At 38.8% G+C, this 72089-nt stretch overlaps 2 protein-coding genes across 3 annotated transcripts; one reads left to right on the top strand and one right to left on the bottom strand.

Annotated features, from left to right (window-relative positions):
• Positions 1-40258: 40258 nt before the first annotated feature.
• Positions 40259-60307, top strand: rassf6 (Ras association domain family member 6). Of its 2 annotated transcripts, none has more exons than XM_033976098.2 (11): positions 40259-40384; positions 46913-46988; positions 48440-48518; positions 53143-53312; positions 54321-54406; positions 56551-56747; positions 57134-57235; positions 57324-57375; positions 57763-57881; positions 58314-58411; positions 59396-60307. In XM_033976098.2, exons 2-11 carry the CDS (start codon positions 46936-46938, stop codon positions 59469-59471), a joined length of 1032 nt encoding a protein of 343 aa, XP_033831989.1. In that variant the 5' UTR covers positions 40259-40384; positions 46913-46935; the 3' UTR covers positions 59472-60307. The 2 variants fall into 2 exon arrangements, with proteins under 2 accessions (XP_033831989.1, XP_055081661.1); XM_055225686.1 differs by having other exon boundaries at positions 40265-40377; positions 46911-46988; positions 59396-59896.
• Positions 60308-62444: 2137 nt separating this feature from the next.
• On the bottom strand, positions 62445-70767 carry si:busm1-57f23.1 (uncharacterized protein LOC368621 homolog). Its single transcript, XM_033976276.2, has 5 exons — positions 70670-70767; positions 70380-70488; positions 64456-64607; positions 63431-63532; positions 62445-62661 (listed from the first exon to the last, which is right to left on the bottom strand). The coding sequence occupies exons 2-5, from the start codon at positions 70465-70467 to the stop codon at positions 62563-62565; spliced, it is 441 nt and encodes a 146-aa protein (XP_033832167.1). The 5' UTR covers positions 70468-70488; positions 70670-70767; the 3' UTR covers positions 62445-62562.
• Between the last annotated feature and the right edge of the window lie 1322 nt (positions 70768-72089).

Raw genomic sequence — 72089 nt, 5'->3', positions numbered from 1 at the left:
TACTACCTTACTATTACCGCGTATTCAAATAAGGTCTGCCATAGATTTTAACATCACATTTTCTTCAATCTAATTCTTATTTCTGGTTTGCATTAGATTAAACGTCCGGTTTCCCCTGTATTTGAGCAAAAAGTGTCTTGCCCCAGTACAGATATATTGTATAAACAGCACTTGAGGTCAAAATAACTCTGCTGTGTGCTGTCTGCATCTAATCAAACAGTTTTATTGTCCGAGATTCAGGAAGTGCATGGTAGCTTGCTAGTTGTTGTTACCATAATGGGAAAAAAACTCTGCTCTAAACCCTTCTAGGAATCCTTAAGGTACGTGGGGGAATAAATTGGACCACTGCAGACACATTAAAATGAACTAGTTCTGTTTTTCACTATTTTAAAGCAAACCTATTATGCAAATTTAACATTTCATGGTTTTTAACCATGTTATAGTTGTTTCCCCTCACCATTTCCCCTTTCAAAGTTGTTTTTGGAGTGATTCATGTGTGTTTGAGTAATTTTTATATTCCTGTATTTGAGACATAACCTCGGTTTTCACCTACCAGTATACACCCACAGCTCTGTACTTACTTCACTCTCCAATTTTATTTTCTTAACTAGTTATACACATAGGATTCATTATGTTGTCATCTTGGTTTAACTGAAAAAAATTTGCTGCTCGCTAGAGTGATCTGCAACTTTCCACCGGGTGTGTCGACAGCTTACAGCGACATCAGTGGGGCATGGGAATTTTGTAACGCGGAAGTCATTAGACATGTTTCTTCTATTAAGTCATTTTAGATCAGTAACAATATATAAAATGTCCAAATTATGACATAAATATCCACAGATGTCATAGATGAAACTACACAGCAGACACAAGCACAATACGTCTTCTTTAAGCCGAAAAAATCAGGGAGAGCACCTTTAAGGTACAGTTTTTGGCAGATTTCTTCATAAACCCAGGTGAACCAACACACACTGTGCCAGGTAGTGACCTCAGCACTTCTGAGAGGGGAGGCTCACATTTTCACTCAAATAACTGTGTGTATTATTAGCTGGGGGTTTGATTTTCCACTGAGCAGTACAGTGTGAGGTTGGTGATTTGGTGAAACTGGCCTATGTACTCAGTGGCATCTTCTGAGTGGCATTTAGAAAGCGCCATACCCCGCCCCGAGCCCACATCCGGGCCCCTGAGCTGACCCCGGGGCCCCGACCTCTTCACACCAAGCCTGGGTAAATATTTCCTTCCTGATTCAACAGAACTTGGAACGCAGAGGGACCGGCCAACAATGTAAGCCAAAAATACTGGATGTACGAAGCAACTTGAGAAAATACTGGGGGGACTATGTTGTTGTTGTTTAAGCCAGTGTTTCTCAACCTTTTTTGAGCCAAGGCACATTTTTGTTATTGAAAAAATCACGAGCACACCACCAGTAGAACATGTTAAAAAATTTAACTCTGTAGCCTAAAGTCATTCTCGTCAAAGTGTTTTGAATAGGAATCAAATGAACACAAAGGAAAAGTATTTTGTAATAAAATAAAATATTTCTTCTCAGTGTGAAACCTGAGCCTGTTTGGATGAACACAGTTGATGTCCTGGCAGGTATGGAAGAAAGACACGCATGAAGCTCTTCCTCAACAGCTCTCAGTCTCTCTCTGTTTTTAGTTTTTATAGCAGCCAGTTCAGTTCGTTCAATGTCATGTCCTTTCCACCAACTGATGCTGGCCTGGGGTCCCTAACCCTGTCAAGGCATTCAGGCTGAAGAAAAATAAAATGACATCTTCTGCTCAAGAGTTTTTACATGTTTAATTATTATCTCACACAATGCAGCAGTTTTAACATCTTGCCATTGCTTGGTGAGTGTAAACATTTCAAGACACTTTGAACATGTTGTTCCCAGAGTTGCACCTTTGAACGGAACGGTTTTCTTTTCGGCCTTGCATTCACGTGTTCAGTTCATTCAGATGAAGAAAAATATCTGCCAGGTATGCCAGCCTCGCACACCACTCATCACTTGCAAGCAGCTTTGCGTAATCGGAGCTCTCATCTGTCAGAAACACTTTAAGTCCCTCCCGAGGCTCATACACATGGGCCAAGACCTTGCTGCACGACAAGCACTGGACCTGCGCTCCCATTTCCTCACACAAAGATGCAAATATGCAACTTTTCATGGGTTGTGACTTTACAAAGTTTACCATGTGCACAACATCATCCGACACAGGAACTAGGTCTGCTGGTAAAGTCCTGGCTACGAGGACATCACGGCCACCACCTACTGATATGCAAGAGTATTACATGGTTACTCTGCGATCACTAGACCGTACAGACACTCGACAATGGCACATTATTTGCAGATAATAATTTGTCAAAAAACAATTTTTTTAGACCAATTAGGTGAAATTGGATAATTTCCCACGGTACACCAGACAATATTTGACAGCACACCAGTGTGCCGTGGGACAGTGGTTGAAAAACTTGGTTTAAGCTATGGTACGGCATATGGATATTCTGTTGGAAATTACATTTACATGACATTGCTTACTTAGGATTTCTGTCATGATGTGATTTCTGTCTGACTCTATGAACCTTGGTGTGAATATTTATTTACAGTGATTTAGATGACTGAACCACAACTAAAACCAGGAGATAAAGGTGCACTATGTAACTTTTTTGGTGGAGGGTTCACCACCAGGTTGTTTCCATGGAGATGTTATTGCTATGTCTGAAATGTTACACATTATTGGAACATACTTTTCTAGGAGATAAGCAGATGGCACTACCAAGATATGTTACTGGTCAGATCTGTGGAGATCTGCGGTGAACATGCTCACACAGAATGTGTGATTTGAAGTTATATTTTAAGTTACAAAACATCTGCAATAGAATAAATGTAATATATACCATAGATGTATCCAAGCAAGTCACTGTTAAACACACACAAACGCACGCACACCACTGAATACATTATAAAATGTACACAATTAACCATATTGGATAAAAACAAAAGTAAATTATTATTAAAGTTATTAAAAAAACAGTATACGACAATGTCTGGAACTAAATCAGGTCTAGGCCAGGACTTATTAGCCTCTTTTCCACTGGCACAGTTCACTTGGAGCTGCCTTGTATTGGGTCTGTTTGGTGCGGCTCACTCGTTCCCATGTTCAGGGGCAGGGCTCTGCTCCATGAGACACTAATGTCACCGAAACATTACAAGTGTTTTCTTAATTAATAAAATCAAAATTGTATTTTAATCATACTCTTAATCATAAGGCAGATTTCAGTAATTCACAATAAGACGTTTAGACTGTGGCGCTGTGAGCCGTGGCAAAAGCTAGCATAAACACTACACCGCTTCTGGTTTATTGTCAGCTTGTTCTGCATTCCCTTCACTTCTCTGCACCTCTACACTGTGATTTACCCTCTCTTGTATGTAATGCATTGGTTTTGGCTCATGTTAGATGCATTATGCACTAGAAATATTATATTTTCAATCTTTATACATGAGTTCTGCACATCAATAAACAGGAAACAGCTGTTGCATTCGTGATTTGTTTTACGACCCATATCTGCTCAACATACAAAGTGGCCCTCACTGAAAATATAGCCGTTTATCACAAGATCAAGTCAGTGTTTGGTGAGAGATTATTATTTTCTGTTTATATCTGCTTTTCGCAATCTTGAGTGTGCATTTCCTCTTGTCCAATCATCTCATTTCTTGTGTAGCCATGCCTTAGCTAAAGCGATCTGTACAGCCCTAGCCCCCTCTGGGAGCTAATACCCTCCAGGGTTCGCTTCGGATCCCTCAGACGGGGTGGTATGGTTTGCTTAAGACAGTGGAGACACTTTTGACCTGTACCAATCCGCTCCAAAGCGAACCAGTGGAAACGAGGCTAAACAGGACTAGAACATTCAGAACAAAACTAGGCTGAAATGAGGACCAAACTAGGAGATGTGTGTAGCAACCAGCGCCAACAATGTAATCATTTTGGCCAAGTTTAAATGTAATAAGACCAATAACTATGGTGAGCCAATAGCGTAACATCTTGATAATAATTTCTACATTGTTGGCTGCAGTTATTACATCATCAGAGAGAAAAATAACCAGCCAATAATGTAATAGTGTATACATTTTTTTCTCAAACTGTGGAACATGTAGCACTGGCAGTACACAAGCTCCTTCAGGTGATACTTGGACAGCTCTTCAGTTTGTGTAACTCATTTAAAGTTCATTTGATCCACTCTGTTGCCCTCTTTTTGGATAATTTCTTGTTTAGAACTACTGTGGAAATGATCAGTCCACTTTTAGACCTGGTCAGTTCTCGATTACCACCAGAGCTAAACCAGGACTATAACAGGACTAATCTGAAAGCCAGATCTTATCGTTGGTGGTTCTTGGTGTGAAAAGTTTAACAGCCACTGACTTATTACATTATTGGCAAGATGTGATTATGTTATTGGCTCACCGTAGTTATTGCATTATTCGCCTGTTATTACATTTTGACATTTAAACTCAGCCACATTATGATTACATTACATTATCGGTTGCTGCAAAGTGTGAGGGCATCCTTGGGGTTGAACTTGTTTGGTCCTAGTTTGAGCTCAGTTTAGTCCTGATGAAGACTGGTTTTGTCCTCGTCTACTTATCTTTAGTTCCAATTTCATCCAGATTTTCATGTGGTGTGTGAACGCACCTAAAACAAGACCTAAACTGGACTAAACTAGGTCTAAATATGAGGTAAAATTACTTTCACATTCAATTATTTTCATGTTAAAAACTGAAAAATAAGCTTGCAGTGTTTCCTTATAATCAAATGGAGCTGGTTGGTTTACGAGCATCGGGGGGTGGGGTCTGTGTGGTTTTTACCTGTCAATCATTTTTAAAGGCTTCTCCATCTTGTTTCAATTAAAATATCTGGCCCGGAGCAGGGCTAGGAGAACTGCTAGCATGAGTGACTACACATGTGCAAAACAGGACCACAGAGGAGAGACAGGAGGTACGAGGACGGGACTATTTTAGACAGTTTAAATTGTAAATGACAGGTTTGACTACTAATGCCACTAAAACATAGTTGGCATAATTATATTTCAGACTGTATTAAAATCTTGCTTCGGTTTGTATTGTATTTACTCATTTCCATTTTACTTCCTAGTTGGGCACAGGACATATGTAGAGTTACTTCTATAACTTACCTGCAACCGTAATATTAACAAGGGCCAAAACGTCTAAACCATACAACAGTTACGATTTACTTAGTTTAATAAATGTTTAAACAGGGGGATTATGCTAAACGCTAATTTTTGAGCTTTCTACCATGTTGTAACTTTCCCTCATCAATCACATGTACGTATGTTTCAGTAATTTAGCGATCTCTCCTGGGCCCCATTTGGACCCTCTTTACTGTTAACTGTAAGATTCTCTCCATTGCTCAACCAACAAGCCATCATCCATGCTCCCACACAACAACTCTCTATAAATATACAAAAACATAATACACTACAACTTCACAAACCTGATGCAATGTGCAGTAGTTTCATTAGCAGAATATATGCTGATTGTAATGTGACTGCGCTCTGAATGGGGAGTGAGGGACTCAAAGTTATGATTAGACTTCCTTGTGCGTAAACTGTGTAAAGTTGCATTTTGGAAAGGGTTTTCGGTGTTGGTGACTTAACTATTCCACTACAGAATTCAGTGCTTCTGTCTGTATTTTTGCACTTTTCTTTTCAACTTTTCCCCCACTTAACAGACGTAAAACCATGATACATTTTTACCACCAACCCACCAAACCAAGTAATAATTAGAGAAACATGAAACCTGTCATATGCACTTTAAACAAATCAGGGGAAAGAATCATTCTTGAGGAGTTCCATTGTAGGGGTGTTTTTTTGGAAGTTGGTTGCCCCAATGTGGAATGGATGCATTGGTTTGGCCTTGGAAGACCTTTGAAACTTGGAGGGGAAGGGGAGGCTTCCAAATGTAATAAGTGGGAAAGTACTGCCCGGGGTCACGTAGGCATTCTAGTCAATTACAACCAATAACGTGCTGACATTTTAAGTTGGTTAGATGATTTAACAAGAGATCATGGTTAGTATCACTGAAAGAATTGAGTTTACAGCAGCGATCTTAAACAACAAAACTGGATACGTTGGTGACGCAACAATAATAATCTGGTAATGAACTTTTATACACACACCTGCACCATTTTTTAATGTTTTATATGGACTTTTATATGTATTTGTTTTGTTTGTTTTCTGTTTGTATTGTGTTTTAAACAGGGCACCCAGGAAAAAAGGGAACCCAAGTGCTCTCACTGAGTTCCCCTGTACAAAATAAAGGTGAAGAAATGATAACTATCTGTCTTGCATTTAGTCAATTACAGATGTTCTTATAGTTTAAAATACCTTTAAAAACAGCATTATCTCACTATTTATTTATTTCATATTTCACTATTTATTTCACTTTTCCACAGATCTGACTTGTTACTTGGCCTGGTGGCGTCAACTGCTCGTCTTCTAGATAATTTAATCCCGTTTACTGTGGAATATTTTTTGGTCTGGCACCTGCTTGTCTCCATGTGAATGCTTTAAACATATCTAAGTATTTTTACTGTGAATAGAGCTGTCTCTCCGCAGATCTAACTGGTAAATTGACCTGGTGGTGTCATCTGTTTGGCATTAAATGTATTTTTCTCCATGGACATACTGCGGATTATCCAAGATTGGTATATACAGTATTCCACCCCTAATCTTCAAACAAGTACAACTTCAGCGCACCAAAACGCCAGCTCTAAATGTAACACCACATTTTCTGCTGCAATACCCAAGGCACAACGCTAACACCACGGCAACAGCTAATAAGCTAGCAGCAGTGTGCGCGACCTTTGCCCCCCGAGTGAGCCGGCGTGCACGTGTGGCGTCCAGACGTGCACATGTAGATCCAGATGGTCAGATGTAATAAACATAGCTGGTCCTGGTGCACATAAAGAACCAGGCGCTGGGGTTTGATTTCATAAGGGCTACGGGGCAGGAGTGTGCAGCCAGACTTTAACACAGAGAGAGGAACAAGACGTGGAACATTTGGAGTTTTCTTCTGTGTTTAGACAAGTTTACATATTAGATTGGATTAGTGTGAATTATAAGTGTGTCACATGTGTAGCCGTCTGAATTGACTTGAGTTATTATTATGTAAGCTGTTTAAAAGACTATGGCTGGCTCTTTCTATATTTATTTATATGAGAGAAGCCAGCTATGCATAATTGAAAATAAACAACAATACTTAAACTTATTATGATCCTAAATATGTTTTCTGTGCATAAATCTCTAACTCGTGTCATCTGCTCTGCTTTTTCTTGGCCCTCTAGATTCCAGGTGAATTGACCCATGTTACCTTAAACAGTACTTTTTGCTGTACATTTATGAAAATCTACTTTAACAACCCATATCAAATATTTAATGTGTCCCATTGAGGGTGTAAGCATGAATAAAGGTTTAGTGGTTCAGTCTAAATTGTAATAATTGTAATAATAACACAGATTTGAAGTATTCACTGTATTCACGACCAGTCTATGTCCCTCAATCGGCCCTCAGCTTTGTCTGTGTTTTAATATGTGGCCCTTAATGAGAAAAGTTTGGACGCCCCTGTTGTATTGGTTCAGTGTTTATCAGGATAAAAATTTGAAATAAAAAGATTTGTCTCTTTTCAAAAATAAGATCCGGTTCCATCAGTTCACGCTAAGGAACCATTCAAAAGAGCCAACCCCTTCACGAATCCCACATGATTAGTAAGCGTGGTATTCAACATTTCTGGCTTGCATTTATTCAGGTGTTTTTCTTACTTGAGTCTTAATGTAAGCAGCTCTCCACATATCTGACCTGTAACTTGGTCTGGTAGCATTACCTTTTTCACATAGTGCTTTGAGTGCCTTGAAGGTGGAAAAACGCTATATAAAAATGCAGCCGTTTACCATTAATGCCATATTGCGAAACATTGTAGACCAGACATGTTAGACTCAAGCCAGCGGGTCAAATTTGGCCCTTGATATAATTATATTTAGCCCTCGAGATCATATCAAAAATGTATTAGAGCTTAGCCCGCCGGCCGCTGCGCCAGTATAACGCATGCACCTCTAATACTACAAATCCCAGAATGCAAATGTGTTGGTGCCAGCCCCCACCACTTCTGTTGACACTCATTATCATCTGCTACCTGTCTCCTGCATGTTTTTCAAAAGGAGTGGGTTAAATTTGAGTGAGATGTTGTTCAAATTTTTCAATAAATATTAAGTTTGGCCCGTGATTTATTTTATCCCTCTGTGAATTTGAGTTTGACACCCCTGTTCTAGGCAAAGCAACCACATCTCCACAAAGGCGAGAAGAAAAAGATGGATGAAAATTAATACAATCTTTGTGATGTACTAATTAGAACTATTCAAACTGTAACTGTACCAGACTGCAGCGTTGAAGTGTGGTACAGCCTCACATGTGTTTTCACTCAGCACAATCAGGACTGCTATTATAGACTTTTAAAGACCTGGTCTATACTGCAGTGTGTCCACTCTGAACACAGACCAACACACTCCCTCTCATCAGAAAGTTCTCAAAAGTATTTGCAGAATTACTCCACATCGCAGCATATCAAGAGAGAGGGTGTAAAGATATTGGCATTATCAAGAATCACAATACTGCCATGGCTTTTTGTGCTGCGTTGTATGCACAGTCAGATCTGTGTAGAGAAGAGCCCACTCACAGTACAAATGCGTGTTTTTCAAGGTATTATGTTGTAGTAAAACACCTGCAATTGAAACATAATCTGTATAAAAAAGTGGACTAAGTGAGTGTGACGTCATTCATAGTGTTTGGCTACAGTCAAATGAAGCTCATTAAGGGGTGAATTTGGAGTTGATTTCCATATTTGGAATTCCGACCGCAAGAGCCAATCTGGACAGAGGCACGGCTGGTTTAACAGGGAGTGGGTGCTTAGCAACGCTGTCAATCAGACCTGTTGCTAATGCTAGCTGGTGCGACCTCAGGGAAAGAAGGCGCCCAATTTGTCTGTTATTAATGTTCATATCTTGATTTACAGAAACAATAGTGAAATAAAAATACCAGGAGTGGATGGAGCCGGAAGCGTGCCTGTGGTCACTTCCTATTTGGAATGCAGCGGCTAGTAAGTTAGCTATGTCCATTTATATGTGCAGTCTATGAATTGAATGAATGATAAGAGTTTAATGCTATACTGAGGAATGTTCCAGGCAAATTAACAACTTCTCTTCTTAGGTGGCGGACCCCCCAAGAGAAAACTGTATGAGAACACTGTATACATTTCAAGGACACATATTACGGAAAACTGACTTTTTTGAGAACATAATCATGTTATATTGGTGTCCCCTCATCAAATATATACATGGAGTTGCATTTTGCTTCATTCACACTTTTAATTAACCCTGTTTACGAGGTCGTCTTGCTCTAATTCTCAGAAATCACCCCACCAAATTTTCCCAGAATCCAACACTACACTATAGTCAGTATTCATTCCATAGCCACAGCTGCCTTGGGACAGATTGATGGAAGTGAGGCTGCCAATCTTTTAAGCCATGTTAGAATACCATGTTACCTCATCATAAACATACCTGGAGTTGTGTTTTGTGTCATTCACACATGTTTGAGTAGCCCTTTATTATTAGACTGTCTAAATCTCCAAAGCTCATAATGCTCTGTTTCACCTTGTGATGTCATGGACCAGTAGATTTCAAGTGAACCTTTTGCCCTTTGTTCAATAGAGATTGGCAATTCCAGAGCTGATATCATCCAAATGATTCTAGTGAAGGTGTATGGAGTTTAAAAACACAGTGTAGCACTTCCTCTATTACCAGATGACATCACAAGGTGGAACAGTGTTTTCCATTTGAGAGAAGAATTCAGCTGAAATATGCAGGATTTGTGTGTTAAACATGTGTGAATGAAACAAAACACAGCTCCAGGTCTGTTTGTGATGAGGAGACCACATAACATAGATCAGAAAACAGTGTAATATGGCTCCTTTAAGTATTCTAAAAATAAAGTTGTGAGATTGCTACATCATGCTGCATGCATGTCACTACAGCTGTAATACACACAACCACTGTTAAAGGGGCAGAGATTTTTGCCCATTTGCCCCAGTACAGATATATTGCATAAGCAGATCTTGCTACGTGCTGTCTGCATCTAATTAGAAATATTGTCTTAAAACCAGGAAGTGCATGTCAGCATTAGCATGCTAGTTGTTAGGTTAACCATCACTGAACATCTAGGAATGCATTAGGCACGTGAGTAATAACTTTGGATCTCTGCAAACCGTTTAAAATGAACTAGTTCTGTTTTTCATGTTTTAAAGAGTGAAAAAATATCAGGTACATCGCCTTTAAACCCAACATTAGCCGTACTGATCGGGTAGTTTTAGCTGACAGCAATTCTCTCCATGATCTAACATCTCACACCTTGGGGAGGGGGGGTTGAGATGATGGAGTCTTCTGGGTCTACCTCGCTCCTCCAAGCACTCTTTTAAATAATTTGGGAGAGAAAGAGAAAGAGAGAGAGAGAGAGAGGGAGAGAGCGATGGAGCGATGGAAGTTGAATAATTCAGCGGGGGTACGGTGCAGTCTGTTGCCGGCCGGGTGTTCCATTAGACCCATCACTCGTGGACAGATCCATGGCCCCAGAGCTGAGAGGGAGAAGAGAGAGAGAGAGAGGGAAGAAAGAGAGAGGGGGCAGGGGGGGGGGGCAGAGAGAGAGAGAGGGAGACAGAAGAGGAGAGAGGGGGAGAAAGAGAATGAGAGAGAAAAAAATGGAAGGGGGCAGGGAGGGAAGAGGAGAGAAGGCGGGAGAGAGAGAGAGGAACAGAAAGGGTAGGAAAGGTGAGTAAGGAGAAAACGGGATTGAGAGAAAAAAAGAGGGAGGGAGAGAAAGAGGGAGATGGGGGACAGAGAGAGTGGGAGACAGAGAGGAGAAAAAGGTACAGGGAAAGGGGGCGAGAGAGGGGGAAGAGGGAAGAAAAAGAGGGAGAGAGGGGGACAGAGAAAGGGAGATGGCGATACAGAGAGAGGGGTGGAGAAAAGAAGAGAATGAGGGAGAGAGGGAGGGTAGGAAGAGGAGAGAGAAAAAGAAAGAGTGAAGAGAGAGAAGAGGGAAAGGGAGTGGGAGGGAAGCGGAGAGAAAAAGAAAGAGAAGAGAGAGTGAGGGGGAGGGAAAAGGAGAGAAAAAGAAATAGAGAAGCGAGGGAGTAAGAGGGAGGGAAGAAGAGAGAAAAAAGAGAAGAGAGAGTGGGGGGAAGAGGAGAGAAAAAAGAAAGAAGAGGGAGAGACAGTGAGGTGGAGAGAAGAGGAGAGAGGAAGCAATAGAGGGATAGAGGAGAGAAAAAGAAAGAGAGGAGAGTGAGGAGGAGGGAAGAGGAGAGAAAAAGAAAGAGAGAGAGGAGAGAGAGTGAGGAGGAGGGAAAAGGAGAGGGAGCGATAGAGGGATAGAGGAGAGAGAATATCACCCAGTCCCCACGCTGTCTACTTCGATCACATCAGCCAAGGGCACAGAGCAAGGAAAACAGAAAAAAGAGGAGAAAAACACATAGTGAGGTTTACAAGGGTTGGCAATATTGTCGCATTAAAATATTGTTCAAATAATGGTAGTTTAAAAACATTATATCAAACCAAAATGGTGAACAAATAGAGCATAACGAATAAACAAACAGAAAATAAATACATATTTTTGTCTTTCGCATATATTCTGTTCATCTCAAGTTTGTATTCAGCAAAATAAATAAATAAATGAATGAATGAATACACTTCTGTTGACCTGATAATATTGTTTAGAATTTAGACTGAGGAGGAGGAGGAGGAGGAGGAAGAACAGAAATGAAAAAAGAGGAGGACAAGAAAGAGAAGGATGGGGAAGAGGAGGAGGACGAGGGGGAGGAGGATGGAGAGCCAGAGGAGGAGGAGGGTGGAGATGAAAAAAGAGGAGGACAAGGAAGAGAAGGATGGGGAGGAAGAAGAGGAGGGGGAGACACTGGAGGAGGAGGAGGAGGGAGAGGAAGCGGGGAAAAGAAGGACACAGAGGAAAGAAGAAAAAGAGTGAGAAAGAGGAGTAAGAAAAGCAGAGGGATGTGAAAGAGGAGGAGGACAAGGAAGCGAAGGATGGGGAGGAGGAGGAGGGAGAGCAAGATCAGGAAAAAGAGGAGGGAGAGGAAGCAGGGGAAAAGAAGAAAAAAGAGCGATAAAGAGGAGGAGTAAGAAGAGGAGGGAGAGGTGAAAGAGGAGGAGACAAGAAAGAGAAGGATGGGGAGGAGGTGGAGAAGAGGGGGAAGAGAAGAAGAAGGAAGAGTAGGGGGAAGAGGAGGAAGAGTAAGAAAGAGGAGTAGAGGAAGAAAAGGAGGTGGCAGAGGAGGCGGAGGAGTAAGAGGCAAAGGAGGCAGAGGAGAAGAAGACTGAGGAAGAGAAAGAAGGGGAGGCTGAGGAAGAGAAGGATGGGGGTAAAGAAGGAGAGGAGAAGAAGGATGAAAAAGTAGAGAATGAGGAGGAGTGGGGAGATTAGGAAGAAGCAGGAGAGGAAGAGGAGGAAGAAGAAGAGGAGATGGAAGAAAAGTAGGAGAAAGAGGAGTAGAGGAAGGAAGAGGAGAAAGAGGAAAAGGAGGAGGAAGAGGAGGATGAAAATGAGGAGGAGGGCAGTCTGTCCTGGGAGATTTTTGATGTTTCAGACTCTTGACATACTGCTTGTGTGTGACCTGAATGTTGGCTCTCAGGCTCAGGACGGCTGCATGAGAGGATGACCTTTCAGCTGTTCAGATGCTAATGTCAAAAAGCACCGTCATCATGGGAGGAATAAAGGGCAGCGGACTGGACGGGTTTGGTTAGGGCTCATTTAGCTCATCAAATTTGGTAAAAAACGCTCTACCTGATATTTACTCTCAAAATGTGGAAAAACAGATCTAGTTAAATGAATTGCAGTGGTCCAAAATTTTAAATGTCACTGAATTTCACTTCTTTTTTTTTGCAGATTGGCATTAGCTAATGCTAATGATTACACATAATACACATTTGACCCACAATTAAGTCAATAGCAGAATAAACCACGCTTACCGATCAGGAACAGCATCCAGTCCATCAAAACATAAGGTTCCTCTACTTCTCAGTCCACCATGAGATTGTCACTCGGTTCCACGAACCGCTCCAGGTCTGAGATGCCTCTAGTTTAACTTGTACAAACATCCACAGTGTCCTCGGTCACGTACTTCCTTTGTTTTGTCCGTTTCGTCATGTTTAAAATGCAAAAGTGCTGCGTAAAATTACACAATTACGCGCGCGTAAAAAAAAAAGATCTTTGCATCCACTCTCCTCCTTTTACGTGCGCAGCATAGTCTGTCTGTTTACGGTAAACCGTTGCATGTCGTGCATCGTGGTGTTCCGCTGTTCATGGGCTTTAAGAGGAAAACATCACTAAACGTGTGTAATGTAACAGCTTGATTCTACAAGGGGGAGAGTGGGGCGCACTCTTTCAGTCGTCTGTAGCTCTCATTTACTGTCCGGAGCTCCAGTAATGGGCTGTGGGAATGTCAAGTGGTTAATAATAATAATAATAATAATAATAATAAAAACTGCAAGCAGTGATAAAGGCCCTCGCCACCCCTTGCGACCGCAGGGTACATGCCACCATGGAGTTCTTGCCTCTCGTTCCCGCTTACATTGCCCCTCCCCCCAAAATCAGCGACTGAGTAAAACTACTCCATTCATTCCAATGAGAGCATTTCTGACATTTTCATGTGTAGCAAATTTCAATAGTCTGACAAAGCCATTTTTTTATCCCAGTTAAAAAAAAAACATCTATTTCAATGAAAATGTCAGACGTTGCCATGGCAATGAACTTTTAAATGGAGCTATGTTCTCATTGGATTTTTTGTTCAGTATGGGAATGTCCATGCAAATTTCAAATGTTTTTGACAACGTAAAATATTTTGGATCCCATTCACAATTTCAAGGGGGCGCTGTGGAGCAATGGATTGTCTCAGTTATGTAAATTGTATATCATTAAGTTCAGATCAACAGTGTTACCAAAATGAATATTAATGCTGGTTTACAGGGCACAGCATGTTTGAGTTAGGTGCAAGTAAATACTAAACGTTATTTTTGTTTGCATGTTGGCCACACCGACATTTTATGACTTAGCAAAATCCAAAAGAGTAGCCTATAATCCCACATGGGTCTAGTTCATTTTGACCAATTTGCAAGTTTCTTGAATGAAAATCCATGGCATAAAAAATTCAAATGTGAGAGTGAAAATTTTGAAAAAATTGGGTTCTGCCCACAATGGCCGACTTCCTGTAGGGTTTAGGGTGGGGTCATCATATACATTTTTTGCTCGTCTTGACATGTGCTATGTTTGTACCACATTTCATTTGTCTACGGTGAAAAAGGTCTCTCATTGCTGTAATATATTTTGACTTTTGAGGTGGCGCTATTGAGTCATTTTGAAGCATACATTTTTTAGCACATGAAAATTCAAAATTTTTCACCATTCTTGAATTTTAGGTCATAGCTGAATTAGTGTAGAGCTTCTATTTAGTCTACAACAAAGTCCAGTACTCTGAACCCCATTCATTTCAATGACACATTTATTATGTTACCACGGTAACATGGTTGCAAATAGAGGTATGTTCTCATTAACTTTTTTGTTCAGTATGGCAGTAGGGATGTTCATGCCAAATTTCAAATGTTTTTGACAAAATAATTTTTTTGGGTCTCATTCAAAAGTTCAAGGGGGCGCTGTGGAGCAATGTAATGTCTAACCTATGTAAATTGTATATCATTACGTTCAGATCAATATTTTTTAACAATTTAACAATGGCACTATTGACTCATTTTGAAAGAATATTTTTTGTGAACATCAAAATAATTAATTTTTCGCCAAACTTGAATTTTTTCCGCCTCAAAGCGGTAAGTATAATAATAATAAGGGAAAAAAATGTTCTACCCATTATTTTTATCCTAAACAATAAAAGCTACAGCCATGTGACTTTCCCACGTTGTGCTCCACCACAAATAAGGCCCCTGTGAATTTTTTCATAGGTCCACGACAACTCGATGAATGAATTTTTGAAAATTAAAGTTGAAGAGGGCGCTAGAGAGCCATTTTGTGAGATAATGATATGATTTGTATATCATTACGTTCAGTTTGCAAATGTACATAAATGCTCCATTAGCTTTTTCCCCAACAAAAAATGTTGTTGAAAATTCACCATGATCACCCAAAGTCATATTTAAAAGACAATTGATAATCTTTCATTGCACATTAGTTTAGTGGGTTTTAGCCAAATTTGAAGTGTTTGAGATGAAAACTGTGTGAGGAGATGTCCTAAATGCAAGGGTGTGTGCTTTTGTCAATTCCGACTTCCTGTACATTTTAGGGCGGGGCCATAATATAATTTTTGTCATGTCCTGACATGTTCTATTTTTTGATACAAGTTTCAGATTTTTACATTGACTTTTTTCTTTTCATGGCTTCCATTGGCAATGAAAATCAAAGTTGTCTTTGATGACAATTAGAGCTCGTCGAATTCAAATTTTTTAAACCACTCACTGGTATGTCGAGGCGTGTTTACCATTTGCTTTTTTTATTTTCCATGTCCTGACATGTTCTATTTTTTATACAAGTTTCAGATTTTTATGTTGACTTTTTTCCAGGTCGGTCTCCCATTGGCCCAATGAAAATCAAAGTTGGAGGGGGCGCTACTGAGTCGTCTTTTGTTATTTTTTCTCGGGGTCTTCCGTGATAATTAGAGCTCTTCTTCGAGTTAAAATTTTTGACACCACTCACTGCCATGTCGGGGCGTGTTTACTAATTCATTTTTGCCATTTTCTGAGTGAGTCCCTCACCAGGACGTTGTCCCTGGCTCGGGCCTAATAATCAGCATTTAAAGATCCAGCACAAATATTATCAATACCTTAAACTGAAATTTAGGGCTTGAAAATATACAAGCTGAATATCTAAATTGATTTATCTTTTTGAGTCTGAATTTTTAAACATGAAAATGTATACTTAAAAATTCCAAGTGAGAATTCCAATGGCATTTAAAATTCAAAATCTTCTCACAACTTTCAGAGGCCAGAGCGAAGTTCTGATGTCATGGTGAAGCTAACAACAACTAGCATGTTAACAGTCTAACAATCTAGTAGTAGTATCTAGTAGTAGTTGGACACTGGAGAAGTAAAACTTTTTTAATTGAAATTTTTTAATAATATTTTTCTACATACTCTTCTCTTCCCTGACAAATGCCCCTCTCCTTGTCACCACCCACCCACCCATCCATCCATCCATCCATCCATTTGCAGTACACGCTCACTTTAGCATGTAATCCAGATATCATTCAGGCTAACTGCTAACCTTGCGCGGCGTTCCAAGGCCTGGTTACCTGTCTGGAGTAGCAGCCTGTCTGTCTAGTCTTCTGTGACGGAGTGGACCAGCCTTGCCTCCTTCTCCCCTCTCCACCTCTAGCCTCCTCTCTCTGCCTCTCCATCTCTGTCCTCCCCTTCTTCCCTCTCCTCTCTCTTCACTCTCCACACCTCTACCTTTTTCCTTCCTTTTCCATCTCTCCACTCTATACCTCCTCTCCTCCCCTCTCTCCTCCTCACCCCATCCACCTCTCTCTCCCCTTGCTACCTTTCTCCTCCTCTCTCCTTCCCTCTCATTCTCTCACCCCACTCCTCTCTACCTCTCTCCTCCTCCCCATCTCTCTCCTCCCCCCTTCACCCCTCTCCTTCTCTCCTCCTCTTCACCCCTCTCCTTCTCTCCTCTTCTTCATCTCTCTCCTCCCCTCTCCATCTCTCTCCTCCCCTCTCCATCTCTCTCCTCCCCTCTCCATCTCTCTCCTCCCCTCTCCATCTCTCTCCTCCCCTCTCCATCTCTCTCCTCCCCTCTCCATCTCTCTCCTCCCCTCTCCATCTCTCTCCTCCCCTCTCCATCTCTCTCCTCCCCTCTCCATCTCTCTCCTCCCCTCTCCATCTCTCTCCTCCCCTCTCCATCTCTCTCCTCCCCTCTCCATCTCTCTCCTCCCCTCTCCATCTCTCTCCTCCCCTCTCCATCTCTCTCCTTCTCTCCTCCCTTCTCCACCCCTTTCCTTCTCTCCTCCCTTCTCCACCCCTTTCCTTCTCTCCTCCCTTCTCCACCCCTTTCCTTCTCTCCTCCCTTCTCCACCCCTTTCCTTCTCTCCTCCCTTCTCCACCCCTTTCCTTCTCTCCTCCCTTCTCCACCCCTTTCCTTCTCTCCTCCCTTCTCCACCCCTTTCCTTCTCTCCTCCCTTCTCCACCCCTTTCCTTCTCTCCTCCCTTCTCCACCCCTTTCCTTCTCTCCTCCCTTCTCCACCCCTTTCCTTCTCTCCTCCCTTCTCCACCCCTTTCCTTCTCTCCTCCCTTCTCCACCCCTTTCCTTCTCTCCTCCCTTCTCCACCTCCCTTATCTTCTTTCCTTCTCTTTCCCCCCCTTTTCCTCCTCTCTCATTCTCTCTTCCCCCTCTCCTTCTACGCTCCTACCTCCACCTCTCTTCTCCCCTCTCCTCCTGTCATCCCTCTTCTCCTCCCTTCTCTCTCCTCCCCTCCGCGCCTTCCCCTGCAGATGGTCATCACCTTCACTGGGTTCTTAGCGCAGATGGATCTGTAGAGACCAAGGACAACGAGGTAATAGTTCCATCACATCGTCAAGAAGAACCTGTCGGTCTAGTTCAATGAAACAGTAGACAGTTATTCGCAATCGCTAGCTCAAAAGATAGAAATAATCAAATTCTACAAAAAAAATTATAGAAAAAAATTGTCACGTGGTCAAATTTGCAATATAGCACTTTTCCATCTTCAAGACACTCAAAGCGCTTTATATTTAATATTAGTTATAGAAGTAATATTTTTTGATATGTTTAGTTTGTTAATTCAAAAGTTATGTGATTTTTTTTTTAAACTTTATTTTACAGATTTACTTCATAGATAGCATATAGTTTTATAACCTTTTCACATTTCCCATAATGCTAATCAAAAGTACAAAGTGTATAATCAGTGAATCGTGTAAACTTCACCATCCCCAACTGGTAGATAATAACTGTGCAATGAAATATTAAAGGTGCACTGTGTAACTCTCCTGTTGACTGTGCGCCATTATTTATTTAATTTCATTTTCTCATCAGATTTAACCTTGTATAGAAAGATTTCACACTTACGATGACGGAGCAGCACTGAGTTTTGAGCGGAGCCAAAGGCCAAAACAAACCAAAACAAACATGACGACGCCGACAGACGTACTACAGCCCATTTTACAGGAAATACAGAATATTTTGTTGGGGAAAATGTGCATGTGTGAACAGGGAAGATGTCTGATTTTCCCTCAACTGGATATAACCAAGAACTCATTTCAGAAATGCTACATGCAGTATATCAGTGTGGCCTGTTACAGATTAACATTCTTCTGACATATGCAATAAAAGAAGAAATCTGTGTAATCCCTCAGCCGTCCAGGTCTGATCCAAAAGAGAAAAATCACTCATTAGGGGCGTGAATGACTATGCTAAGTAGGACTAATGCACAGGGTAGCAAAATAGACCTAGCCTACAAACAGAAACTGTAAACAATAGGTGTTTTACGTTTCAGTGTAGCTAGCTCTTCCATTCAGATAGATATAAGGCAGTGTCCACCAGCAGGGCCGGTCCTAACTTTCAGGGGACCCTAAACTGACTTTGTCTCTGGGCCCCCCGACAGCAGATGTATCCTGGCTCAGCTATTGGTGATTCACATTCGACAACATCATGACTACGCTCTCATCACCTTGACCAACTGTATTTGTATTTATATGACCAACATCAGACTGAAAACATCCAAAGTGTCACAACTACTGTAGTCACAAGAACAGTCCACAAACATATAAGGGGGAAGTCAAGATTTTTAAGATTCTAGACTATTTTTCTTCATTTCTGGTGGATTTTAATGTGTTCCAGTTGGCGACAGTGGTCTTAAATTTACATTATAAAGGGTCTTTGCACCAGTATAAACCTCACCTCTGCCCGACTCAAAAACAAATGTAGCAGCAGTAGATATAAAACAAATGTAATTATTTTAGAGGGATATTTAGGCTGCTGTAAACACACAAACCCTGTGTCGAATAAAATTTGATATATTATATTATTTTCAATATAACTGTATGGGCTCTTGGGGGTCCTCTGGTGGCCTCGGGGCTCTAAGCAGCTACTTAGTCGTTTTATAATCTGGGCCGGCCCTGTCCACCAGTAATCTGACCACAACTGAAGAAGCAGATTGGATGAGCAGCGAAACGGCTTCACTCCTACAACTTTTTGTCCAGTTGACAGATTTTATATTTTTTCTTTTGCAGTAGATCAAATAAAAGGTTTAGCAGTGTCATATTTGAACTGTTACTATGAACTACATTTTAAATCTGGCCTTTTCACATGACTCTTTACTACAAACAAACCACATTGCAGCGTGTTTCTGTGGTTTCAGTCTGCAGTTTTGGTCTGGACCTCATGGAGACGTCCCAGAGCTGAGTGCCAATGAGGTGTAGACTCCCCTGGACTCGCACAGCACCAGAGGAGATGGTATTTCACAAGACTTTAACACATAATCCAACCCAAACACCACCATCACTCACAGGCTAAAGAACACATAGCATCTCATTATTCAAATATGACAGAAATGGCAGCGTACACATCTAAGTAGTATTTATCACTGTGAATAAGATGGATTACTGTAAAACTCGATTTCATTTGTATTTTCTATCACGGCCAATCACAGCCTGGCCCCGAACCAATCACATCTCAAAATACAGGGCAAGTGATGACAAATATATAGCACTTTCCTGCCTTAATGGGGACTTTTGGAACCACTTACACATACATTTCGATACAGCAGTGTACACAGGCATCTTGTATCTTGCCCAAAGACAGATTGCCAGTATCCACCTGATGTAAAACTATGATAAATATTGACCACAAGTACCATCTATAGGCTGTATAAATATAAATGGACATAGCTAACCTGGCAGCCGCTGCTTTACAAATAGAAAGTGAGCATGGGCTTCCTGCTCCAAGGAGCCTGGCTCCAATAGACTTTCTATTGAAAAACTGTTGCTCCTCTCTATAACTGCTGCTGGCATCATTTTGATCTTAAAAGGTTTGTATTAACCCGCCTCTACATGATCCCGGTATTTTTATTTTGCTATCGTGTCTGTAGATGTCTGTAAACCCTCAGTCGTCCAGGTCTGATCCATAACAAAAGATGAAGCTTAAATCTGTTAATTGGACAAATTGTTGTAGGAGTGAAGATGTTTCGCTCATCCAAGCCGAACTGAAGAAGAAGCGGCTTGGATGAAGAGCGAAACGTCTTCATTCCTACAACGATTTATCCAGTTGACAGATTTAAACTTTCTATTTTGCTATTGTGTCCGTAAATCATGATCATTAATAGACAAATTAGGAAGCCTCTTTTTCCGAGGTTGCTCCCACTAGCGTTAGCAACGGGTTTGATTGACAGCGTTGCTAAGTGTCCGCTCCCTGCTAAACCAGTGGTGCGGCGGGAAGGGGCGTTACCTTCAACATCCTCGCTCTGGATTGGACTGTGGTGGCTGTAATATTCGTGGTTGGAATTCCAAATATAGAACTTAGCTCCAAATTCGCCCTTTTAACCGATAGCCTCGATGTCGCACTAACTTAGTCGACTTCTTTAAACAGTCTATGGTACTGTCCCACCAAACTAAGTAATAGACTAAAGTAAAAGACTTTGAAACAATCCAAGCAAACCAATACCAACACCATCAAAAAGTTACATACTGTAGTTCAACTTTAAACTGAACCATTATAGCAGCCATTTGCCCAGAAAGAGACAGCACATTTGGCATTTGCGCCCCCTATAGATTTATGGAGCCATGTGCATATGTAGTCTGCTTACTGCTATAAACGCCTTTGACCATATGCGTCCCAGCGACTTCCTGTTGAAAAGCAAAAGTCTAGACCAGCCTGATTAAAATTTAGCATGTGTCAAAGTCGTGTGAATCTTTCATTGTCCTCCGGGGTGCAGTAGAGAGGCCGTAATGAAGCTATAATGAGGTACAAATAACTGGGCAAACGCACTGCTTCCTGTGTCCTTTAGACCATCTGGAGCGAGGAACAACATCAAAACAGCTCTAAGTATTATCAGCTGATTTGATTATAAAGTCCGACGCAAAAACAAAGGCCAGCGTTGGACGTAGCGGCCTGGATTAGGAAGTGCGGTGACATCTGGAGGAGATTACAAGCGACCTGCAGGACGGAAGCGGGGATGTGAAGGGAGGAGGACGTTGTATTAAGAGTAATGGAAAGTTTTGAATAACAATGTTGTTTGGTCTATAATGTTAATTGACTATTGCGCAAAATGGTGGCTGCATGTCCCTGGCTAGAACCATTAGATATATCACGGCAATTAAGAAAACACTTGCTAATAGTCACACATATTTACGCATTTTATATTTTATTCATATATTAATGCACTATATAGGTTTGTCAAAGCCTCTCAAAGTGGTACACTGTTGTATACTCGTTTTGTAGTCACAGCTGCCCTTGGGTATACTAACAGAAGCCACCATCGCACCATCGGCCCCTCCAAGCACCACTAATAACTCACACACACGCTACTTTCATACGAGGCATGCTAAGTGTCTTGCCTAAGGACACAGACAGAATTTGATGTGAGCTGGAAACTAATCACTGAGACACTGTTGCCCCATTGGTATTATTATTGTTTGTAAGTATAGCAACCAGTCCCTCCATTTCAATTTGAGTAATTCTTGTACTTTTTATTGCTTAAGTACATGTTTAAATGGGCACTTTAATTCTTTTACTTAAGTTGATTTTTTTCATGCGATACTTCAACAAGTTGTTTGTTGTTTTTTTTGCTCCAGTATCTGTACTTAGTAACAAAACTGTGAGAGGTCCCGGGTTTAGATCCTGGACGAGCCCATGTGGGAACAGGGAAGTAACAAAAGGAACCAAGATGGAAAATTGCAAAGTAAGAAGTAATTTAATGAGCAGGGATGTTAAGGGTAAACTAAACAAACAGTGTCTAAAAATATTGAAACAAACGGTACCTTGCAAGGTGTAACAAAAATAACAGGTAAAGTTAACTAAAACACAAATTTCCATAGTAACATAACTCAGTCTTGATGAACAAACATCTGAAAGTGGGCCCGGGATTGGCCAGGCTGGGAAACTGTCCTCCAATCACAACCAAGAGCTCACACAGGCATGTTTTCATAATGGACAAATACAAACAACGAAAACAATTTAAGGACTAGGGCTGTAACAATCTGAAATAATCTGAAATAATCCCACCTGGTCATGTTGTATTCTCACTTATCAGAAGAACACAGGTGAGTCTGAACAAAGGCCAGGTGAGGGACAGGGGGCAGGTGAGAGGAGAGGGGAACAGGTGTCACATCTGCATTTATTTACTGGTAAAAAAAAAATCACTTTTAGTTTATAATAGTGCCTTTAAAACATACATTTAACAAGGACTGATATCTCTCAATTTTTTCATGTTGCAAGCACAGACAGGTAGAATAATGGTTACATACCCACCAGCTTGAGTGACACACCGAGACAGACTTAGAGTACCTGACACTCTAGACTGACAAAGACATCCAGCATGACGAAGAGGAGGAAGAGGAGGATGAGGAGGAGGAGGAGATGAAGTGCTCTTTCCCCTGGAGTGAGTGAAAACTGCGCACAATCCGAGCAGAGCAGAGCAGAGGTGGCCCTGCACAGCTGCATGAAACACAAGCTCTGCCTTAAGCTCAGGGTTTTGTACATAATTCTACCGGCGAGAAGGAGGGATGACATAGAGGGGTGTGGGGGCGACAGGAGAGGCTATTGTACACGCACTTCACGCACACCCTAAATGTCACAAAGTCTTTTGGTGGTGCCATGGGTCTACAATATTGATAGATATATATGTAATCAGTGGTGGAATGTAACAAAGTAAAAGTACTAAGTCAATTATAGACAGTACATTTTGGATACTTTTTATTTTTACGTCACTACATTTGAAAGCAGGTATCTGTACTTTCTATTCCACTACATTTTTGACCTGAAGAGTAAAGGTATTTTTTATAATTGTTTGAGACTTGTTGAAAAGGCTGTTGGTTTATCTAACACGTTCATTCATAGTTTGAGCAAACAAAAAAAATACAGGAAAAAGTAGCCAGGAAAACCATTGATTCAATCATTTCTAGTGAACAAAATTCAGCCCAAATGTTTATCAAAAAGTACTATGTTTGGAGCTTCATTACATCTAAAAAATATGTGCAAAATACTTGTACTTTCTACTCTTTAAGTACATGTTTAAATGGGTGCTTTAATACATTTACTTAAGTAGATTTTTTCATGTTATACTTTTAGTTGTATTTATTTTTTATTTTTTGCTCCAGTTTCTGTAGTTTTACTTGAGTAACAAAACTGAGCACTTCTTCCACCACTGTATGTAATGTGCGTCTGCAACATGGCGGTAACATCGAATGGATTCAAACGTTATCAGACATTTCCATCCAAATTTTTAATATTGCAGCACAGTTAATGTTATTGGCTTTTTTTATATCCATTTACTTTTCTTTCAGAGCAGATCTCCAATATGCGATTATTGTATTACGCGCAAAAGTCATGGAGTGTCGGCGTGCCTTTTTTCCTGAATCATGAACATTCCATGATATGGCATTAAACCAGTCTATCCCCATGGAGACAAACCGGTGACGCTACCAGATAGTGTGGGCCACAGTAGCTCGGTGTTCGTCCGAAGTTTGGCGGTTCAAATCCCGCTTTTGACATAAACATCATTGGTTGGTAGTGCGATTCCAGCTCCCACAGATGAATGCTACTCTTGTTGTGTCCTTGGGCAAGACACTTAACCTACATTGCCCCAAGTATCTGTGTACGTATGGGTGAAGGGGTGAGTGGTTCCTTGATGTAAAGCGCTTTGAGTTCCCTTGAATGTGGCCATTTACCATTTCCCAAGGTGTTTTTGAGTAATAACAACCCCTGCAATCAAATATGTTATGCAATCTGACACATACATTTAATGCCATACTGTAGAACATTCCCTTCTTCCATGCAGTTGTTTTTTTGTTTTTTTTGTACTCATATTCTGTATTTGCAACATTATACACAAGCGTCCTCACAAAGCACCCAATCATCTAAAATCTAACCTGTATTTACTGCTGTTAAATGTTTGGCAGTTTAAAGTCCTATAGGTGATTGCTGTGACCAGAAGTGCATTAGTCCAGTGTAAACATGCTGTGTCAATAAACAGGAGCTGCCTTCAAAACTGGCTCCGGTGTGCGGAGGTGGACTGCCGCCTTTGTGTGTTTACTTTAATAAAATATTTCATCATTTTTACAGTCGCAGATAAAGCAGTCAATTTTTACAGAACTGTTAACAGCGTCTGCGTACGGCCGTTAGATCAACACGGAAATCGGCGGAATGTGTAACTTCACTTCTAACACAAACGGGATGCTTCTAAATGCACAGAAGTGTTATTTATTCCCATAATCCCCTTTTTCCCCCCATGCGTTTGAGCGAAATTTGACTTGTCTCAGTACAGATTTATTGTATGAGGAGCTCTTGAGTTCTGTCTGCATCTAATGATAATGCTTTTTATCGGCCAAAAAATCATAAATTGCACGGTTAGCATGCTAGTTGTTAGGTTTCCCTTGGTGGCAAAACTCTACTCTGGGCTCTGAAAGTTGTGAAACAGCTTATAAACTCATCAAGGTGAATAATTAGGATGTTCGGAATGCATAAGGTAAGTGAGGAATAACTTAAGACGGTCCTAAGAAAACTTTATTTATTTGGACAACTTTGAACGCCATTACTCTTTTGCTCCACACCGTCTGATGGTAAGCTACACCTGAAGCCACAGCTGCCCTGGGGTAGACTAGTCTTGCCGAAGAACACAATGACTGTATGGAATGGTCCAAATCAGCTGACATAGAACCACGAATCTTTGGTTTGTGGATGAAAGCTCCACTCAGTGTTCCTCAGGGTAGCACACATGACCACAAGTCTTTACATGTGCAGACAACAATTACGTACTATATGCAGTAGTTTTACAATATAATATAAAAATGTGCACAATGTTCCCTACTTTGTCCCTTAAAATGCTACGGTTCTATCCATAGACTGTATAAAAAAAGTGGATTAAGTGAGTGTAACGTAAACCATAGCGTTCGGCTCCAGTGAAATGAAGCTCATCGAGGCTAGCAGTTATACGAGCGAATTTGGAGTCAAGTTCCATATTGGGAATTACGACCGCGAGAGCCAAAGCGAGGCTGGTTTAGCAGGGAGCGGGTGCTTAGCAACACTGTCAATCAAACCTGTTGCTAACGCTAGAGGGAGCGACCTTGAGGAAAGAAGGAGCCTGATTGGTCTGTTATTAATGTTCATATCTTAAAATACGGACACAATAGCAAAATAAAAATACCAAGATCATGTAGCGCAGGTTAATGCAAACATTTTAAAATCAAAATGACAAGCCTTATAGCAGGAGTTATAGAGAGAGGAGTGACAGTTTTTCAGTAGAAAGTGAATTGGAGCCAGAATCGATGCTCACTTCCTATTTGGAATGTGGCAGCTAGCAGGTTAGCTTTGTCCATTTATATATATGGTCTATGGTTCTATCTGATTTTTTCTTTTTGTTGAAATGTTTTATTCATATATTCCCGTTTCTGAATACCTTCTGTACATTTTTCTCAAGATTTTGTAGAGTTTGGTATATTTTCTAGGTTTATATGAGCAAAAACCCATTTCCTGATTTCATTGTGCTATATGAGCCTACCCAGAACACATACAGAAACTTAGAATTCTACGGGGACGAGTTTTATTTTCCTCAATTCGTCTCATGTAAACTGAAAAACGGATGTAAACACAATTGCAATGCAGTGTCTTACCAAAGAACAGAACGTTAACTGGCCAGGCTGGAACTGAACCACCAAACCTTTTATCCACCACCTGATCCATTTCTGCCCTTTGCCTTTTTCCCAGTCCTCGTTGACATTTCCACAATCCATCCCCGTGATGCCACCGAATGGAAAATCCCTCAATACAATTCCACAAAACAAGCAAGACGTATGTATTTGATTATAGAGCAGATATGACTCCGAGCGTTTATCCTCCATTCAGTTATATTGAAAAGTGTAAAGTAGTTAAGTATTAGCTCAGACCCCCTTCTCCCGTGTTTCCTCGTGTTCTGTATTGATTTAAATGAACTTGACATATGTGGGGGAATCACTTCTCCATCACTTAGACTGCGTAACGCTATACCAACCGCAATTGATCACCCGGGCTAAGAGTACCACCCAGCCAGACTTCAACTAGCTGAAAGAAATCAATAACTCAACGAATAAATTTCGCAATAAAAACGGGACAAATTGAATCATGATTATGACATATGACAGTGCAACGTTGGCTATCAAAAACAGAGATGCATTGCGATATAAAAATACAATCGTAATGCGCTTTTTAACAGCGTTTAAAGCTACGATTTTGAAAGTCTAGTTCTTGGCACAGCTTCCTTCGGTTTGTATTGACTTGAGGAGCTGAAATGGAAGGAAAAGGTTGTGGTATTGGCACGGGAAATAAAGAGTATAAAGCAGTTACATAGAACTCTTAAAAATACAGAGGCTCGTGTGTTCCCAGGGAAAAGTCTACTTACAAACTAGTTGACAGTATAATTTTATGTTTTAGGATTATGTTTTGACATAAATGAGAAGTATAGATTTGTTTTTTTGAAATCATAATACTGTTTTAAATCTTTGAGGTAAGTGACTAGTGGTTGGAATTTGTGGGTTTTGCACAATTTGGTACAGAGTCAGAGACAAAATGTTATTCAAAAACAATGCACCACTACCATTTTGTAATGACAGTGAAGCAATGTTAGTATCAGTTATGGATTTTGTTTTCTCATTCCTGGTACTTTTTTCAAATTTCAACACAATTCAACATTTTTACATCTCCATAAAATGTAGGGTGTAGCGGGTTTGTAGTGTCTAGAACTATCTTTGTTTGTTTGGTTTCTGCAATGCTATTTGATACCACCTTTAATAGAATATATTTACCGCTGGACAATGTACCAATTATCTTAATACAGTACAGTAATGCAGGGTGGCAACAGAATCCAAAGGTTGGCGGTTCAAATTCCACTCTCGACCTAAACACCATTGGTAGAGCGTTCAGATGCGCCATCACACCGACACTGATGAATGCTGTCATTGTATCCTTGGGCAAGACACTTGGCCCACCTAAGGAGCTTTGAGTGTCTTGAAAGTGGAAAAGCGCTATATAAAAATGTGACCATATACCACATCACCCGCATGATTGAATGGAAAAAATAAGTTAAATCCATACATTGGAACATTAATAAATAGTAAAGTTTTATGTGCAAGATTATAGCCAAAGGAACTATATCAGACCAAATATCTGAACAGGCAAGCCCGTTCTCTATATGGACAAATGTTCAAGTTATTCAATGCAATAAACAGAACCAAAATGAAAATCCAGCTTTTGTCTATTTTTGGTTACAAAGTTACATACTGTGGCTGTGTAATCCCTCAGTCATCCAAGTCTGATCCAGAGTAAAAGCCGAAGTTAAATCTGTCAACTGGACAAAAAGTTCTAGGAGTGAAGATGTTTCTCCGCTCATCCAAGCCGCTTCAGTTCTGGTCAGATTACTGGTGGACACTGCCTTATATCTATCTGAAGGGAGAAGCCAACTACACTGAAACTGTGAACAGCTATGACTGTTCACAGTTTCTAGACTTAAATGCTAATTTTATAAAACAACAGTGGATATACATGCTATTTTTGCTTGACCATAATATGCCACTCCTTCCTTATCCACTACCTTGTACATGACACTAGCTAAACTCCCATGGGATCGTATACCTTTTTGATAAACCTCTTGTTTGCAGTTCTAACACATTATTTTCGTTTGTTCATTTGTACATACATACGCCACTTTCCCTTCATGTTCACTATTTTTCCACCTTTCTCCTTCATGTCACTGTATGACTTTGATTCCGTTACTTTATGATGCTAATGCGTCCTAGCTACCTCCCTGTGTTAGCACTAGCATGAACCGCAGGTAGGTAAACATGCCGTACTTTGATTAGACCAGTGCTGGAGTGGGCCTGCTGTTACTGGCAAAGGAATTCACACTCTCCGTTTAAACCGATACCAATTAGCTAGCGACATACTGGAGCAATTGTTAGCATGTGAATGTATAGGAAGTCAATCAGAAGTCAAATAGCATGCATGCCTTCGACGGAAAATCCAATTGACTTGTAGCCACTGGATGAACTGTCAATTTCTTTGCGCGTTGTTAGTTGAAGAGATGTCTGCGTATGTTGAACTTGAGGTAGGAGGTGAGGGAAAGGGTGTGATATGTAATTTGGCAAGAAGTTTCGAATAGAGACAGAGAGCAGATTGAACGGTGAACTTTTGAACATGGAAGATGGATGGTTGTTGGAGATGTTTAAACGCATAACGTAAAAGAGAACGGTGACATTCAAGAGTTGGGGAATTCCGACTCCGAGACTGAAGCTGATGGAGAGGCGTGCTCCCAATGAACTTTTCAACTGAATGAACACTGCTATAGTTCGATTTAGATTTTTAGAGTTGGTATTTGTTAAACTTTTTTAGTTTTGCTTTTTTATAAGATGTTCTTGGGAGCCGTGTGCAAAATGAAAACCTTTTAAATGTGACCTTAATACTGTATTGTCAGCAAAGGCATTGAAAAAGTCTATTTGCTGTAAGCCGAGAAAGTTTAAGCATTCAAGGTAAACTTTTGCCTGAGATCCAGAAAACACACTTATCCGATACTTTGGTCACTGCTGACTCTCCCTGAGTTTAGATGGGCGTGATTGACAGGTGGATTAGCCAATCAGGGACATGCAAAACCAATAATGGCTGCTCACAAGGAAGAAAAAGGGGGAAAAAAACAAACACAGGGGGCCCAATATGAATGTGATGCGTGCGTCAGTGTTGGTGGTGGTTGGAGGGGCAGTTTGGCAGCCTCGCTTCTGTCAGCCTACCCCAGGACAGCTGTGACTACAATAGTATCTCACCACCACCAAATGTTGAGTGAATGAATAATAAGTGTAACTCTTTGAGAGGCTTTGACGAGCCTGTAAAGCACATTAAAAGTGTTATTATTGATTTAAAGTAACACTAACACTAGCAGGAGTGACCTCGGGGAAAGAAAGTGCCTGATTTGTCTGTTATTAATGTTCATATCTTAATTTACAGACAGCAATAGAAAAATAAAAATACAAGGATCATGTAGAGTGGGCTAATACAAACATTTTAAAACCAAAATGACAAGGCTTATTGCAGAGAGAATGACAGTTTTTCAATGTAATGTGAATTGAAGCCAGAGTCAGTGGCGCCGGTAGCAAGTCCATGATCACTTTCTATTTAGAATGTGATGGTTAGCAGGTTAGCAATGTCCATTTATATATACACTCTATGGTTCATTCATAATTTTGACGCCTTCAGTGATAATCTACAATATAAATAGTCTTGAAAATAAATAAAACATTTAAATGAGAAAGTGCGTCCAAACTTTTGACTGGTAGCGTCCACCTCAGCTGCGTCTCCTAATCAATCAACATAGATCAGCATCATGAGGATTCCCCATATTTTACCGTTTATACCTACAGACCATACCAATCCACTTCCCATAACTCACTTTACATTCTCTCCGCTCAAATACGACGCCACTTTGTCTCAATAAAATCAAAGAGAGATACAGAACAACGACCGTTAGGACAAAATTACCGCTGCCCCTCATGCACCGCGATTCCTGGCTCTGCTTTTGTGTTGTGTAATTGAAAACCGATGTTAGCGAGCATGGCTAAATCTTTCAGTATATCCTCTCCGTGTGCGCCTTTTGTGTTGGCTTCCTGTTCCTCCCACAGGGCCTAATGGGATGATAGTGTGCAGGCCTTGGAGCGGGCAGAGGGGGGCGGGGCGCGAGCTACGGCCTGACTTAAATAACCAAATCAGTGGAATTTCTAAAAACATTCGGTTTCCTGACTCCTCGGCGACCCCTCACCTTATTGAGTCGAGGTCGCGCGGGCCTAAACTTGAACCCGGATTGGTCGGCGTCCTACTTCCTACAGTTAACCCCGTAACTGCCAAATGCGCTGTGACTAAAGGGATATGTATACTGAGATAATTCTAAGAGATGGAGAGTAGGTTTTGTTTCACTATTTCACTATTTTTTATCATGTACTTGTGAAACGTGTATGAAATAACTGGTAGTATATGTAACTTTTCTGAGGCCACCTCCTTGTCTCCATGGAGATGCTAATGTTTAGCCTGGGAATGTTCCACAGAATGGTTTTAAAATGATGTATCTCAATGGAGAGAAGCAGATGACAGCACCAGGCGAAGTTACATGTCAGATCTGTGGAGAGGTGAGCCCACTTACAGTAAGGATACATTTAATGCCATACTGTGGAACATTCCAGGCTAAACAATAACATTTCAATGGAAACTCCCTCCGCCCAGAAGCGCTACGTAATGCACCTTTAAAAAAAATAAAAAATAAAAATAAACAATTAATACATGCAAAGATAGCGTTTAAACGTAAAGACAAGTTTTACTGCATACTAAACAGCACATAAGGAAGGAGGATTAAATGTTTTCTTAAGGATACAACATTGTGGCCAAACTTCCTTGTTCTTGATCTCTTCAGATCTCAGAACTTAAGCAGGGCCGGGTTTGGTTAGGACATTGATGGGAGACCGCTGAAAATACAAGGTGCCATACTGGGGCGTCAGTGTCATTGAGCAAGACACTTCATCCACATTGCCCTCATATGAATGTGGTGTCTGTGAGTGTTGGTGGTGGTCAGCGCATATTGGCAGCCTCAATTCTGTCAGTCTACCCCAGGGCAGCTGTGGCTACAATAGAAGCTTACCACCCCCAAGTGTGGAGTCAATGAATAATGTGACTTTGAGCACCTGGAAAAGCTCCTTATAAGACTAATGCGTTGCTGTTGTTATCATTATTACTATTATTACTATTATTACTATTATTATTTAGTATTATTATCATTATTATTATCATTATTTTTGTAGTTATTATTATCATTATTATTAAAAACTGGGATTCAACCACCAACCTTGTGATCATACGATGACAACTCCACCACCATAATCAGCACTGACCTAGGTTATACTACCAAGCCTACTACTATATCTGGAAATGTACTTCACTGACGTCAAACTCTTGAGCTCTGTCTTTTTCCGTGTAATGTAGATGTTGTTGATGCCTAATGCAAGTGTGTAGATCCATGCCGATACCATGGTAACACAGCGTTACTGTGGTTACCTGATGCTCATTCATGTTCACCTGAAACGCGCCGTCTTCACTCAAGTGCAGCAGAGAATCCAATAGTGATTAGGACAAAATGTAATAAAAGGTAATAGGAGGCATTGACAAGCTAGTGGAGAATTAAAGATTGTGAAATGGCAATAGATAGGTGAGATGCTTTTTTTTTTTTTACTTAAGTATCAGGTGCAACAGTGGTGCAGTAGGCTAAGTACTTGCCCTTCAACTGGCGAATCTCAAGTTCAGTTTTTTCTTCAGTGCATCCTGTTGTTGGGAAAGGATTTGAACTGATGATCGTCTAGTTGGAAAGACAAGTGTTTGTGACTTGTGTAGATGAAGTGTCTTGCTCATGGATGCATAGTCACAAATAAATAATTCAGTAAATATTGTGCAGGTGAGTACATCAAAAGACATATAGTCCACAAAATTATTATTATTTGTTTTGCTGAATAAGGTTTGTGGAGATGCAAGCCCGCTCACAGTAAGGACGCATATTTTTATACATTTTTAAGTGAAATAAAAACAACCAAAATTAACACAAAAAAAATCCTTTTATTTTAGTATAATTTCAGGTAAAAAGTTACATACTGTAGCTTTAATGTCCCTATGTTTAATCATATTTTATTTATTTATGTATTTAAGTATCTATGTATTTATTTGATAGGAACAATGCATGCTACATCACCCGACCCTATTGTATTGTTATTTAACATCAGTAGATGCTACCTACGTTACTGTTGTCATCTGTTTAGAACTTTAGATGCTAGCACTAACAGAGTAGAACGACAAGACTAACGGAAAAGAGAAACGGAAAAGTAAGATGGAAAAGCATCTGACCTGGAGTGAAGCTGAAGTTCAAATCTGCATGAAGTATTCACAGTCCATCTATTTGTACAATATCTGCCACAAGTGAGGTTTGATGTGACAACTGCAACTACGAGAAGACAGCACTTTGCTATGTGTTCCTGGGAACCTGAGATATTAAAGATTGTAGAAGAAAATCAACTAAACTCACTAAAAAGTATGTATTACACGCAATCTTTTTTTTAGCTTTCTACCATGTTATAACATTGTTCCCTCATAAAAAACATGCCTGAAGAGGTTTTATATGTCATCCATGCATTTGAGTAATTTAGTCCCAGGCCCTGTTTGAAACCTCCTTATGGTTACCAGTATGAGCCTGTACAAGGCTCCGCCCACAACCCTACGTCACCCATGCTCCCACACGACAATTCTCCATAAATATACAAAAACATACTACAAAATTGTACATAACAACTTGACAAACCTGATGTGATGTGCTGTAGTTTCATTAGCGGAATGCACACCAACTGTAATGCGATTGTGCTCTGAAGGGGCAGCGACTTAGCATGGAGAGCACACAGAGGAGAGACTTGGAGCATCAAAAACGAATACCTGATAGTAATATTCCGAAGTTTCCAAGTAAAATATTCCCTTTTTAAAATGACAAAATAAATGAAGATGCAATTAATGGCATGGTGACAAGGAGATAGGATGGGAGAGGCTGAGGTGGCTGATGGTTCCGCTGCACATTTTTCATAGCACTTTTTATGATTACATTTTCTTTTGCACTGTTTTTCTATTCAAACATGGGTGGGAATTATGAAATTTGTTTCAAAGGCATTAGGAGCGCGGAACGGCTTATAAACCCGAACCACCTGCAGAGCCCTGGCATCCCGCGGCTCCCGGCTCATTGTACTCCACACGACAAAGTCCCAACACAGATACAAGTGTTTTCAATAATCACCGCTTTCAGACTCATTAGAGGCTCATATTTTTGTAGCTCTGTATTTCTTTGATCAGACTCTGGATGTTTTTAATAATCTGCCATTATGAATTCAAATACAGAATTAATCATGTCGTTTCATCACAGCCAGGTATGAGCTATTAAATAAGAAATTAAAAAAGGCAAAAACAGAAAGGGGTGAAGAAGTCTAGCTGCGTAGGTCTAGACTTTTTTGAATATTCAGTATTAAAGGTCTCCTATTACACAAAATTGTGCGCTTTAAGTCATGTCATAATGTTGTTACCTCCTCAAAAGCATACTCAGAGTTGTGTTTTCTTTCCTTCACACACATTTGAGTAATCCTATTATTAGTCTGTCTGCATCTCCAAAGCTCAAAATGCACTGTTCCACCTTGTGATGTCATATCGCAGTAGTTAAAAAAAACAAACAACTCCAGGTATGTTTTTGATGATGAAACAACATTATAACATATATCAGAAAACAGTGCAATATGGGCCCTTTATACCGTAAATTTCGGATTATAAGCCGCTACTTTTTTTCCACGCTTTGAACCCTGCGGCTTTTACAGCAGTGCGGCTTATATATGGAATTTTACTGGATAACGACCCCTGGGGGGCGCTCTCTAGCTGTAAACGTAAAAGTGAGACAGACGTGGGGAAAGATTCTGCTCTGAAGAATTCACTAGTTTTGATTTTGAACGATCATTTTGCGCATCATGAAATGGATATGATGCAGTTTTTAAGATAAAGAAACAGAAAGGAAACAGAGCAGGGGTCGGCCTTTAACACGCAAAGAGCCATTTGGACCCACTTTCCACATAAAATAAAACACTGGGAGCCGCAAATACTTTTTGACATCTAAAATGAAGATAACACTGTATAATAACAATAATGTAACGGAATAATGTAGGTTTTACTTTCACGGACAAGCCTTCTACACGTGGCAGATAAATATGGCAAAAACAACTTAAGTGCATTAAAAAAATACAACTCACCAAACCGCTGCATCATGCATCGCGCTGATTATGTGATAATGTCTACTCTGCTCCGCAGTTTCTTTAAAAAAACAACAACAAAAAAACTCGTAGCGTATCGTTTAATCCCAGGTGCTTATTCTCCATGTGCCAAAGCAGTTTTGAAGGTTTCATTGCCTTATTTGCTTTTCCCGTATGTTACGCAGAGCGGACTCTGTGCGTGAGTCACCTGTAGCGACAAACCCAGATTTTAAGTAGGCATTGTCTGTTAAATTTATCTTTCTTTTTCTTGGAGGTCGTAGTCTCTTCTTCTGGCTCCTCAGTTGTCCTTTTCCCCTTTGTTAAAAAGATCTCCAAAGACTTTTGTTTTGGCTCATTTTCACTCGCTTGTGGCTCTACTTTAATGCGTCGTGTCTGATGTGTTAAACGTGATACGTCACCGCGGAGACAAGAGCAGATAATATACTTGCTACTACATCAAATAGATTTCTGTGGCGATTTCCAGCAGGATTTTCATGATACATCTACGGACGAGCTTATTAGTGTGTCATTAGGGACGGGCCAAAGTTGCTCCTGACCCCTGTGCGCACAACGTCTCAAAATCAGGGCTCTTTACGCAGGACTGAGCTGTGTCTGTGTTAGTTCCCAAGCCACGCAGAGCCGCAGTATGAGGCGGAAAGAGGCGCATGCGGCTCCGGAGCCGCGAGTTGCCGACCCCTGAAATAGAGCCACTGCACGTAAGCTCGACATCAATGAATCCAACTTGGTCAATGTAAAAAGACGACAAAAGTTTTCAGAGGAAATAAAAGCAGATTTTCCGTGTTGGTGCAGCTTTATTTTCTAAACCTGCAGATGTGTTCATCCCGTGTTGTTGTCGTGTTGGTGCCAATTTTCAGGCACAGTTTAAAAAAAAGCGTGTCGGTGCACCGTCTTTCTGTGTAAATATCTCATGTTACAATATGAAAACCTGCGGCTTTTATTCAGGTGCGGCTTATATATGTACAAAATTGATTTTCTCTTCAAATTTAGCTGGTGCGGCTTATATCAAGGTGCGCTCTGTAGTCCGAAATTTACGGTAGTTTATGTGGATTATTGTACATGGTAAACTGCAATGTTGATTTTTGGCAATTATAAGCATCAAATCGTTAAAAATGGTGACATAGTGACATGACTAATACGATTGTTTTGATTGCATGTAAGTAGAGATCAGTGGGCAGAGATAGGGGGTAGGTAAATTTTCTGAGTATGTTACTGTAACATGAACAAACATCGAAACAATTGATTCTTTGGCGTTTTATTAACAGGGTTTTTTTTTATAGCTAAACTGTCAAGATTATTATTATTATTTAAGGCAAGTTTATTTGTATAGCAAAATTCGTACACAAAGTAATTCGAAGTGCTTTACAGAATAAGAAAGACATTAAAATCACAATACACATCAAAACAGAAATAATCACAAATAATCATTGTAAAAATAACATTAAAAAAGAAAAGTGTAGAATAAAAATCTTTCAGTCATATGCACAGCCAAACAGAACTGTTTTGACCCTGAATTTAAATTGTCAAAGTAGAGACCTGTCTCCCATCTTCAGGAAGACTGTTCCAGGTTTAATTTAAAAGCTGTGTAATAATGAAATAATCATACATCATAATCATCTCTACAGCAGGTCGAGGGTTTTTCAAAGAAATCTAAATAATAAATGAAATGTATAAAATGTATTCTCTGATCTGCGAACAGTATGTCATGTTTTTTTCTAAATCCATTCAGGACAGTATGTCTTATCCACGGTGCATGGCTGCCTCCCATGCACGGTGGATAAAAGACATCACAACAGCAGGCTGCTTTTACATGACTGCATGAAATTATGAAAATCACATTATGAGTATATCGTTGATTAACATATGAGCTGGAGTATAAAGTGCCTGCTGGAACATTTGCAATTGAACTTGATTAGTTTGACCACATATTGTTGAAACCAGTCTTCAGTTGAGACAAAGAAAGTTCTGTACTGTGCTGTGACTTTTGCCAGAGCCTAAAGCCGTGCACATAAGGCTTTAGCCGTACATCTGCACACTGTCTGAGGCAGACTAGTCATTACAACAAGACAAAAACGGTGCTACTGGATGATTCATCTCTTATTTATGTATTTTTTTCATTTCATTTTTCATGTTTTAATAATGGTTTGTGGTCACATTTGTATATAGTGCTTGTCCACCTCAAAACGTTTTACATCAAGAAACCACTCACTCATTCACTCGCACATACATACATACATACATACATGGTGTCTCAAGAACACAATGACAGCAAACACCTGTGGGAGCTGAGATCACATCGCCGACCTCTGGAATTCGCGCCATCAACCTTCGGATCAGTGGACAAACACTACCAACTGAGCTACTATCGCCCAACAGTGCTGTAGCTTCACATAGCGCTTTTCCAGACGATCAAAATAGCTTTACAATTTCGTACATTATTCATTCACTCCACACTAGGTGGCGGTAAACTCCTATTGTAGCCACAGCTGCCCTGGGGTAGACTGACAGAAGCGAGGCTGCCGATCTGTGCCACCGACTTCTTGGACCACCATTAACGTTCACGCACACACTACATTCGTACAAGGCAATGTGGGTGAAGCGTCTTGCCTAACGACACTTTTTTTTGTTCATGGAGACTCACAGGCAATACTTCCCAACCAGAAAAGTTACATAGTACACCTTTAAGCCCAATTATACTTCACTTCCAGCCACAACAGATCCATAACGTATCATGATTAAATTCAAAATGTCTCTGGGGTATCTCCGTCCTTTAAGCTTAACCATTAACTCCGAAAGCCGTTCCGATTGGTTCAAAAGTGGCTTCTCCTTCCCTTTTCATTCCAGAATAAAGACTACTTTGTTCTCCGCCTGTACAACCGCACGACGTATCCAAGCCTGACCATTTTCACATCCCAAAATGACTACTCCAACCCAGGCGAAATCCATGGACAAGCCCCAAACCACAATCTCTTTGACAGACGGGCTACTTGGCAATCCTCATTTAAACATTTTCTTTCAATGGCTGGCACGGCTGGTTGTGTGTTATTAAAAATGGTTTGAAATATGACATATGATGAGGAAGACAGCGAAGAAAAGTCCCTATGTCATTTTGAAAAACCTAATTTCTGCAGCGGTATTAGGCTGTCAGTGAAAAGAGTGGCGCCACTGAGATTGGGACGTTGGGGAGAGAAAAGCAGCTGGACATGTGAAGGGGACTTAACAGCAATGTATGGAAATGTGAACTCTGTACAGACAATTTCACTTTATGCCATGTTGTCAGCGACTAAATACTCATATTCAGAATACTTCAGTAACTATAAACCAGTCTAGTTAAGTTTCATTTGGTGGTGTTCAGAATATAGCGTTGCTGACCTCTGGAAAGACGTTTGAGAGATTCGATCATAGACTTTATAAAGGAGTGGACAAAGGGAGTGTGACGTTACCCACAGCGTTCGGCTCCAGTCAAATGAAGCTCATCGAGGTTAACGGTTATAAGGGCGAATTTGGAGACGAGTTCTATATTTGGAAATCCAACCGCGAGTATCATAGCAACCAAAGAGCCAATCTGGAGCGGAGGTGTTGAAGGTAACGCCGCTTCCCGTACGCAAAGCTGTCGGTTTAACCTGTTGCTAATGCTAGACGGAGCAACCTCAAGGAAAGAACGTGCCCGATTTATCTGTTATTAATGTTTATATCTTGATTTATGCACACAATAGAGAAAAAATACAGTTATCTAATGTAAAGTGGAGCCAGAGTCGGAAGTGCGTCCATAATCACTTCCTATTTGGAACGCGGCGGCTAGCAGGTTAGCTATGCCCGTTTACATCTACAGTCTATGGATTTGATGCAGGACACCCCCTTTGACTGAATGGGACTTATTCTTAAGCAAAGAAGTGTGTTTGTTTTAAGAATAAGACTTTGTTATAATTTCACTGATGAATTTAAGTTTAATTAAAACACTGTCTAAATTAAAAAAAGCTTTAAACATGAATTCATTCCATCGCAGTAGGCTGTCAGACTGATGAAGACATTTAAATGTGCAAGCACTTTACAAAGCACTGCCGCCACCTTTTAATTGATGAGTTTTAAGCAAAAAAACACTTTATATAATATGATAAAAGGTAACAGGTGACATTTAAATAGCACTTTTCTACCTTAAAGGCTCTCACCCATTCACACACACGTTCATACAACACTGAGGGCAAAGTGGGTTAAGTGTCTTGCCCAAAGACTGTATTCATCTGTGGCAGCTGGGAGTGAATCGCCGACATGTGGGTCAGTGGAAATGATGTTTAAAGGTTAAAAGCGGGATACAAACCACCAATTTTCTGATCAAAGGACAACACGGGCACGCTACCAACTGAAGCACGGTCACCTTAATTATAACACGGTATACTGCTGCTGTTTTGTGCAGAGCTTAAATGCAATGTGTTTTCAATCTGTGCACAACTGATGTATCTGAGCAACAATAAACGTAAATGGTGTTACTTCATTATGCTATTTGATTTCAACTGCATGCTAATAGTGAGCGGTGAATACATGTGTGATTTTTCTTAACATTGTCGGGCTCGTTATATTTACAATATACAGTAAAGCAACTCAACATGAAAGTACTGAGCAAACAGTACTCTGATTGGACCGTGTATTGGAATATGTCCCAAAACAGATTTTAATTCAAGTATTTAACTAAATACTGGCATGGCAGGCAGATCCACCACCTGAGAAGTTACATAGTGCACTTTTAAGTCAATTGTAAGTTTATTTTTGATGTCAACTGTTAAGTAATTGGAATATAGTAAAGAAAAAGGCAAGACAAGTTTATATGTATAGCACAATTTGTACTCAAAGTAATTCAAAGTGCTTTACAGAATAAGAAAGACATTAAAAGTCATAATACAACAGTCAAAATGTAAATAATCACAAATAATTATCATAGAATTAACATTAAAAGAGAAAAGTGCAGAATAAAAACGCTTCAAACGCACAGCTAAACAGAACCGTTTTGAGTCTGGATTTAAACATTGTCAAAGTAGAGGCCTAAAACTAAAATGCTAAGTCTCCATGTTTAGTCCTGACTCTGTGCACCAGCAGGAGGCGCTCCCCGAAGTCCTCAGAGTGTGAGATGTTTCATATGGCACTAACATGTGGGAGACGCAAAAACAATTTCGATCACAAGAGAACGTTTCATTGTAAAGCCTTTTGCTGCAGGGGTGTGTTAGAGCCATCTGTGCACAATGTTGATAAATAAAAGATTACATTCAATTGATTACTGCACAAGTCCACCATTGTGCATTTTTTTCCCCACAAACTTCGCAGAAATAAGCAGTGATTTAATTTACAGAGTCGAGGAGGTGGTGTTTTTCCAATGCAAATATACTTCTGTTTTTGCCAGTCAGCAGTTTGAAATAAAAACACATTTTTGAGTGTTTCTGTGCAAAACTGAGACAAGACACTTTTGTGATTTTGTGATTATAACTTTGGTAGTCTTGGTGGGTACACAGCATCCACAGGGCAGAGCAAACAAATAAGGAGTGACTGTAAACTGTACATCTGATAAACATCTGATCATTGTAAATTGATTGAATAGTGCAAAGTCCATAATTTTAACTTTTTTTTTCTTTAATTTCCTGAGAAAATTGGCAGATCAACTTATATTTGAAGTGATGTACAATGTGTATTTCCCAAGCAAATACTGCCATCTTGTGGGCACTTGTGGACTTTTTATAGACTTAAAGACTGTTATGAAGTTTTTATGTATTTTTAAATTTATTTCACATTTAAATATTTTAGGTTAAATGAAGGTATATTTTTAATAGCCATAGATCACAGTACTTTTTTTATAAACTTAATTTTACTGCATTTTAACAACCACTCCATTTCACAGCTCTTTACCTAATACACTGCCGCCCTCTGCTGTCCATTGGATGAACTACACCTTCAACTTTTTTTTTTTTTTTTTTCTTCCTACCCCCTTCCACCAACTACGCACAACTCCACCCAGGTATCCTAAGCCCCGCCCCTCTGCACTGTCCCAACGTGTTAAACAATCATTAACCTGCAGCTGTAGTCTGAGCATAACCTCCACATGGACTTATGAACTTAGAATGTACAATCCACACCTCTTAAGCTCCCACTCAACACACAGGAGGGAAAGTGAAATTACCTCAAAGACCAGCTGAAAAGTATGTATACTTATCTTTACTTATTACTACATAGTTTTAGAATGTAACGTAGTACTTTTACGCAATACTTTTATCTTGCTTAGACTACCTCAAATTTGTACAAATACAGATCGGTAGTGACATACTGAAAATATCATGAAAGTAGCTGTAGTCGTAGTCGGCCCGGTAGTTTTAGCTATTGTAGTAGTAGTTGTAGCAGTAGAAGTTGTACTAGATGTTGTAGTAGTTGTATTAGTCATAGTAGTAGTAGTAGTAGTGTAATATGTATGTAGTTGTTGTAGCAGCAGTAGTTGTAGTAGTAGCAGCAATAATATTAGTAGTTGTATTAGATGTAGTACTAGTCATAGTAGTAGTTGTTGTAGTCGTAGAGTAATTTATGTAGTTGTAGGAGCAGTAGTTCTTGTACTAGTTGTAGTAGTAATAGTATTAGATGTTGTAGTAGTTGTACTAGATGTTGTAATAGTAGTAGTAGTTGTTGTAATTGCAGTGTAATATATATGTAGTTGGAGCAGCAGTAGTTGTAGTTGTACTAGTAGTGATAGTATTAGTAGTTGTACTAGATGTTGTAATAGTTGTAGTACTAGTCATAGTCATAGTAGTAGTACTTGTTGTAATTCTAGTGTAATATATGTAGCTGTTGTAGCAGCAGTAGTTGTAATAGTAGTGATAGTAGTAGTAGTAGTGGCATGTGTACTTTATATTAGTTTCTGATAATTAAATAAACAGCTTATAGATCAGAACAATTAAATTCTTACATATCCCAACTTCAGTATGTTGTAGTTAGTTAGTCTGAACACTTCAACACACATGAGCAGTGACCAAATGAGAGGCCAAATATTGATTGTGTAATTAGTTCCTCATATATAAACCACGGGCCACTCTAGTATCGTTGACAGATGAGCGCATGTCTTTATTTTGTCCAGTATTGGTCTTACACCCCGTTATATTGAGCAGTACTGGTCTTACACAATGCTACATTGTGCAGTACTGGTACTACACAGTGTTATATTGCACAGTACTGGTCCTACACACTATTATATTGTGCAGTACTGATACTACACAGTGTTATATTGCGTAGTACTGGTCCTACAGACTGTTACATTGTGCTGTACTGGTACTACACACCGATTTCAGACAGCGGTCGGACATTACCGCAGTGTAGACTTTTGGAAACTTTTATGCAAGTTGTGGCTTGAGAGAGCAGATGTCTGGGGTATGAATGTGCAGTAGTTAAAAGTACACTCTAGTGATGTGACGTTTCTAAACGAGTCAGCTCTTTTGAACGGTTCCTTTACGTGAACGTTATTTTTTTTAAAGAATCTAATCTTTTTCTTTCCAATTTTTATGCATTTTTATCCTGGTTAATCCTGAACAGACACAAGAATCAGCACAGAATCAGAATCAGAATCAGAATCAGAAGACTTTTATTGCCATAGTCTGTGAACACAGTTCACAAACTAGGAACTTGATACGGTGAAAAAGTGCAACATAAACACACTGAATAAATACAAATACAAATAAGAGCATGCACAAAGTTAAAAAGAAGCAGAGTATAGTAACACGACTGAGAGCTGTGGGCACAAAAAATGTATTTGGCATCATAATAACAGTTAATAATAATAATAACATAACATAATATTATTATGATTATTATTATTTATTATTATTATTGTGTAACATTTTATTATGATTATGCATAATTCCAAAGGGTAAACACACTCCTACTTTCAGTTTAAACCATTTCTCAGATTTTGGTAACTACAGCTACTAGAGTAAAGTAAATTGCTAAAATTCATACACCTTATTTCTGTCTTTTCTTTCTTAATTTTGCTGAAATTTGGAACGAGGGATGCATATTTGTAAATTAATTTGATGCTAATTGTAAATAAATAATTACAACTGATTTACGGTCCAAAGGATACTGGAATTGGGATGCCAGATATTGAGGACTGTTTTTAATCATTTGATCTGGCGACACAGAGCAACTTTCTGATAGGATCGGCTTGAGCACTAATACAAAACATGTAAATATAAACACATTTTGCATTTTTAGTAAATCAGATTTAAATTTTTATTGCTTAAGTCACAATTTCATTTGAGCATGTTGACTTTATATCTAGGGATAAAAAAATAAACCAAGAGTGTTAATGTGTAGCGTGTGTGTGTGTGTGTGTGTGTGTGTCTGCATGCGTGTGTGCATGTGTGTGCTCATGTGTGTGTGCCTGTGTGTGTCTGTATGTTTGTCTGTGTGCATGTGTGTGTGCGTGCTGAAGGGAAGAGAGAAAGAGAGTGAGGGATGAGCTCCAGAGGAAAAATGAACAAGAAAGGAGATAAAATAAAAATAATTGTGATTGGAAAAAAAAACAAACAGATCTGGTAGTTGACAGACACAGATCCACAGTCATTTGTTTAAAAAAAAAAAAAGATCATTTGAATTAATTTTAAAATGTAAAAATCTTAAATATGCATTGGGCGATTCATCCTTCAGTGTAATTAACGGAAAAAAATTTGCATAATTTCATCTTAAATCCAAATAAAATTAAAATGTGCTCTGGTCCAACTTGTGATGTCATCAAGTGGTAGTTTTAAAGTTAACAGCAACACATTATCCTGAACTGAACTCATTATAATACACTAAAACAATCGTGATAATAAAACAGATTTTAGTTTTACCTTTTGTTCAGTTAAGATTGCAACAGGAAGTCTACTGAGGGGTGACGTTTCAACAAGACGATAGCTGCAGCTTCAAAGTTTGGCGTTTTCAGGGCTGCAAATTATTCAAATGATTTCGTGTGGAGTTTAGAAACACAGTGGAGCGCTTCCTATGTTACCACTTAATGACATCACTAGGTGGACCAGAGTATTTTCAGTGTGAGAGGAGAATAAAGCCTTATACATGCTCTGGCACCTCTGCTTTGATTCAGACCTTTACTCAAATCAGCAGGTATTTCATATTTTCATATCCATAATTACGTAAACAAGTCATGTGAGAGAGATTGCGTGCAGAGTTCAGATCAGATTATTTGCAACAATGTAAATACTATATCTGAGCGGTTACCAAATACAGATTAGCTAGAATCGTGTTGGTTTGTTTCTAAAAAAGATGCCAGCTATAGTCAGAGGAAGACTGTCCCAAGCTTCCACGGCTCTGTAGATCATGATTTGTTCAAAATAAGTTGTTTTGGCTCTCGGGGTAAAAAAAAAACAAAACAGGTTGTGCTTGTTGCTATTTTTTCTTTTAAATCCTTGGAGCAGTGTAGCGTACAATAGGTTGCCATCACTAATCTGCATTTCCCGTAATCTACGTTACACAAGTAGTGGTCAAACCCAGTCTTTTCTCAATAAGATAATACACAGTTCCAAGTACGAGGTCCATGTTTACTCCATTGTAACGGATTATTTAATGCTTGCCTTTTTCTACCTCGCTATTACCCTGTGGTGCCAACATGTTATTTAGAGCACAGAGCTAGCTTTCCTTCACCAGCCTTTGTTTCTGCGTGTGCACATTCTGAGGCGTGGTTTTGACTGACAGCTGGGCATACCTGAGATAGCTGCTGGCTACGGACAGGCTGAGGCATAGCACATGGGCTCACAAGGAAGTTGTACTTTGCACTATTTAGGTTATGTAAAATACTTATGGAGGACTTAACATTTTTTAACATCCAAAATAACTATTAATAACAAATGACTAATAAATATGGTCAGAAAGCACATTTTTAAAGCTCCTTACCATGGACTAAGTGGACTAACTGAGTGCGACGTCACCCATAGCGTTTAGCTCCAGTTAAATGAAGCTAATCGAGGCTAGCAGCTGTAGGGGCGAATTTGGAGCCGAGTTCCATATTTGGACTTCCGACTCCGAATATCATAGCAACCAATGAGCCAATCTGGAGCGAGGCTTGGCAATGCTGTCAATCAAACCTGTCGCTAACGCTAGAAGGAGCGACCTCCATACCAGGATCATGTAGAGCAGGTTAATACAAATATTTTAAGACCAAGATGACGAGCCGACCAGCAGTTATAGAGAGAGGAGTGACTGTTTTTCATAATTAAAAAGCTGAATGGAGCCGGACGTGCGCCTATGATCACTTACTATTTGGAACACGGCAGCTAGCAGGCATGTCCATTTATATATACAGTTTATGTTCCTTACTGTGAGGGAGCTCTCCACGAACCTGACTCAAATGTGGTTGTGAAGTGGGTCAGCTTGCCTGTTGCCATGGAAATGATTCCACTGGGTAAAAGATTTTGTTGTATAACATAAAACATATCTATAAAGGAAAATGTTCCAAAGAATATTTAACATTCTAAATCTATGGAGTCATGCTAGTGACATGGTGCTGCAAAAAAGTTACGAGATGGTACTTTAAAGAAAAAGTGCCATTGTTGCCATCAGAATGAATTCACATGTTAGCACACGGAGGACAGAATCAATTTAAATTAGGTAAACAATAACTGCTAGCACTGAAGTTGATTAGGAAGTCTTATAGTTTCTTATAGTTCATATTTAAATATTCTATATTACGTTCATTGTAATCTCCTGAGTGCTTTTTACTGTTTTAAAAATGTGGAAATCTGCACTAGTTCATTTTAAACAGTTTGCAATGGTCCAAAGTTATTCCTCACTTATCTTATGCATTCCGAACATGCTAATTATTCACCATGATGGGTTTATAAGCACTTTTTACAGCTCTCTGGGACCAGTGCCATGTTTTGTTGTGGCAGTAAAGCTAACAACACCTAGCAAGCAAACATGCACTTTATTGTTGTTCTTCTTATCGAACAAATTGTGGATTAAAAAACTAAGAACAGAAAATGTGCCACTGTTTCCAGCAGCAGGCAGAAGGAATTATGTTGTTTAAATGAGGCTAAAACAATAGCTGCAAGCAATGAAGTTACGCCGTGAACTCAATTTGACCACAAAAATTATAACAATGAGTCTAGCTTTACCACTTAATGACATCATGCAGTGGAACCACACGTTTTCGAGGTTTGGGGATGGATTCAATTCAATTCAATTTAATTTATATAGCACTTTTAAAACAACTTCAGCTGCCCAAAGCGCTTCACATAAAAGGAAAAAAATTAAAAAAAATTAAAAAAAGATACATAATTGTAGGATTACTCAACAAATAAATTAAACAAAATAACACTGGGAATGTCTTTGATGTGGAAACAACATTACAATATGATTAAAAACTGAAAAAGTCTTATTTAAAAATGTGTTTAGCATAATATGGGAACTTAAAACTCATATGGCCTTTTTCCTCCGGTCTGTAGTTGAATTTATAGTGGTAGAATTGTAAATTAAAGGGGAAAAATGGTCCGGCATATTCCAGCTATGCCCATGCGCTTTGGTCTGTAACCCAAGAATAAACAAATACTGCGACTCCACTGTCATCACGGGTTACTGGGTGGAGCTGTGTTATTAAGTTCCATGGAAACGGGTGGAGAAAAAAAAAAAAAAAGAAGAGAAAGAAAGTGAAAGAGAGAAGGAGAGAGGGAGAGAGAGAGGGGATATTTATAACTAGGTTCAAAGAGTGGAGCAAGAAAGGAGTACACAAGGAAGCAGCTACGGTAAGAGTTATTTTCAATATTTTAGACCACGTTAACGATGCAAAAAATGGGTTAAAGGGCCAATATAACGCAGAATGGACTCGTGTGAACTTTTACTCATGTCAGAATGTTGTTTCCTCATCAAAAACATACCTGAAGTTGTGTTTTGTTTCATTCTCACATGTTTGAGTAATCCTGCATTATCGGGCTGTTTACATCTCCAAAGCTCGAAGTGCTCTGGTCCACCTTGTGATGTCATCATGTGGTAGTTTTTAAAGTTAACAGCTACGTCTTAGCTTAAATTGAACTGATTAGAGTACACTAGGATAACCATGATATTAAAAAGGGGGAGTGAAGTACAATAGCTGCAGCTTCAAAGTTTTGTGTGGAGTTTAACAACACAGTACCTGTATTACCACTTAATGACATCACTAGGTGGACCACAGTGTTTTCAGTTTGAGAGAAGAACACAACCGTTTATATGCATGGTCTGGTACTTTTGCTTTGGCATTTCATGTTTCAGAACTCACACCTGGCTATCTTCAGGCAATAGACACCTTGTTTCTAGAGGTGTACTCAAATACTATGAACTGAGGTTAGGGTGGCACCTACTGGCAGCAGAGGGAATTACTATTTAAAAATCTAACAACAGCTATGGTTTGCCACTTTTTTCATGCAAATGGAAGTGATTTGACGGCAGAAATACTCAGATTTTTATGTATGGACAGTGCAGAAGACCTGTGGACTTTTACCTGTGATGACACAAAACTGGGAATTTCAAAGTTGTGTGTTTTTACGGGGCTTAGAAGGAGCGGACTTACTGAACAAGGATTCAGCAAACAAGTGTGAATAAAGCAAACTACGACTCCACATATGTTTCTGATGATAATAATATGTGTTCTTTAAGCTAAGTAAAATGAATGGGAAGTATGCTAAGCTATATATGCTAAGCTATAGTTTGTGTGTTTACAGAACAAGAGCAGATGTAAACAGAGATGACTACACTGCAGCCGCTGATCCAAGCAGGGGCGGGAAGGACACTAACCAGGTGGGTGTATGTGCACATTAGCACTTAGCAATCAGCTTTGAATGTGGTTATTACTCAAAGACTGGCAATACAGAGCTGGGTAATTTAGTTTAAGTATATTTTGGGTGTAGCAATATCCCATCTTTAAGGTCCTATTTGAGTCTTGTGAGCCTCTAGCCATGTTATAATACCGTTACCTCATCAAAAACATAGTCAAAGCTCCAAGTGCTCTGATGTCAAGAAGCGGTAGTTTTCTATTTAACACCTACCTTTCACCTTTTGTAGTAGAGATGGGAGATTCCAGAGCTGAAATTTTCCAAATGATTCTATTGAAGGTGTGTATTATCCCCATGTGACCTACACGCCACCTGGAGCTGGATTAGATCTAGTTGCTAACGTAACGTACAAAGGAAATACGTAGCTATGGGACCGTTATGTGACGCTGAACTTCCGGCTGGGGTCAAAGGCGCAAAACAACTGATTGAAAATTGGACATAACAATTTAACAAAAAGGGATTGTAGTCATTGAGCAAGTGTACGAGGTTGAGGAAAGGCGCTAGGCTAGGCGGTTAGTGAGATATACACACTGGTAATCCTACATTATTAGAGATTATTACTACATTATTAACACATTTGATACAGTTTGTGGGTGAACATACAATTTTGAAAGGTTATGTGTCTCTTAATTGATAAATAAGGAACTGAAACGAGGCTAGAAATTACCTGTGAATTTGCTGGTTGGACCTGGAAGTGACGTCATCCCTTAACAATCCCATAAACTGCTCAAAACAGTCCTCAGATGTTGTGTTGTGATTCATAAAAAATACATATAATACAAATGATATCATACACAAGTAATGCAGTTGTATTTCAAAGCTCATGTTTAGCTTCATTAGCATCATTCCGAGCATCCTACATCCTATTGTGACTGTAAACTAGCATGCTAACAGCACACTTTCTGATTATTGGGCAATAAAACAGTTTAGAATTAGATATATACAGAACATTGTATATTTTGACCTCAACAGCTGCTTATACAATATGTCTGTACCGGGGCAAAAATGGAAAACATGGAGTAAGATTTTTATTTGATTTCATTGTCAGAACTTCAATTAAGGGACAAGAAATGAGTCAATATCAGAATGTAATTACTTAATGAATCTCTCCTGTAAACGACAAAGTATGTTTTATGGAAAAATAATGTTCGAGGCTACATGAAACAAATCAGACAAGAACAGACCCTTGCACTATAAAACACTTTAAGTTACTGTATTCTCCTCTCATGTGGCCCAGACAGACTTTATGTACAAACCAACCCGTCTGCTCATAAACACGCTATTTTAAGAAGCTGCTACTGGTATAAAGTTTGGGGTTATCAACTCAAACCTACTTTAATCCAAAGAAAAAAAGAAAAAAACTCACTATTTTTGAGTCGAAACAACGTGTTAATTTGAATTTTGGTTTCATTTCAGAGCGGAATTTCACTCTTTGATAAACACATATAACTGGTTCCTGAAAGACCAGACCCAACTGCATTTAAACTACTCTCAGGTAAGGTCAAAGTGCGGGGGCAGCTGGGGTTAAAGTATAGGTTGTTGGTTCAGTCCCATCTCTGGCCATCGTACCCTATGGCAAGACACTTCACGGAACTTATTTGAATGTGACGTGAGATGGCACAAATTTGCAACCTCTCTTCTGTCAGTCTACCCCAGGGCAGCTGTGGCCACTACACTATAGCTTAAGTATTAACCAGGAGTGAATAAAGTACATGAATGATAAAGCAATGCTGTGTAAATCTATTAGAGTCATACTACTTGCATATACTTCCATGATATACTTTTGAACTAACAGTACTAGTACTTGAGTAAATTACAAACATATTTCTTATACCAGCAATGAGTCTAAAAATGATCACATCTTAAGGGACACTATGTCAATTTTCTGAAACCTGCTTGTCTCCATGAAGATGTTATTTGCTTAGCATAATCCGTAGTATGGCATTAAACTAATCTATCTTGCTCAAAAAACATTCTTCCTCTGGGTGGGGTCACCTCTCTACACATCTGACTTGCAACTTGATTTGGTGGCAGCACTTGCTTCTCTCCATGGCGCTATAGTTAATGCCACACTGCTGAACATTCCTCGTAAAGCTACAACACTAGAAAATTATTATTATATTATTAATTACCATATTACACAAAATTGACTCTTGTGAGCTTTAAGCCAAGTTAGAATCCCATTGCCTCATCAAAAACAGACCTGGAGTTGTGTTTTGTTTCATTCACACATGTTTGAATAACTCTACATTATTTTCTGTCTATCTCAAAAGTTCAAAATGCTGTTTCACCTTGTGATGTCATGTAGTGGTAGTTTTCAAGTTAACAGCTACCAGGGCCATCCCGACCCTTTAGGGGGCCCTAAGCTGAATTTGCCCTTGGGTGCCCTCGCCATTTCAGTGCTACATATTCGACAACATTAAGACATCATCACAACCACTTATAAAAAGCCGAAGTACCTGCCCGACTTAAATGAGCCGTTCAAACGGCATAAAAACATAAAAACAACATAAAAACGAAGAAAAGGAACAGACTTTGCTGTGAAAATGACATGAGAGTGGCCAAGGGGAAGCCACGCGTTTCTGAACTGGTCTCTCAAAGGCAACAACAGAAGTCACACTGATTTGCAGTAAATATTCATTATTATTCTAGCCTGATGGAAATTAGGTGACGTGTGTGTTTAAGGTATGTATGAAAAGGTATGTATGTCATTTGTTGTGAGTTCATGCATTGTACTGGTTTTATTCTTTGAACACAGTGATGTTAATGCACGGTTCATTTTGTGCACCAGTAAAACTTATACATGTGTCTTGAATTTGAAAAAAATAATATTTGATTTTTCAATAAAAAAAGAGTTTGGTGAATGTGCATATGAAACTGGTGGGGTCCAGTACCTCCAACAAGGTTAAGAACCACTGGTCTAGAGGCTCACATCAGCAATAACCATAAATACAACAATATAAAAACATTTAAGGAAAGGGGGTCTGCCAAAGACATTTTAAAATTCTGGCCATTTTTTTTCTTGGTTTCTGGTACATTTTAATGTGTTCCAGTTGACTAAAGTTGGCTTATATTTATCAATTCTTTGTCATAAAATGCTAAATTGGATAGAATATAGTACAAAGTAGTGATCCAAGTTAAGAGTTGCATAAGAGAATCAGCCTGGTCATAACATCAGATTTATAATCATCAGATCATTTGGAAGGACTGAACATTAAACAAGAGAGGATTTTAGGAGCACATTATTTTTTTGGTTTATTTTCAGGCTTTGGATGATGTGATTTCACGTAATTGCACATATTAATGAGTCTGGATGCACAGATACGATACCAGTGGGCTGCTGATACCAAGAGCCAATACCACTGCAACTGTGCTGCCTCTCACTCCTACAACACTTTGTCCAGTTTACAGATTTAACTTAAGCTTTTACTGTGCTGCATCTTGTTTGATGCTCACAGCTCATCTCTCCACCGAGCACAAAACTGGACACTTTATAACACCGGTCACTTTAATAAGTCATGTTTGCACTATTGTTCTGATGCTGCTGTTGTATATATTTTCTACCTTTAAGTATTTTATTAGATTTTTTTTAAGCATATCTTTTTTTAACTTCCTGCATGCCCTTATTTGTATTTATTCAGTGTGTTTTATGTTGCACTTTATCACTGAAGTAAGTTCCTAGTTTGTGAACTGTGTTCACAAACGATGGCAATAAAAGTCGTCTGATTCTGATTCTGAGCAGTGAGCTCTGATCAGAGCACTGTACAGAGGTGAACATAAAGCTGCACATTAACTGTTCTGCACATTAAACGCAGCTGTAAACATTTGTGACTGTCACATGAAATACACAAATATTTAGGTCTCTAAAGGTTTTTACATTTCAGAGGATATCACGCGGTGCTTGTGTTTATGATAGTAGCATGCTAACGTTGCTAAGTGGCGCTGGTGATTAATTGCTTGTGCTGGATTATATTTTATTATTAGACAAACAATTTAGCGACTGAATAGCGCGGGTTCAGAGTCTATATTGGTGAAAGTGTGGCCGTGGTAAAAGTAACACAGCAGTCACTGTTATGCTAACAGCAGCTAGCGCGTTAGCAGCTAGCGCGTTAGCAGCTAGCGCGTTAGCAGCTAGCGCGTTAGCAGCTAGCGCGTTAGCAGCTAGCGCGTTAGCAGCTAGCGCGTTAGCAGCTAGCGCGTTAGCAGCTAGCGCGTTAGCAGCTAGCGCGTTAGCAGCTAGCGCGTTAGCAGCTAGCGCGTTAGCAGCTAGCGCGTTAGCAGCTAGCGCGTTAGCAGCTAGCGCGGAGCGCCGTCTCAAAGAGGATATTGTGTAAATATTAAACCCAGATGCTTGTCTAAATAAATTATATTGGAATTATACCTAACTACAGTGATTTCATTAGATAGGTATTCTAAGATGAAAAAGTAGGCTATACTTTAAAAATCTTCGGAAATTAATTCTATTTACCACTATAATCAAACACCAGTAAAATGTCTGTGTAAAACATCAGTAAAAATAATGTCTGGTATCGGAATCTTTACTCGGTATCGGCGAGTACTCAAAATGAAAGATTCCTACTCTTTTTGTAACAAGTGGTATCGTTCATCCCTACATGAGCATTCAGGAGTCGTTCATAGGTCGTTCTTTGGTCCAGCAGATGTATCAGAGGTTTCTGCCATAATCAGCGTCATTAATCTGACACAGGAGCAGTGACGCTTTAACTACACTCACATCATCTGATGTTTAGAGACAAAAGGACGAGCCACAACCACAAACAGCCAGTGTAATAAACGACTCACCTGCTGTCCTCTGCTGCTTTCAGGTGTGTCCTGTTTATTCACGTCCAGCCTCACTGTTTTATCTGCAGGTCCACTGACGTAAAGTGGTGACATGTTTTGAATCTTCTCTGAAAAGTCCCTCTTTCCCCAAAACAAACTTCCTCTGGGCTCTTCATACATTGCCCCGTACTTTAGATAAACTGTACTTTACTAACTTTTAGTCTCTTAGATGGTAAAACACCCGTTCAAATGTCCCTCTGCTGCTGCAGCGCTCCCAGAGTGCACCGGGAGGGAGGGGTCCTTCACACCGACTAAAAACTGTAGGCAGGACATAATTTGGAAATAAAACACATCTAATAATTTAAGAGGGATATGTAGACTAGTATAAATACCTGAGTGCCACTTAGTTTTCAGAAAAAAAACTTCCAATCATTATTTTTAATATAAATGAATGGGCTCTTGGGGGCCCTCTGGTGGCTTGCTTAGTCTGTCTATAGTACATGTGTCAAACTCAAGGCCCGGGGGCCAAATGCGGCCCACCACGTCATTTTATGTGGCCCGCGAGAAGTTAAATTAAAAGGCATGACTGTCATTTTAAAATAAGCCTATACTGCTTTAATGTGTGCACTGACAATAAACTAATGAGATTTTCCCAGCAAGTGAGAGCAATGAAGTGAGAAATATTTGCAAATAATCATCACAAAATGTTCATGAAGAGGAAAATTGTCAGTGTGGAAGAAAGTTGGAAGGAATAAAGGTGAAGGTGAATACAAGTTTGTGCTTTGAGGAGAAAAACCTGTCTGTTTTTTGTGTTATAAGGCGGGGTCGGTACAATCTACGTCGACATTCGGTTATATTTAGTGGCCCTTCATAGCGGCCATTTTGCTGATGTGGCCCTCGGTGAAAATGAGTTTGACGCCCCTGGTCTATAGGCTGGGCTGCTCCTGACAGCCTTTTACCTTATTCAGTAGAAGTGGGCAATTCCAGAGCTGAAATTATCAAAATGATTCTAGTGAAGATGTATGGAGTTTAAAAACACAGTGGAGCACTTCCTGTATTGCCACGTGACATCACAATGTTTTCCATTTGAGAGAAGAACCTAGCCTAAATATGCAGGGTTTGTGTGTTAAACAATCGTGAATGAAACAAAACACAACTTCTGGTATGTTTTTGATGAGGAAACAACATTAAAACAGATCAGAAAATAATGTAATATGGCTCTTTTAATGCTTTTTTCATGTGTCTATTCTTTGTAGTTGGAATTGCATTGTCACGAAACATAAATAACACAAGTAAATGTCTGTGTGATTAACTGATGTAAGTGTGTATGTGTGTACCAGGACAGTGACGGGGACGTGACTGTGGAGGGCTTCTTGAACATCTCATGGGGAGTGACCCGACCAATCAGGCTGCAGATCCAGGACGACAAACAGACCCTCCCCCTGGCTCCTCTGGTCCAACCAGAGCTCAGCAGCCCTGTCAGTCCTGTCTGTCCTCTGGGGAACAAAAGGTGAGGGAAGACCTGTGGATGAACACAACAACAGCTCTACCAATACATGGAGTCCTGTCAGCTGGAAAACAGAACTAGTTCATTTTAAACAGTTTGAAGTGTCCAGAGTTATTCCTCACTCACCTTGTACATTTCAAGTATCCCATTACTCACAGTGATGAGTTTATAAGTAATTCTCACAACTCTCAGAGGCCAGACCACAGTTTTGCAGTGATGGTAAAGTGGTAAAGCTGGTGGATGAAGTACTCAACTTTGTTACTTAAGTAAAAGTACAGATACAGATGTACAAAGTTACTCAAGTTAACGTAAAAACTATCACATGAAAAAATCGACTTTTACGTAAAGTAAAAGTATGTCACACATGTGTTGTTAATTTGTTAAAGTGTTAAATGTACTGATATTGATAAATATATATATATATATATATATATATATATATATATATATATATATATATATATATATTCTGGTCAACAATAGCAATATGAATCTATTTCTTCGATTTTTTTTGCATTAATTTTGAGTATTTATTTTTGTTTGCTCAAAGCCGAAGCTTGAAACTTTAGTCAGGACATTACCACGAACATGGTAAAAATAGTCCCTCAAATCATATGAAAAGTACTTCTTACTTGTCAGTCCTGTTCAAAATGTAGTGGAGTAGAAAGTACAGATACCTGCTCTCAAATGTGGTGAAGTATCCACTGTAAAATCTGCATAAGTGCAGTACTACTTTTACTTTGTTACCATCCACCACTGCTTGATTATCAGAGGTTATCAGAGAATAAAATATGTTTTATTAGATGCAGACTGTACTCCACAAACTTATTTACACCTCAAGAACTGCTTATATAATATATATAAACTGGACCAAGACAAATTTTGGTCAAATACATGTGGAGAATCTATAGGCTCCTCAAAAATCTTTCATCTGATCTTCTCAAAGCTAAATCAGCCAACAGAGATTTTTTTCTTTTCTTTTTTCCTTATCTGAAGTTTTTGCTATTTCAGAGGGATGACACGATGGGGAGAATATTCTGACCTACACCAGATCGATGAGACACATGAAACTGTGATTAGCAATGTTCCACCTCCAGGTAAGGTTTTTATAACATTAAATGAATATGACCAGAAAATGTGTTGCTCTTAAACAACCTAAGTGTACTTTTTTTATTTCACAAAGTCAGTTGTCTTAACGGGCAAATGCATTTTACAGTAATAACTACAAATAGGCCTGTTTACCAGTTATTTCTTTTTCAAGCTAAGAGATTTTTAGTAAGTAGCCTGTTCTATTAAAGCCTAAACAATGAACAGATGAGTTAAAATGTGATAATTGTATCCATAGAAATACACACCCATATAACAAAATAAAATAAATAGAAAAGTCCATACATAAAGGTACATAAATATAAATGAAACTTTGCAGGTTGGTGCTTTGCTGCTTGCTTGTCTCCATGGAGCTAACATTGCTAATTCTTTAATGTTCCACGGTATGGTATTATACTTATCTATCTTACATTTATTCAATTATAGGTTTTTATATTGGTAACATACCTTGTAAGACGTGCATTCCTACTGAGAGTGGGGTCACCTCTCCACAGATGGGACCTGTAACTTGGCCTGGTTGCGGGTAATGCCATGCTGTGGAACATTTAAGGCAAAGTCTGTGAAATCATTATCTGAAAATGCAAGAGGTATTGAGACAGAGGAAAATGCTGGACTGTGTAAATGAACATTTTACTTCTTTTACTTTTCTCTTTTACTTGAATCTTTAAATTTGAGAGTTGATTGCCTCTCTGCAGAATCGGTGGGTCCTAGTTATCCAGGTCAGACTTTTAATTTTAAAACCGTAAGAGTCCCTGAAGTACTAAAATCCCTGAAGCTTTTAGACACGACAAAGCTGCTGATGAGCTAGAGCCGTTCTACTTGAATCTGGCTGATGGCTTATATTTTTAATCTCTGCTTGAGCACTTGAGATATCCTTGTCATCTGGAAATTGGCCTATGTCCTCACACTGCTTAAAGGAGGGAATTCTTCACTGTTAAAAAATTACTGGTGCATCTCGAAATTGTCTGCCTTGGCCAAAATCTTAGAATCTTTTGTTTTCTATCTTTCTAGCTTGCCACAGTGTTTTATCTGATGCACAATGTGGATTTAGGAGACTGCCTAGTACTACATCAGCAGCTCTTAAGGCTGTAAATAATTTAGTTGAATGCATGTGCAGGAAGAAACACAGTGCTGCCCTATTTGTTGACCTCTCGAAAGCATTCGACCCAGTGGATCATGTTGTGCTTAAAGAAAGATTGTTAAGCACTGGTCAGAGCTTGCTTTTTTATGGTTTGAAAATTAGCTGTCTGATAGGAGCCAGTGTGTTCAGATAAAGGGCGGGTCATCAGATCTACTTGGAGTGTCCAAAGGTGTGCCCCAAGGTTCTATTCTGGGCCCACTTTTGTTCATTCCTTACATTAACAGTGCTTAACAATATGTGTGTACTGCGAAATGTCTTTTTTTTTTGCCAATGACACGGTCCTCCACTGCACTGATTACTCACCTGCTGAGGCCCTTGGTCAATTGCATGTTTTAAAAAATCACTTAAAAACCTTGGAAATGTGCCGGATTTAAGTACTTCACAAGGTTTCAGTATTGAGAGAGTTACAAACTACAAATACCTTGTTTTTTTAATGAATGAATCTCTCTCCTTCACCTCACATATTCAGCAGCAGGTGAAAAAAAAATGAAGCTGGGTTTTCATTTTAGGATCAAAACTTGCCTTTCTTTTGAGGCAAGAAGGATCCTTGTGTCTGCTACCTTTTTACCCTTATTAAACTATGGAGATGTTTTCTACATGCGTGTGTCTTCTCAGGCCTTACGTGCTTTAAACACTGTGTACCTTGGAGCCTTATGTTGGTTGGACCTCTTTATTGAGCAGACTGGGATAAATGTGTATAGCAACAAGCCTCTTGTTGTAGCTGTTTTATATGAGGTATCTATTTTTGTAACGTTTTCATGTTTTTTATTGGATGATGTTAGATAAAAAAAAATAAAAAGCAATTACATCTCCATGGAGTCAAGCAGATGGCTAACCCTTCAACAGAAAAAAGTTACATAATGTACCTTTAAATATACATATTAATAGATTTAGATGATCATTAATTATAATAAAGGAAATTTCAATTAGAGGATTTTTTTTTTTTTCTTGATTGGATGTTATGTTTTCGTTTCATATGTGCCCATTTTAAAGCCCCAGTCCCTTATGAAACGACCACGCTTCGTCCAATCAAACACAAGCACAGTGAGCTGGAGGCGGAGTCGAACCTGTTCCGCTGCAGGAGTGACGCCTCATTGGTCAAGATGAGGACGAAAGGCAAGTCTGCAGAGCAGAGAGAGAAAGAACGCCAACACCGCTTTTCTATCAACGGACACTTCTACAACTATAAGGTAGAGCTGAGGCACAGGGATGTCCAAACAGTTATAAAAAAATGTGTTTGAGGACAAAAAATTATATTTAAATCAAATGTTATTCATGAAAACTTAAATTATGCCTGAATGTACAGATAATTTTGTCATTTTTGTTATAAATATAAATGATTAAAAGGTAGGGACAAGATTTAAGCTCTAAATAAAAGTGTTTATCCTGTTAGAAGCACAGTCCCATTAGGCAAGTCTGGTCCATGAATTTGTGCAATTTCACAACAACAAAAAATGTATTTAAAAAGAAAAATTGACAAAAATAGCAAGTATACAGACAAAAGATTGAGTTTAATCCTAAAAATGACATTTTAAAGAACACCAATAGCTCCTAACACTCTTTTGTTTCCTTCTAGACATCCATTTTTACTCCATCCCACGGCACATCTACTAAAGTCCGAATAAACAGCAGAATGTCCACACACCAGGTCATAGAACAGTTACTGCACAAGTTCAAGGTAACTGCAACTAAGAACATTACATTTTATTGCATCACTTTTGTAAACAAAACAAAAAATCATGTGTAATTTACCTGCTCTTCCACAGATACAGAATGACCCAGAAGAATTTGCTCTGTACTGTGTTCACCAGAGTGGAGGTAACATTCGGAAATTGTTGATGGAAAATCTAAATTATGCTTATCCAAGTCTTCTTTTGTTATGGAACCTACCTGGATGACTGAGGGTTTACACAGACAAGCTACAGACAGGGTCACTTGTTTTCATCCCATCGGGAATATTGCTTGCCAAGAATCATGGGAAACATGGCAATACAACATTAAGATGGTTGGTGGTAACTAGAAGGAAACAACTACATGATACTATCCCAGACCGTTGTCTCTGTGTCATGGTGCGATATTTAAACATATAAAGGACTAAGTGGGCAGGGCTACAGTTCATGATTACCGCTGTTTCTATTTTCAGCCTTTTAAAATGTCATCAAACATAACCAAACATCATCTAAAATAACTTGTGTATCATTGTAGAAAAGAGGAAGCTGTGTAACAAAGACCAGCCGCTATGGGAGCGTATACTGCAGGGGCCCTCAGAAGACATCATGAAGGTCTTCCTCATGGACCGAGAGGAGGAGGAAGTCAGCAACGACGTAAGCTTTTTTTTACATAATTCGGTTTCTCAATCTGTTTTATTTTTGTAGAGCCCAAAATCACAGCAGCAGTCGCCTCGCAAGGCTTCACAAAACTGCTGATTTAACCAACCGAAAATCCAACAGTCATTGGTCAGATAAGCAGATTAATTCACGTAATGGAGAAAGCAGATGGCGTTTAGTGATCAGAGCGTTACCAACACGGAGGTCAGCGGTTTCATCCCATTAACCACTTCGTAATATTGTTGTCTACTTGGGGAAGACACTTAACCCACCTCGCCCCAAGTGTTTGCGCGCACTGGTGTATGAATGTGTGTGTGAATGGGTGAGTGGTTCCTTGGTGGTCACTATATAAAAATATGAGCGTTTACCATGTGGAATATAAACACATGTTGTAAGCTCCGAGTTCTAACATAGTGGTGGTGTTTTTAGGTGGCCCAGTATTTGAACCTGGAGCTGCACATTCTGGAGCACGTGCTTCTGAAGCTCAGAGAAGAGGAGAGCAAAGAGATCGAGAGGGTCATCAGCAAGTCAGTATTTAACATATGCAGTACTAACATGTAGCTCACTGTTAAAGGGCTCTGCAGGGCTCTATAATCAAGACATTTTACATCAATATTGAGGTTTAAATGTTTCAAAAATGATATGTTTTGTATGTTTTAGTTTTTAAAAAGTTCATTCCATTATGCATTCTTTATATCAGTGGTGGAAGAGGTACTCAATTTTGTTACTTGAGTAAAACTAAAAGTATATAACAGTATTGAAGCACCTGTTTAAAAATGTACTTAACAAGCAAAAAGTAAAACTATTTCACGCAGATGTTGAGGTCTTATAAGGCTTCAAATGTAGTGATTTTGATAAAGATTTGTGCTGAATTTTGTTCAACAGAAACAACTGAATTGATAGTTTTTTCTAGCTGTTTTTATTTGTTTATTTGTTTTGGGGTTTTTTGCTCAAATTATGAACATGTTAAAAATAAACCCCTCAGACTTTTCAGCAGGTCTCAAACAATAATAAAAAATAACTTTACTTTTCAGTCCTGTTCAAAAATGTAGTGGAGTAGAAAGTACAGATACCTGCTGTCAAATGCAGTGAAGTGAAAGTAAAAAGTATTCATTTAGGTACAGTACTTTACTACTTTTACTTTCTCAATGGAGAGGACCAACTATTGAAAAGAATACCTTCATCATAGATTTTTTTGTGTGTGTGAGTGTAATTCTGAAAGAACATAACACATTTTAATCAGTAAACTATCTTTGACTCTAACTGAAAATTTCTGTAGAAAATGTAGAATGTAATAACTCATCTTAACCAGCTGGTGGAGCCGTTGTGTTGGGACAGTGTTTTGTATTGTAGGTACCCTCACTAGCACAGGCTCTTGTCCCATAACACATTTAATCAGTTAACTATTTTTGACTCCAACTGAAAATATATAAATGTAGAATGTAATAACTCATCTTAACCAGGCGATGGAGCTGTTGTGTTGTGACAGTGTTTTGTGTTCTGTGTTGTAGGTACCATCACCAGCACAGGCTCCTGTCCCATATCCTGAGCAGCAAGCTGTCCCCACACATCGAGACCAGCGTCTGATATAAATATACAACAACAAAGACTTTTTTAGGAAGAGAAATGGACACAGCTGAACGAAACAAGTTTGCATCAAAATTGACACCATTTATAAAGACTTTTTTTTTTTACCTGGAGAGAAAATGAAAAAGACATTTGGAAGTACTACATTTGGTCTGATACTCGCTTGTCTCCATGAAGATGCTATTCCTTTCCCTGGAATATCCCACAGTATGACTTTAAAGTGTATTGTATTTATTTAGTCCTGTTCCTATTAATCAAAAATAGCTTGAAAAACATGACTTTTTTTACCGTGAGTGGGGTCGCCTCTCCACAGACCTGACCTGTGACTAGGCCTGACATATTTTGAAGTTCAATTTATTACTGAAGAAAATATAGATGATAAACGATAATACTGAAACTATTTTATGCCACTGTTTTGTATGTTTTAGTTTTTTTAAAGTTAATTTCTTTATGCATTCTTTATATCAGTGGTGGAAGAAGTACTCAATTTTGTTACTTGAGTAAAAGTATATAACAGTATTGAAGTACCTGTTTAAAAATGTACTTAACAAGCAAAAGTAAAACTATTTCACGCAGATGTTGAGGTCTTATAAGGCTAATTTATGCCACTGACACCAAAAACATGAGCAGATTTAAACCACAAAAACTATTCTAAATCTACAATATTGTTAAAAAATCATGAGTTGCAATACATCTCCATGGATACAAGCAGGTATTGTGGACCTTTCACCAGAAAAGTTGGATGGTGCGCCTTTAACAAGCCATTTGGGAATATGTGTTTTTGTAAGTATTTATACATTTTAATGGGATGTTATTAAAGACTTTATTTAAATGTGGAGTGAATAATTTTCTCTAAGTGGTGTGCGTGGGTATTAAAAGTTTGGAAAAAGCAGTTAGTTGGAAAATCAGTGGTTTTATAATGAGCTTGGGTAGAAAGGGGACACGTTTCTATGGTTCCCATTAGACCATCACAAACAGGATGACGACCAATGAGAGCAACAACACTTTCTGCAACACATAGGGTCACAAATAAAAACAAAGAGTTTTCCCATGCCATTTTTCCATGTCTGAAGCAGGACTATCACGTTCTGATTTATTTAAAATTATGCTGAATTAATGAAGTTTATACACTGCAGAGATTGTTGCGGATCATCAGAGTGTAAGATCAACAACAAGACTTATACTTAAAGCCACAGTATGTAACTTTAAGTGAAGAAGAGGCTTTTAAATGTTTTTGTTTTTGTTGCACTGTAATTGACCTTATTCTGCCTCACTCACTTTTTCCATAAATTCGCTTCTTTTGTGGTTGCACTTCCAGTTCAGCGGGAATCCCATTCATTTCAATGGAGAATTTAGGAAATGTTTTGCTGCTAAAATATTATGTAAAGTAGGTTGTTCTGGGTAAAGTGTTCAATGTTCATGTGACCAACAAGTCAATACTGCACTGATTCTCTGGGAGGCTTTAAAACGGCTCTGTAGCGGCAATGGCGGCGCCCCCACGACAAGTTCCAAAATAAGATGAATATGTAGCAAAATAATAATGATAAAACGTTTTATTTTGTTATGTTTTGCCTGCCTCTGCCCCTGTGTCAGAACCATGGTCGAAACAGAGCAGCCTGCGTGCTGATGAGCTCCACTGGCTCCCTGAAAAATTAAGATAGAACTTGTTTTAGCATTGTTGGTCTTGAAAATGGGCTTAAAAATGTCACTTTTAAAATCAATAATTATTTTGGCCTGTAAAAAACACTTTTCGTGCCAGTGTTGATTGTACTTTTTCCTTCATGTTTGTAGGGAGACCAAGTGTTGCCATCCACTAATTTATACCTTTTTCCACTATCTGTGTAATCCTTCAGTCGTCCAGGTCTCCTTATATCTATCTGAAGGTGTGAATAGGTGTGAAATCACTCATTAGGGGCTTGAATGACTATGCTAAGTAGGACTCAGGCACTGTGCACACTTTGGGCAGCACAATAGACCTAGCCTACAAAAAGAAACTGTAAGCAATAGCTGTTTTTCAATAGTTTCAGTGTAGTCATTTCCTCTCTTCAGATAGATAAAGGCAGTGTCCACTCGTAATCTGACCAGAACCGAAGAAGCGGCTTGGACGAGCAGCAAAACGTCTGCACTCCTACAGTGTTTTGTCCATTTGACAGATTTGATATTTTTCTTTTGCTGCCTTTTACCACTGTTTTAAAGCGGCATTAAACCTGCAAACAGAATCCTGCCTCCTGTGACCATTGCTACAAATACACAAACCTGACTTTTACCTGCTTGATTCCTCTGTAATGTAATAATCTTCCACAGTATGGCCTAAAACGTATCTATCTCTATGGAGAATTTTCCCGAAGTATGGTTTTAACTTTCTATTTCCACCTCCAAAAGTTACATACTGTACTTTTAAGTTGCTACTATTGCCCCTTTGATAGTAACTGATTAGCATTATTTGACGGATGTGCTTGTTTTCTAATACAAATTTATTGAATCTTGAGCTAGTGGCACTCTTAATTTATGTATTTATTTTGCATTCTGAAACTGATTATGGTAATTGGATGCGGATGCCATGTTGTTGAACATAAAGGTATGAAAAAAGGAATCAAAATCATCCTTAATGAGCGGGGTGGTATTTAGTTACGATTTACTGTTATGACAATTTTAAAGACGCTGTGCCTAATTACTGTCTTAAACAAACAGAACAGAAACTACCTCATGTCAACGGTTTGCAGTGGTCCAAAGTTATTTCACACTTACCCAAGCTTACAACACTTAGCATGCTGACCTGCACATCCCAATTATTGCAAAATAAACGTTTTACAAACTTATTTTGACCTCAAGAGCTGCTTATACAGTATATCTCTGACACATTTTGACACATGGGAAAAATCTGGTACATTTGAACATTTTTTTTCCAATCAACCATGCTAATATAGAACTATTTATATAAAGAATTAAAACAACAACAACCCAACAACAATATTTTTGGAAAAAAGTGAGTTTATTGAGGAAAAAAGAGCACTGCATCAAACATAGTATCAAAAGTGGGAAGGCTCAAACACGACACATGGCGGTGCGATGGGTAAAAGAACACTGGAGATCAGGCTGTGGGCTTGATGAGTTTCTTACAGGTCCGTTCCTTCAGCACGTGCTTGTTTTCCTGGGGTTTAAAGGCCACCACAAACTGACATCCCACACGCTGGAGAGAGGAGACACAACATATTGAGATCATGGTGCTTCTTTTGCAACTATAGTCTGGTTAACATATTCAAATAAATTAGAGTTTGTATAATTATGTGGATATCTTGGAGGAATTGTCTTATTGGTTAACAGTTTATCATTTGAATAATCTAATGATAATTTTTGTTTCATGTTGGTTATGTTCATTGTTCTGAATAACTTAAACATGCGCCATTACTCTGAGTGGGCTTGCATCTCCACAAACCTGTTTCATTTGGCCTGCTTGTTTCCATGGAAATGTTGTTCCTTTGGCTATAATCTAAAGTATGGCATAAAACGTATCTATCTTTGTTAAGAATGTTTCAAAGTATGTTTTAAGTTTGTATTTCCACAGAATCATGCAGGTGACGAGCCACCTCTAAAAAGTTACACACTGTACCTTTAACAAAATAAACACTTAAAGCGGCCCTATGCAACTTGTCTGGTTTTGTTTTGACTTGTTATTGGTTTGCATAATGTTCAACCAAACCAAGCTACTATCAGATCTGTAGGAAAGCAAGCTCGTTCACACATGTAATTGAACAACCGTAACACAGATGTTTAATGTCATACAGTGGAACATTAAAATCTCCATGGAGACAAGCAGGCGGCAGTACCCCCACCAGAAATGTTAAATAATGCACATTTAATCATACATATTTAAATCTCAAATGTATTAAATATTCAAAACTTTTGTGGAGCCCTATGCATTTGTTGTCACAGCTTTTCTATTCATTATATTCATGTACCTTTTTTTCCAGCTCACAGTGCTCCAGGTCATGGTTCTCTGCTTTGAGACACTTAGTTTTTCCCAAGACGACGTCGATCTTGTAGTTGATCATATTAGTCACCTGCATATAAAGAAAAAAAGAAACAAATTTAAAAAAGAAATATATTATGTTGGACTGGAAACCTAGTTGAACATAAAATCAACTTTTTTGCTATAGCAGTGTCCACTGTTCCTCGTCATTTTAGTGCAAACTAGGTCCATTTGCAGCTTTGTGTCGAAAAAAAAGTTAAAAAAAAAAAAAAAAAAAAGAATGGGCTGCCTCAAGTACTATGTGACATCACACAGGACTGAAAAACCAGGGGTGGAGTTTGAAGTGTGGATTGGACCTGTTAATCACATTTCCTTCACGCAGACCAATCACACAGCTCCTTATACCCCTGACCCCGCCCCTCCTCCGTCACCCTCCTCCTACCGCTTAAATTAGCGGCTCTATTTGAAATGTGGTTGTGGGCGGAGTTTAGGTGTTTAGTCATACTTCAAACATTGACGGTGTATCTAGCTTGTCATACTATGAGCATTTCCTGTAAACCTAATTGCTGAAGTGTTCTTTTTTGTGTTTTTTCTTCTTTTCAGTGTTAGTAATTACCGTCATAGCTTTTTTTTTTTTTTTTTTTTGAGCTGATACCGATATCCAATATTTAGCTGATATTTAACTTTTAAAATCCATCGCAAGTCCTGCAAATGTATCTTAAGTTGAAGTAAAGATCGCACATTAAAAGAACAGTATGTAGCCTGTAATTAAAAAAGTCCTTTTAGGTTTAAACCGACTGGATTTTGAAACTCGCAAACCAAAAAGACAAATCTGATGCACTAATGACACCTGCACACAGAGAATGAGGAAGCACCAAAAAAACAAAAGCATCGGCATTAAATATCAGTATTGAATATTGATATTATAACCAATATATAGGACAATATATAGTGGGGACAATATAAATAACATGGAGTCTTTAGTTTGAAGTGTAATATGCTTTAGTCTTGTACCTGGCTCTCAGCTGTGGTGATGGAGTCCAGTCTGAAAAGCCTCTTGCCTTTAGAATTAGAGTTGAACATCTTGACGGCATACTGTGCAGCCTTCTTCACCTCTGTCGAGTTTAGACTTCTCTCATGCCATCCTCCAAGCAACTGGGCCTTCCCTGGCACAACACAAGCAAGATATATGGTATTAGTTCAAGGTTCAAAGAAAATGGTTACTTGGTATATCACAGGTAATGAAGATATCAGTGTCGAAAAAATCCAAAGCTTAATGACCAACTGACACAAGGAATGTCCAGGGTCTACTGAACAGTCCAACTCAGTGTTTGTTACTGGAGTTAGAGCAATGATCTCCCAGCCCGAAGAATCGATTCCTGCTTGGAGTTCTGTCGCAGTGTCCTTAGGCAAGACACTTCATCCAACTTGGCTATGAAAGTGGTGAGTGTAATTGTTCTGTCAGTCTAGTGAGTGAATGAATAATGACTGCAGCGTGGCTCTTTGAGGCTTTGTGGCTCTTATTTTAATTCCTGTGTTTGTTTTACTTATTTATTATTTGATTGATTATTTGATTGAATAAATAAATTGTTAATAGTTAAAAAAAAAATCATTAACTCATTTAAATGTGTCCCTGAGGATAAATAAAATAAAGTGGAATCAAATAAAGATTCATTGTTCTTTTGTTTCTTTTTAACACATTCATCTCGTAAAAGAAGTGATGCTTTACGCCAGATTCAGCTGAAACTTATTTCCATCTGCGGTCTCTGGGTAGGTTAGTGACCACATGTAAAATTCATCAAACTATCAATCCATTTAAACCTTTTTTTTTTTTCTTTTCCCAAAAACAACTTGACATTATTTTACTCCATAATATTTGGGAGCCTGGAAAGTTGTAATGAAACCAACCCGCAGCCATTTTCCAGAGCCAAACCTGCCAACCATGAGTAACTGCAGGTCTCGCCTCACAAAGCAACCCCATGTCAGAGATAGGGACAGGGCGGGTTTAGAGCCAGCGTATTATGGAGAAGATGGAAAATTAGTCAGACTCTAGTAAGGTGCCAGACATGACCTCATAAGAGCTTTTAATTGTGGAACTAATAAGTATTTGTTGAGCTTCTATTTACAACAGCAGTTCTATGGGTGGCATGTATATAATGACATGATTTGAATATGAAGAAAAAAATGATAGAAATATGAGTAAGACTATTTTAAAGAGGGGGTATTACTCTTTTACAGGGTATTAACTGCTAACACATAACATATTTATATCACTATGTTACCTTTTATCTTTTTGAAAATGTTATATTCGCCGAAAAGAACTATCGCATGCGCTCCATTCCACTAATGAAACTACTGTACATTGCATCTGGTTTGTGAAGTTGTAGTGTATAGTTTTGTATCATGGTTTTGTATATTAATGGAAAATTGTTGTGTGGGAGCATAGATGGCGTAGGCTTTTGGACTGAGCATTGAACAAGATTCTACTGCTAACTATAAGAAAGGTTCAAATAGGGCCCCGGAGAGATCACGAGATTACGCAAAAATGCATGAGTGATATCTAAAATTACTTCAGGCATGAGGGAACAACGGAGAAGGCTCCAAAAAGTCGATTGCATAATACCACCTCTTTAAGTACTGCATGCTTAATATGTTCTACTTCATTCAAGACAAAGCTGCATAAGAATCAACATGCAGTTTATAATTTGAATGTTGGCAAGCTATGAAAGCCAAATCAATTTGTGGTAACTGTCTTTGAGTTCAGCGGGGCTTGACTGAAAGGTGGATTAGCCAATCAGGGACATGCATGGTCCCTCCACATCAAAACAACTATGGCTGCTGAGGAAAAAAAAGAAAGAAAAAAATATCACAGGGACTGATAAATATCCCAGATTTCTGCAGAATCAATGAGCGAATCTATGGTGAGATATGCTTGATTTAGTTCAAAATCACAGGCAAACAATGAGCTTCTTTGTTTCCAATGCGGCACTGAAAAAAATAAATAAATAAAAATGGTTGTTTCTGGCTCAAGATATGGTGAACGGAGTGGTGGCCAGACTGATAAAAATACAGAAAAATATCATTCTGGATTTGCCAGGGAAGTGGTAAATACATGCTGAAAGATATATCTGAATTAGTTTTGTGGCTCCAATTTAGTTTGCAAAATAGTGGCCCATAGATCATTTAGCATCAAATCCTTGGCTTTGCATTTTTACATTTACAGCAGAAAAGCTAAATCATAATTTTGAAACAACTAAAGAAATTCTGCACTGATTTATGAGGGTTTAAATGTTACAGTTGTCAGCCTTTTATTTTTTATTTTTATTTGTTTTTTTTTTCTAGCAAGGGACTTTTTCTAGCAAGGGACAAAGGATGAAAATTAGCACTGGCTATAATCCTGCATATTTACAGGTGTGGGATTCGTTCCCCATGCCTCTGTTCTTAATATGCATTGTCCCTTCATTAAATAATAAACAAACAAACAAACTTGAAATGATCACCAGTACTTTTTTAGTCAAATGTAGCGTCAGATCCAGAATACACACTTCATTGACTCCTTGGCTCAGAAATTTTGCGAAAAAGTTACATCATAAATTTGAAACAACTAAAAGTAATTCTGTCCTCATTTCTGAGAATTTACAAGTCAAAATGTTGCCTGTGCTCCAGAATACACACTTCAGTACTTGAGTCTGGTCCCCGGTGAATCTTGGTGAGTTCAAATAGGCGTGATTGACACACATGGCCTGTGCATGGTCAAAACAAATATGGCTGTTTACAAGGAAAAAAGAAAGGAAAAACACTGAAAAATATCACAGATTTCTCCAGTGACGTGACCCATGAGCTCTATCATTTCAAACGTGACACTGAAAAAAAAAGTCTTGGCATGTTGGAGGGAGCGGGGTTCAGATTTATATCCCTCTGTGTAAAAACATTTACCAGACCACCAAGCAAGTACATGCTGAAAGAAATATCCAAATTAGTCTTGTGGGTCCAATATATTTTGCATAATGGTAACCTCTTACTCATCTTGTGACAACCTCTTGGCTTTAAAATTTAGCATTTTACAACGGAAAAGTTACATCATAAAAGGGATGCTGTCACGATTTCTGAGAATTCAAAATGTCACAGTTGTCAGTTTAATGAAGAGACTTGAAATGATCTGAAGCACTCTTTTAGTAAAATGCTTACCTCAGGCCAAATTAAAATGTCAATGGTAATAATCTTAATTTTGTTTTGTATTGTTGTATATTGTGATGAGTGCCATCCTCAATCACCTTTGAATATCAAATAGATGTAAAAGAAAAACAGAAAGAATGCAGTGGTTAAAACGTGCTTAAGAACAATAGCCGCTAGAATGAATCTCATAATGTGTGTAATTTTGTGTATGTTCATTTAATTTATTTATTTCTATTGAGACAGTGCATGTTAATGTACAGACATGATATAACATGAATCTAAACACACCGGATTATAGCTAAAGGCTAATCCATCTGTTGTCCCAAGGGGCTCAGGTCACAAAAGAGCCAAACAATAAAATCATTACATTTCATATTTTTACAAGGAGACAAATTCACGTTATTGCACACTCCACATTATTGCACTCTCGTTTCATTGTACATAGCACACTCTCATTGTAAACTCCACATTATTGCAAACTCTCATTGTAAACACCACATTATTGAACAGTCCTCTCATTGTAAACTTCACATTAGTGAACACTCTCATTGTACACTCCACATTATTGCACACTAAGAATGGACTTGGAGAGTTAGTGTTAGCCTCCAAACATCAAAAACTATGAAAAATCAGGGCTGTTTTGGCAAGTGACAACCACTCAATTGCACATGAGTAACACCGGAGCCTTGTTAGAACACATCACGTGTAGAAGTGTTTTGTGTAAATTATAAATGTTAGTAGTTAGTTCCAAAATTAGCATGCATGCTAATATTGGCATACATGCAAATGACCACTACTACTAATAAATATTTGTTAAATCAAACATTATTCTGGACAAATATGCATAAAAAATATAGCAGCTCACAACAGTTGGACAATTTAATTTTAGTTTGATTTCATAAGGTGCCACAAATCTTGCAAACACTAGTGAACTTTAGAAACTGGAGCTGGAACTTAGATATTGAATTACTCATTGACAATTGTAACAAACACATAAGCAACAACCAGCAGACCCTACAAACGTCAAAATGAATGTTTTTACTTGGTGTCTTATTAACATGATTGGCATAGAACGCAATAATTCTTATTAAGTCATTCATGGAACGATGTATTCAGCCACAAATTCAAATAATGTACGTTTATACACTCCTGTTCTCATTCATCTCATGCATGAAATTTTGTCCCCATAGAAAGTCAATTAAAATCACCACTATAAATGAATGCTTGGTTTGACCATAACCAGTAAAGTGAAAAGTATGAAAAGCATAATATATCCCCTTAAAAAGTTTATTTTAGTGGATATTTTCTCTCATTTTTGCTGCTGACTTTGTAAACAGTAATTAATCATGATTGCAAACCTCTTTTCCAAACCACGCTCCAACCTCAGCTCGGATCAGTCATCTGACTACTGACAGCTGCCCTATACAAATGGCACTGTGATACCAAATGAGTCACTTCACCCGGGCATGAAGTCATTGTGTACTCAATACACAATGCACTATATGTTCTTAAGTAACCACCACACACCCTGGAATGTAACCATTTGAGGTATTTGGTCTTTATATTTTTCAGAGTTATAGAAATACAAAAAAGGTTGAAGTTGTTCAGTTATGTTATGTTAAGTATTTGACACTAGTATGATAGATTATATGTCCCAGTGTTGCCATATGGTATCCCCAAACATGTGGCAGAGTTGGAGGATTAAAGGATTATTTTGCATTCAAAGTGGTTAGCTTATGAAGTTGTTGTTTTGCAGTGATTTCAAATCCGATGGTATTAAAAGTATAACATGCTATCGAGATTTTTTAGCACCCTAAAAATATATAATATAGTATGTTATATATGAGGGGTGTCCAAACTATGACCCGGGGGACAAATGCAGCTAGTTTTTGTTGACCCTCAGGCATCCTATTGAATTGGCAAAAGTCATGAAAGACAGTACTTTTTTACTGCATATTCAAGTATTTCTATCACTGCTGCATCAGTCACATCTCAGTGCATTGTGTTTCAAGACTTTTTAGCGGTGTTCTGGCTCTGTCAAACCTCTGTAAAATGCATCTATCTTATTCGTTATTGTTTTATGTTGTACCCTATCACAGATGATGAAGCTGGTTCCTAGTTTGTAAAATCTTTTCTGACTTTTGATCATTTTTTTTTATTCCATTAACCGATTATGTAAATTATAAAACACTGCATAGTAAAATAAATAAATAAATAAAATGAGTATATGGCATCATTTAAAAAAAATATATATATATATATATATTATTATTCTGATGGTTGCTATTTAGTTGTTGCTATATGGATTTTGGTGATCAGTTATTTACAAAATTTAGATGATTAAATGATTAGTTGAATTCTGAGAAGGTATTGGTACTGAAGGTATCTTGGGACAAATGGAATAGATGGAAATTAGCTTTTGGCTATAATCCAGTGTGTTTACATTCATGTTGTATCATGCCTGTTCATTGGCACACATTGTCCCAATCAAATAAATAAAGAAATATTGTGTATACTGGTTGTTAGTTGATGAATTATATATTTTTGAGTCTATCAAGCTTACCTATGGGTTTAGAATGATAAAAACATTTGGACAGTTACCATAGTGATTAACAAATAAACAAAATATGATACATGTTAAATGGGGAAAAAGAGCCCTAAATGTTGCATTTAACAAGAAGCTAAAGCCCATGACAAAACCACACAATACAAATATTATAACAATACTATGTACTTCTATATACCGACTTATAGGTACTTACTAGGTTTGATGACTTCTTCTACTGGCTCTTCCCCAAAACACAGCAGGACCATGGACAACGTTATCAGCAATGAAATCGGGGTGGACATCTTGAATCCTCCGAGCAAATTCTGTACAAAAATAGATTTTCTGTTTAGACAATGGCACGCTAAATACATGTAAACAACCTCGTGAATCTGTAGCCAGTCTTTCCTTTGTTACAGTACACAAAGAAGCTCCCTTAAAAATTGAAATCTTGAATGAAAACAAGCATGAAATGGCTGTATAAATCTAAAAATAATCTGGTTTTACCTTCTAAGATGCTGCGTGGCTGGAAGTAGAGCGATACTATGCCAGCTTGAAGGGAATTATCTGTCTAAGTATGGGAAAAAGGGGGAGGCGGGAGTTGTCAGACAAGTGCAGTGGAATGTTGAGCCAGTCAGCTAAAGCCACACCCACCGCGCTGGCTGCTGCTAGCTACTGCCTGGCAATGACGACACCGCGCACATACACACATACACATGGTGGTTTAAATGGCCATGAGTCTGGGGCTATGGTCTATGGAGAGGGAAGGGGAGGAGAAAGAGGGAGAGAGGGTGGGAGTGCTACAGGCGATGGGCGAAAGGGAGCAGATGGGATAGGGAATAAGAAAGTGTTTGGTACATACAATGGGTATTTTGGTTGGTGTGAAATAAATGTAAAGTATGAAGCAAATTATACAAATGTAAGCAAGTGGATAGAAATAAAACATCTTAAATTCAGAGATGCCAACTTGATATGTATTATGTAGAAAATATTTTCCTTACTTTCATACATAATTAAGGCATCACTGTATATAAATGACTTTTGTCTACACATTTGAGGCAGGTCAACATGTCTTACTATTTTCTTGACAGCTCTGAGATCTTGAATAATGGGGAGAAAAAAAATCCAATTTGGTCTCAACAATTACCAACAAATTCTACTCAATGATAAATCAAAACCTTGTTAAATGCAATATAATAAAATAAAATAGCCAGTTCAAATCTCACTCCAAGTACTTGTGCTGTCCTTACAAGAGCATCTGTCCTTGGGCAAGACACTTCTCTCATACTGGTTATTCTCGTTAGAGTAAGTGGCTGGTTCAAACTGGAAGGACAAAGGGACAAATAAGAGATATAATAACAGTAGTATGGGTCTACTGATTATGCAAATATATGCGACTGATACAATCACACAGTACTTACAAATCACACAATACTTATATTTATTTTTTGATTTGTGTGATTTTAATGTTGTTCTTATTCTGTAAAGCGCTTTGAATTACTTTGTGTACAAATTGTGCTATACAGACAAACTTGTCTTGCCTTGCCTTTTTACTTTTGTTCTGTAGGGTTTGGCAATTCCAGTGCTGAAATTATCCAAATGATTCTAGGTGTATGGAGTTTAAAACACAGTGGAGCATTTCCTGTATTACCACATGACATCACAAGGTGGAGTGTTTTCTGTTTGAGAGAAGAACTCAGCCTTGTGTATTAAACAAGTGTGAATGAAACAAAACACAATTCCAAGTATGTTTGTGATGAACATTGCAACATAAATCAGGATACAGCGTAATATGGACACTTGCACACATTTTATGTATTCAGTCGCATTTCCTTCATTTACACTAGTTTCATTCATTGTTTAATCCAAAGTCGTCTCCTCTGAGCAGTAGAAAATTGTTCAGTTCGTATTTTGCCTGGATTGTTGC

The sequence above is a fragment of the Periophthalmus magnuspinnatus genome, chromosome 12 (genome assembly GCF_009829125.3).
Source record: "Periophthalmus magnuspinnatus isolate fPerMag1 chromosome 12, fPerMag1.2.pri, whole genome shotgun sequence".
NCBI classification, from domain to species: Eukaryota; Metazoa; Chordata; class Actinopteri; order Gobiiformes; family Gobiidae; genus Periophthalmus; species Periophthalmus magnuspinnatus.
The sequence above is the reverse complement of the archived record's forward strand: the minus strand, read 5'-3'. Positions and strand labels throughout refer to the sequence as shown.

Bases quoted from the DNA above. Each gene is read 5' to 3' on its own strand.
- rassf6 (XM_033976098.2), top strand. From the start codon at position 46,936: ATGACTACACTGCAGCCGCTGATCCAAGCAGGGGCGGGAAGGACACTA. The intron at 46,989-48,439 runs GTGGGTGTATGT...GTTTCATTTCAG, and splicing joins GCGGGAAGGACACTAACCAG to AGCGGAATTTCACTCTTTGA. The intron at 48,519-53,142 runs GTAAGGTCAAAG...TGTGTGTACCAG, and splicing joins TGCATTTAAACTACTCTCAG to GACAGTGACGGGGACGTGAC.
- si:busm1-57f23.1 (XM_033976276.2), bottom strand. From the start codon at position 70,467: ATGTCCACCCCGATTTCATTGCTGATAACGTTGTCCATGGTCCTGCTG. The intron at 64,608-70,379 runs GTAAGTACCTAT...GTGTTGTGCCAG, and splicing joins AGAAGAAGTCATCAAACCTA to GGAAGGCCCAGTTGCTTGGA. The intron at 62,662-63,430 runs GTACATGAATAT...TCCTCTCTCCAG, and splicing joins ACTGTGAGCTGGAAAAAAAG to CGTGTGGGATGTCAGTTTGT.